Raw genomic sequence first — 72,089 nt, forward strand, 5'->3', positions numbered from 1 at the left:
TGAGTTCAGAAGCATCAATTTCACAGTTTTGAAAAGATGTCGAAATCAATTATGACATCATCAGTGATGTCACAATTGACATTATCGGTTTTAAAATTACTGTCGTAGATGATGTCCGTGCCATCCGTGAGTTCAGAATCGTCAAATTTACAATTTTGAAAAGATGGTCAAAATCAATTATGACATCATCAGTGATGTCACAATTGACAATATCGGTTTTAAAATTACTGTCATAGATGATGTCCGTGCCATTCGTGAGTTCAGAAGCATCAATTTTACAGTTTTGAAAAGATGTCGAAATCAATTATGACATCATCAGTGATGTCACAATTGACATTATCGGTTTTAAAATTACTGTCGTAGATGAAGTCCGTGCCATCCGTGAGTTCAGAAGCGTCAATTTTACAGTTTTGAATAGATGTCGAAATCAATTATGACATCATCAGTGATGTCACAATTGACATTATCGGTTTTAAAATTACTGTCGAAGATGAAGTCTGTGCCATCCGTGAGTTCAGAAGCGTCAATTTTACAGTTTTGAAAAGATGGTTAAAATCAATTATGACATCATCAGTGATGTCACAATTGACATTATCGGTTTTAAAATTACTGTCGTAGATGATGTCCGTGCCATTCGTGAGTTCAGAAGCATCAATTTCACAGTTTTGAAAAGATGGCGAAATCAATTATGACATCATCAGTGATGTCAAAATTGACATTATCGGTTTTAAAATTACTGTCGTAGATGATGTCCGTGCCATCCGTGAGTTCAGAATCCTCAAGTTTACAGTTTTGAAAAGATGGTCAAAATCAATTATGACATCATCAGTGATGTCACAATTGACATAATCGATTTTAAAATTACTGTCGTAGATGATGTCCGTGCCATCCGTGAGTTCAGAAGCGTCAATTTTACAGTTTTGAAAAGATGGTTAAAATCAATTATGACATCATCAGTGATGTCACAATTGACATTATCGGATTTAAAAATACTGTCGTAGATGATGTTCGTGCCATTCGTGAGTTCAGAAGCATCAATTTCACAGTTTTGAAAAGATGTCGAAATCAATTATGACATCATCAGTGATGTCACAATTGACATTATCGGTTTTAAAATTACTGTCGTAGATGATGTCCGTGCCATCCGTGAGTTCAGAATCGTCAAATTTACAATTTTGAAAAGATGGTCAAAATCAATTATGACATCATCAGTGATGTCACAATTGACAATATCGGTTTTAAAATTACTGTCATAGATGATGTCCGTGCCATTCGTGAGTTCAGAAGCATCAATTTTACAGTTTTGAAAAGATGTCGAAATCAATTATGACATCATCAGTGATGTCACAATTGACATTATCGGTTTTAAAATTACTGTCGTAGATGAAGTCCGTGCCATCCGTGAGTTCAGAAGCGTCAATTTTACAGTTTTGAATAGATGTCGAAATCAATTATGACATCATCAGTGATGTCACAATTGACATTATCGGTTTTAAAATTACTGTCGTAGATGAAGTCTGTGCCATCCGTGAGTTCAGAAGCGTCAATTTTACAGTTTTGAAAAGATGGTTAAAATCAATTATGACATCATCAGTGATGTCACAATTGACATTATCGGTTTTAAAATTACTGTCGTAGATGATGTCCGTGCCATTCGTGAGTTCAGACGCATCAATTTCACAGTTTTGAAAAGATGGCGAAATCAATTATGACATCATCAGTGATGTCAAAATTGACATTATCGGTTTTAAAATTACTGTCATAGATGATGTCCGTGCCATCCGTGAGTTCAGAATCGTCAAGTTTACAGTTTTGAAAAGATGGTCAAAATCAATTATGACATCATCAGTGATGTCACAATTGACATAATCGGTTTTAAAATTACTGTCGTAGATGATGTCCGTGCCATCCGTGAGTTCAGAATCGTCAAATTTACAGTTTTGAAAAGATGGTTAAAATCAATTATGACATCATCAGTGATGTCACAATTGACATTATCGGTTTTAAAATTACTGTCATATATGATGTCCGTGCCATTCGTGAGTTCAGAAGCATCAATTTTACAGTTTTGAAAAGATGTCGAAATCAATTATGACATCATCAGTGATGTCACAATTGACATTATCGGTTTTATAATTACTGTCGTAGATGAAGTCTGTGCCATCCGTGAGTTCAGAAGCGTCAATTTTACAGTTTTGAAAAGATGGTTAAAATCAATTATGACATCATCAGTGATGTCACAATTGACATTATCGGTTTTAAAATTACTGTCGTAGATGATGTTCGTGCCATTCGTGAGTTCAGAAGCATCAATTTCACAGTTTTGAAAAGATGTCGAAATCAATTATGACATCATCAGTGATGTCACAATTGACATAATCAGTTTTAAAATTACTGTCGTAGATGATATCCGTGCCATCCGTGAGTTCAGAATCGTCAAATTTACAATTTTGAAAAGATGGTCAAAATCAATTATGACATCATCAGTGATGTCACAATTGACATTATCGGTTTTAAAATTACTGTCATAGATGATGTCCGTGCCATTCGTGAGTTCAGAAGCATCAATTTTACAGTTTTGAAAAGATGTCGAAATCAATTATGACATCATCAGTGATGTCACAATTGACATTATCGGTTTTAAAATTACTGTCGTAGATGAAGTCCGTGCCATCCGTGAGTTCAGAAGCGTCAATTTTACAGTTTTGAATAGATGTCGAAATCAATTATGACATCATCAGTGATGTCACAATTGACATAATCGTTTTTAAAATTACTGTCGTAGATGATGTCCGTGCCATCCGTGAGTTCAGAATCGTCAAATTTACAGTTTTGAAAAGATGGTTAAAATCAATTATGACATCATCAGTGATGTCACAATTGACATTATCGGTTTTAAAATTACTGTCATATATGATGTCCGTGCCATTCGTGAGTTCAGAAGCATCAATTTTACAGTTTTGAAAAGATGTCGAAATCAATTATGACATCATCAGTGATGTCACAATTGACATTATCGGTTTTATAATTACTGTCGTAGATGAAGTCTGTGCCATCCGTGAGTTCAGAAGCGTCAATTTTACAGTTTTGAAAAGATGGTTAAAATCAATTATGACATCATCAGTGATGTCACAATTGACATTATCGGATTTAAAATTACTGTCGTAGATGATGTTCGTGCCATTCGTGAGTTCAGAAGCATCAATTTCACAGTTTTGAAAAGATGTCGAAATCAATTATGACATCATCAGTGATGTCACAATTGACATAATCGGTTTTAAAATTACTGTCGTAGATGATATCCGTGCCATCCGTGAGTTCAGAATCGTCGAATTTACAGTTTTAAAAAGATGGTTAAAATCGATTATGACATCATCAGTGATGTCACAATTGACATTATCGGTTTTAAAATTACTGTCGTAGATGATGTCCGTGCCATCCGTGAGTTCAGAATCGTCAAATTTACAATTTTGAAAAGATGGTCAAAATCAATTATGACATCATCAGTGATGTCACAATTGACAATATCGGTTTTAAAATTACTGTCATAGATGATGTCCGTGCCATTCGTGAGTTCAGAAGCATCAATTTTACAGTTTTGAAAAGATGTCGAAATCAATTATGACATCATCAGTGATGTCACAATTGACATTATCGGTTTTAAAATTACTGTCGTAGATGAAGTCCGTGCCATCCGTGAGTTCAGAAGCGTCAATTTTACAGTTTTGAATAGATGTCGAAATCAATTATGACATCATCAGTGATGTCACAATTGACATTATCGGTTTTAAAATTACTGTCGTAGATGAAGTCTGTGCCATCCGTGAGTTCAGAAGCGTCAATTTTACAGTTTTGAAAAGATGGTTAAAATCAATTATGACATCATCAGTGATGTCACAATTGACATTATCGGTTTTAAAATTACTGTCGTAGATGATGTCCGTGCCATTCCTGAGTTCAGAAGCATCAATTTCACAGTTTTGAAAAGATGTCGAAATCAATTATGACATCATCAGTGATGTCAAAATTGACATTATCGGTTTTAAAATTACTGTCGTAGATGATGTCCGTGCCATCCGTGAGTTCAGAATCGTCAAGTTTACAGTTTTGAAAAGATGGTCAAAATCAATTATGACCTCATCAGTGATGTCACAATTGACATAATCGGTTTTAAAATTACTGTCGTAGATGATGTCCGTGCCATCCGTGAGTTCAGAATCGTCAAATTTACAGTTTTGAAAAGATGGTTAAAATCAATTATGACATCATCAGTGATGTCACAATTGACATTATCAGTTTTAAAATTACTGTCATATATGATGTCCGTGCCATTCGTGAGTTCAGAAGCATCAATTTTACAGTTTTGAAAAGATGTCGAAATCAATTATGACATCATCAGTGATGTCACAATTGACATTATCGGTTTTATAATTACTGTCGTAGATGAAGTCTGTGCCGTCCGTGAGTTCAGAAGCGTCAATTTTACAGTTTTGAAAAGATGGTTAAAATCAATTATGACATCATCAGTGATGTCACAATTGACATAATCGGTTTTAAAATTACTGTCGTAGATGATATCCGTGCCATCCCTGAGTTCAGAATCGTCAAATTTACAGTTTTAAAAAGACGGTTAAAATAAATTATGACATCATCAGTGATGTCACAATTGACATTATCGGTTTTAAAATTACTGTCGTAGATGAAGTCCGTGCCATCCGTGAGTTCAGAAGCGTCAATTTTACAGTTTTGAATAGATGTCGAAATCAATTATGACATCATCAGTGATGTCACAATTGACATTATCGGTTTTAAAATTACTGTCGTAGATGAAGTCTGTGCCATCCGTGAGTTCAGAAGCGTCAATTTTACAGTTTTGAAAAGATGGTTAAAATCAATTATGACATCATCAGTGATGTCACAATTGACATTATCGGATTTAAAATTACTGTCGTAGATGATGTTCGTGCCATTCGTGAGTTCAGAAGCATCAATTTCACAGTTTTGAAAAGATGTCGAAATCAATTATGACATCATCAGTGATGTCACAATTGACATTATCGGTTTTAAAATTACTGTCGTAGATGATGTCCGTGCCATCCGTGAGTTCAGAATCGTCAAATTTACAATTTTGAAAAGATGGTCAAAATCAATTATGACATCATCAGTGATGTCACAATTGACAATATCGGTTTTAAAATTACTGTCATAGATGATGTCCGTGCCATTCGTGAGTTCAGAAGCATCAATTTTACAGTTTTGAAAAGATGTCGAAATCAATTATGACATCATCAGTGATGTCACAATTGACATTATCGGTTTTAAAATTACTGTCGTAGATGAAGTCCGTGCCATCCGTGAGTTCAGAAGCGTCAATTTTACAGTTTTGAATAGATGTCGAAATCAATTATGACATCATCAGTGATGTCACAATTGACATTATCGGTTTTAAAATTACTGTCGAAGATGAAGTCTGTGCCATCCGTGAGTTCAGAAGCGTCAATTTTACAGTTTTGAAAAGATGGTTAAAATCAATTATGACATCATCAGTGATGTCACAATTGACATTATCGGTTTTAAAATTACTGTCGTAGATGATGTCCGTGCCATTCGTGAGTTCAGAAGCATCAATTTCACAGTTTTGAAAAGATGGCGAAATCAATTATGACATCATCAGTGATGTCAAAATTGACATTATCGGTTTTAAAATTACTGTCGTAGATGATGTCCGTGCCATCCGTGAGTTCAGAATCCTCAAGTTTACAGTTTTGAAAAGATGGTCAAAATCAATTATGACATCATCAGTGATGTCACAATTGACATAATCGATTTTAAAATTACTGTCGTAGATGATGTCCGTGCCATCCGTGAGTTCAGAAGCGTCAATTTTACAGTTTTGAAAAGATGGTTAAAATCAATTATGACATCATCAGTGATGTCACAATTGACATTATCGGATTTAAAAATACTGTCGTAGATGATGTTCGTGCCATTCGTGAGTTCAGAAGCATCAATTTCACAGTTTTGAAAAGATGTCGAAATCAATTATGACATCATCAGTGATGTCACAATTGACATTATCGGTTTTAAAATTACTGTCGTAGATGATGTCCGTGCCATCCGTGAGTTCAGAATCGTCAAATTTACAATTTTGAAAAGATGGTCAAAATCAATTATGACATCATCAGTGATGTCACAATTGACAATATCGGTTTTAAAATTACTGTCATAGATGATGTCCGTGCCATTCGTGAGTTCAGAAGCATCAATTTTACAGTTTTGAAAAGATGTCGAAATCAATTATGACATCATCAGTGATGTCACAATTGACATTATCGGTTTTAAAATTACTGTCGTAGATGAAGTCCGTGCCATCCGTGAGTTCAGAAGCGTCAATTTTACAGTTTTGAATAGATGTCGAAATCAATTATGACATCATCAGTGATGTCACAATTGACATTATCGGTTTTAAAATTACTGTCGTAGATGAAGTCTGTGCCATCCGTGAGTTAAGAAGCGTCAATTTTACAGTTTTGAAAAGATGGTTAAAATCAATTATGACATCATCAGTGATGTCACAATTGACATTATCGGTTTTAAAATTACTGTCGTAGATGATGTCCGTGCCATTCGTGAGTTCAGAAGCATCAATTTCACAGTTTTGAAAAGATGGCGAAATCAATTATGACATCATCAGTGATGTCAAAATTGACATTATCGGTTTTAAAATTACTGTCATAGATGATGTCCGTGCCATCCGTGAGTTCAGAATCGTCAAGTTTACAGTTTTGAAAAGATGGTCAAAATCAATTATGACATCATCAGTGATGTCACAATTGACATAATCGGTTTTAAAATTACTGTCGTAGATGATGTCCGTGCCATCCGTGAGTTCAGAATCGTCAAATTTACAGTTTTGAAAAGATGTTTAAAATCAATTATGACATCATCAGTGATGTCACAATTGACATTATCGGTTTTAAAATTACTGTCATATATGATGTCCGTGCCATTCGTGAGTTCAGAAGCATCAATTTTACAGTTTTGAAAAGATGTCGAAATCAATTATGACATCATCAGTGATGTCACAATTGACATTATCGGTTTTAAAATTACTGTCGTAGATGAAGTCTGTGCCATCCGTGAGTTCAGAAGCGTCAATTTTACAGTTTTGAAAAGATGGTTAAAATCAATTATGACATCATCAGTGATGTCACAATTGACATAATCGGTTTTAAAATTACTGTCGTAGATGATATCCGTGCCATCCCTGAGTTCAGAATCGTCAAATTTACAGTTTTAAAAAGACGGTTAAAATAAATTATGACATCATCAGTGATGTCACAATTGACATTATCGGTTTTAAAATTACTGTCGTAGATGATGTCCGTGCCATCCGTGAGTTCAGAATCGTCGATTTTATAGTTTTGAATAGATGGTTAAAATCAATTATGACATCATCAGTGATGTCACAATTGACATTATCGGTTTTAAAATTACTGTCGTAGATGATGTTCGTGCCATTCGTGTGTTCAGAAGCATCAATTTCACAGTTTTGAAAAGATGTCGAAATCAATTATGACATCATCAGTGATATCACAATTGACATAATCGGTTTTAAAATTACTGTCGTGGATGATATCCGTGCCATCCGTGAGTTCAGAATCGTCAAATTTACAGTTTTAAAAAGATGGTTAAAATCAATTATGACATCATCAGTGATGTCACAATTGACATTATCGGTTTTAAAATTACTGTCATATATGATGTCCGTGCCATTCGTGAGTTCAGAAGCATCAATTTTACAGTTTTGAAAAGATGTCGAAATCAATTATGACATCATCAGTGATGTCACAATTGACATTATCGGTTTTAAAATTACTGTCGTAGATGAAGTCTGTGCCATTCGTGAGTTCAGAAGCGTCAATTTTACAGTTTTGAAAAGATGGTTAAAATCAATTATGACATCATCAGTGATGTCACAATTGACATAATCGGTTTTAAAATTACTGTCGTAGATGATATCCGTGCCATCCGTGAGTTCAGAATCGTCAAATTTACAGTTTTAAAAAGACGGTTAAAATCAATTATGACATCATCAGTGATGTCACAATTGACATCATCGGTTTTAAAATTACTGTCGTAGATGAAGTCTGTGCCATCCGTGACTTCAGAAGCGTCAATTTTACAGTTTTGAATAGATGGTTAAAATCAATTATGACATCATCAGTGATGTCACAATTGACATTATCGGTTTTAAAATTACTGCCGTAGATGATGTCCGTGCCATCCGTGAGTTCAGAATCGTCAAATTTACAATTTTGAAAAGATGGTCAAAATCAATTATGACATCATCAGTGATGTCACAATTGACATTATCGGTTTTAAAATTACTGTCGTAGATGATGTTCGTGCCATTCGTGTGTTCAGAAGCATCAATTTCACAGTTTTGAATAGATGGTTAAATTCAATTATGACATCATCAGTGATGTCACAATTGACATTATCGGTTTTAAAATTACTGTCGTAGATGATGTCCGTGCCATCCGTGAGTTCAGAATCGTCAAATTTACAATTTTGAAAAGATGGTCGAAATCAATTATGACATCATCAGTGATGTCACAATTGACATTATCGGTTTTATAATTACTGTCGTAGATGAAGTCTGTGCCATCCGTGAGTTCAGAAGCATCAATTTTACAGTTTTGAAAAGATGGTTAAAATCAATTATGACATCATCAGTGATGTCACAATTGACATAATCGGTTTTAAAATTACTGTCGTAGATTATATCCGTGCCATCCCTAAGTTCAGAATCGTCAAATTTACAGTTTTAAAAAGACGGTTAAAATAAATTATGACATCATCAGTGATGTCACAATTGACATTATCGGTTTTAAAATTACTGTCGTAGATGATGTCCGTGCCATCCGTGAGTTCAGAATCGTCAAATTTACAATTTTGAAAAGATGGTCAAAATCAATTATGACATCATCAGTGATGTCACAATTGACAATATCGGTTTTAAAATTACTGTCATAGATGATGTCCGTGCCATTCGTGAGTTCAGAAGCATCGATTTTACAGTTTTGAAAAGATGTCGAAATCAATTATGACATCATCAGTGATGTCACAATTGACATTATCGGTTTTAAAATTACTGTCGTAGATGAAGTCCGTGCCATCCGTGAGTTCAGAAGCGTCAATTTTACAGTTTTGAATAGATGTCGAAATCAATTATGACATCATCAGTGATGTCACAATTGACATTATCGGTTTTAAAATTACTGTCGAAGATGAAGTCTGTGCCATCCGTGAGTTCAGAAGCGTCAATTTTACAGTTTTGAAAAGATGGTTAAAATCAATTATGACATCATCAGTGATGTCACAATTGACATTATCGGTTTTAAAATTACTGTCGTAGATGATGTCCGTGCCATTCGTGAGTTCAGAAGCATCAATTTCACAGTTTTGAAAAGATGGCGAAATCAATTATGACATCATCAGTGATGTCAAAATTGACATTATCGGTTTTAAAATTACTGTCGTAGATGATGTCCGTGCCATCCGTGAGTTCAGAATCCTCAAGTTTACAGTTTTGAAAAGATGGTCAAAATCAATTATGACATCATCAGTGATGTCACAATTGACATTATCGGTTTTAAAATTACTGTCGTAGATGAAGTCCGTGCCATCCGTGAGTTCAGAAGCGTCAATTTTACAGTTTTGAATAGATGTCGAAATCAATTATGACATCATCAGTGATGTCACAATTGACATTATCGGTTTTAAAATTACTGTCATATATGATGTCCGTGCCATTCGTGAGTTCAGAAGCATCAATTTTACAGTTTTGAAAAGATGTCGAAATCAATTATGATTGACATTATCGGTTTTAAAATTACTGTCGTAGATGAAGTCTGTGCCATTCGTGAGTTCAGAAGCGTCAATTTTACAGTTTTGAAAAGATGGTTAAAATCAATTATGACATCATCAGTGATGTCACAATTGACATAATCGGTTTTAAAATTACTGTCGTAGATGATATCCGTGCCATCCGTGAGTTCAGAATCGTCAAATTTACAGTTTTAAAAAGACGGTTAAAATCAATTATGACATCATCAGTGATGTCACAATTGACATCATCGGTTTTAAAATTACTGTCGTAGATGAAGTCTGTGCCATCCGTGACTTCAGAAGCGTCAATTTTACAGTTTTGAATAGATGGTTAAAATCAATTATGACATCATCAGTGATGTCACAATTGACATTATCGGTTTCAAAATTACTGCCGTAGATGATGTCCGTGCCATCCGTGAGTTCAGAATCGTCAAATTTACAATTTTGAAAAGATGGTCAAAATCAATTATGACATCATCAGTGATGTCACAATTGACATTATCGGTTTTAAAATTACTGTCGTAGATGATGTTCGTGCCATTCGTGTGTTCAGAAGCATCAATTTCACAGTTTTGAATAGATGGTTAAATTCAATTATGACATCATCAGTGATGTCACAATTGACATTATCGGTTTTAAAATTACTGTCGTAGATGATGTCCGTGCCATCCGTGAGTTCAGAATCGTCAAATTTACAATTTTGAAAAGATGGTCAAAATCAATTATGACATCATCAGTGATGTCACAATTGACATTATCGGTTTTAAAATTACTGTCGTAGATGATGTTCGTGCCATTCGTGTGTTCAGAAGCATCAATTTCACAGTTTTGAAAAGATGTCAAAATCAATTATGACATCATCAGTGATGTCACGATTGACATAATCGGTTTTAAAATTACTGTCGTAGATGAAGTTTGTGCCATCCGTGAGTTCAGAATCGTCAAATTTACAGTTTTAAAAAGATGGTTAAAATCAATTATGACATCATCAGTGATGTCACAATTGACTTAATTGGTTTTAAAATTACTGTCATAGATGATGTCCGTGCCATTCGTGAGTTCAGAAGCATCAATTTTACAGTTTTGAAAAGATGTCGAAATCAATTATGACATCATCAGTGATGTCACAATTGACATCATCGGTTTTAAAATTACTGTCGTAGATGAAGTCTGTGCCATCCGTGACTTCAGAAGCGTCAATTTTACAGTTTTGAATAGATGGTTAAAATCAATTATGACATCATCATTGATGTCACAATTGACATTATTGGTTTTAAAATTACTGTCGTAGATGAAGTCTGTGCCATCCGTGAGTTCAGAAGCGTCAATTTTACAGTTTTGAAAAGATGGTTAAAATCAATTATGACATCTTCAGTGATGTCACAATTGACATTATCGGTTTTAAAATTACTGTCGTAGATGATGTTCGTGCCATTCGTGAGTTCAGAAGCATCAATTTCACAGTTTTGAAAAGATGGTTAAAATCAATTATGACATCATCAGTGATGTCACAATTGACATAATCGGTTTTAAAATTACTGTCGTAGATGATATCCGTGCCATCCGTGAGTTCAGAATCGTCAAATTTACAGTTTTAAAAAGACGGTTAAAATCAATTATGACATCATCAGTGATGTCACAATTGACATTATCGGTTTTAAAATTACTGTCGTAGATGATGTCCGTGTCATCCGTGAGTTCAGAATCGTCAAATTTACAATTTTGAAAAGATGGTCAAAATCAATTATGACATCATCAGTGATGTCAAAATTGACATTATCGGTTTTAAAATTACTGTCGTAGATAATGTTCGTGCCATTCGTGTGTTCAGAAGCATCAATTTCACAGTTTTGAAAAGATGTCAAAATCAATTATGACATCATCAGTGATGTCACAATTGACATAATCGGTTTTAAAATTACTGTCGTAGATGATATCCGTGCCATCCGTGAGTTCAGAATCGTCAAATTTACAGTTTTAAAAAGATGGTTAAAATCAATTATGACATCATCAGTGATGTCACAATTGACTTAATTGGTTTTAAAATTACTGGCGTAGATGATGTCCGTGCCATCCGTTAGTTCAGAATCGTCAAATTTACAGTTTTGAAAAGATGGTTAAAATCAATTATGACATCATCAGTGATGTCACAATTGACATTATCGGTTTTAAAATTACTGTCGTAGATGATGTCCGTGCCATTCGTGAGTTCAGAAGCATAAATTTTACAGTTTTGAAAAGATGTCGAAATCAATTATGACATCATCAGTGATGTCACAATTGACATAATCGGTTTTAAAATTACTTTCGTAGATGATATCCGTGCCATCCGTGAGTTCAAAATAGTCAAATTTACAGTTTTAAAAAGACGGTTAAAATCAATTATGACATCATCAGTGATGTCACAATTGACATTATCGGTTTTAAAATTACTGTCGTAGATGATGTCCGTGCCATCCGTGAGTTCAGAATCGTCAAATTTACAATTTTGAAAAGATGGTTAAAATCAATTATGACATTATCAGTGATGTCACAATTGACATTATCGGTTTTAAAATTACTGTCATAGATGATGTCCTTGCCATTCGTGAGTTCAGAAGCATCAATTTTACAGTTTTTAAAAGATGTCGAAATCAATTATGACATCATCAGTGATGTCACAATTGACATTATCGGTTTTAAAATTACTGTCGTAGATGAAGTCTGTGCCATCCGTGAGTTGAGAAGCGTCAATTTTACAGTTTTGAAAAGATGGTTAAAATCAATTATGACATCATCAGTGATGTCACAATTGACATTATCGGTTTTAAAATTACTGTCGTAGATGATGTTCGTGCCATTCGTGAGTTCAGAAGCATCAATTTCACAGTTTTGAAAAGATGGTTAAAATCAATTATGACATCATCAGTGATGTCACAATTGACATAATCGGTTTTAAAATTACTGTCGTAGATGATATCCGTGCCATCCGTGAGTTCAGAATCGTCAAATTTACAGTTTTAAAAAGACGGTTAAAATCAATTATGACATCATCAGTGATGTCACAATTGACATTATCGGTTTTAAAATTACTGTCGTAGATGATGTCCGTGTCATCCGTGAGTTCAGAATCGTCAAATTTACAATTTTGAAAAGATGGTCAAAATCAATTATGACATCATCAGTGATGTCAAAATTGACATTATCGGTTTTAAAATTACTGTCGTAGATGAAGTCTGTGCCATCCGTGAGTTGAGAAGCGTCAATTTTACAGTTTTGAAAAGATGGTTAAAATCAATTATGACATCATCAGTGATGTCACAATTGACATTATCGGTTTTAAAATTACTGTCATAGATGATGTCCTTGCCATTCGTGAGTTCAGAATCCTCAAGTTTACAGTTTTTAAAAGATGTCGAAATCAATTATGACATCATCAGTGATGTCACAATTGACATTATCGGTTTTAAAATTACTGTCGTAGATGAAGTCCGTGCCATCCGTGAGTTCAGAAGCGTCAATTTTACAGTTTTGAATAGATGTCGAAATCAATTATGACATCATCAGTGATGTCACAATTGACATTATCGGTTTTAAAATTACTGTCATATATGATGTCCGTGCCATTCGTGAGTTCAGAAGCATCAATTTTACAGTTTTGAAAAGATGTCGAAATCAATTATGACATCATCAGTGATGTCACAATTGACATTATCGGTTTTAAAATTACTGTCGTAGATGAAGTCTGTGCCATTCGTGAGTTCAGAAGCGTCAATTTTACAGTTTTGAAAAGATGGTTAAAATCAATTATGACATCATCAGTGATGTCACAATTGACATAATCGGTTTTAAAATTACTGTCGTAGATGATATCCGTGCCATCCGTGAGTTCAGAATCGTCAAATTTACAATTTTGAAAAGATGGTCAAAATCAATTATGACATCATCAGTGATGTCACAATTGACATTATCGGTTTTAAAATTACTGTCGTAGATGATGTTCGTGCCATTCGTGTGTTCAGAAGCATCAATTTCACAGTTTTGAAAAGATGGTTAAATTCAATTATGACATCATCAGTGATGTCACAATTGACATTATCGGTTTTAAAATTACTGTCGTAGATGATGTCCGTGCCATCCGTGAGTTCAGAATCGTCAAATTTACAATTTTGAAAAGATGGTCAAAATCAATTATGACATCATCAGTGATGTCACAATTGACATTATCGGTTTTAAAATTACTGTCGTAGATGATGTTCGTGCCATTCGTGTGTTCAGAAGCATCAATTTCACAGTTTTGAAAAGATGTCAAAATCAATTATGACATCATCAGTGATGTCACGATTGACATAATCGGTTTTAAAATTACTGTCGTAGATGAAGTTTGTGCCATCCGTGAGTTCAGAATCGTCAAATTTACAGTTTTAAAAAGATGGTTAAAATCAATTATGACATCATCAGTGATGTCACAATTGACTTAATTGGTTTTAAAATTACTGTCATAGATGATGTCCGTGCCATTCGTGAGTTCAGAAGCATCAATTTTACAGTTTTGAAAAGATGTCGAAATCAATTATGACATCATCAGTGATGTCACAATTGACATCATCGGTTTTAAAATTACTGTCGTAGATGAAGTCTGTGCCATCCGTGACTTCAGAAGCGTCAATTTTACAGTTTTGAATAGATGGTTAAAATCAATTATGACATCATCATTGATGTCACAATTGACATTATTGGTTTTAAAATTACTGTCGTAGATGAAGTCTGTGCCATCCGTGAGTTCAGAAGCGTCAATTTTACAGTTTTGAAAAGATGGTTAAAATCAATTATGACATCTTCAGTGATGTCACAATTGACATTATCGGTTTTAAAATTACTGTCGTAGATGATGTTCGTGCCATTCGTGAGTTCAGAAGCATCAATTTCACAGTTTTGAAAAGATGGTTAAAATCAATTATGACATCATCAGTGATGTCACAATTGACATAATCGGTTTTAAAATTACTGTCGTAGATGATATCCGTGCCATCCGTGAGTTCAGAATCGTCAAATTTACAGTTTTAAAAAGACGGTTAAAATCAATTATGACATCATCAGTGATGTCACAATTGACATTATCGGTTTTAAAATTACTGTCGTAGATGATGTCCGTGTCATCCGTGAGTTCAGAATCGTCAAATTTACAATTTTGAAAAGATGGTCAAAATCAATTATGACATCATCAGTGATGTCAAAATTGACATTATCGGTTTTAAAATTACTGTCGTAGATAATGTTCGTGCCATTCGTGTGTTCAGAAGCATCAATTTCACAGTTTTGAAAAGATGTCAAAATCAATTATGACATCATCAGTGATGTCACAATTGACATAATCAGTTTTAAAATTACTGTCGTAGATGATATCCGTGCCATCCGTGAGTTCAGAATCGTCAAATTTACAGTTTTAAAAAGATGGTTAAAATCAATTATGACATCATCAGTGATGTCAAAATTGACATTATCGGTTTTAAAATTACTGTCGTAGATGATGTCCGTGCCATTCGTGAGTTCAGAAGCATAAATTTTACAGTTTTGAAAAGATGTCGAAATCAATTATGACATCATCAGTGATGTCACAATTGACATAATCGGTTTTAAAATTACTGTCGTAGATGATATCCGTGCCATCCGTGAGTTCAAAATAGTCAAATTTACAGTTTTAAAAAGACGGTTAAAATCAATTATGACATCATCAGTGATGTCACAATTGACATTATCGGTTTTAAAATTACTGTCGTAGATGATGTCCGTGCCATCCGTGAGTTCAGAATCGTCAAATTTACAATTTTGAAAAGATGGTTAAAATCAATTATGACATTATCAGTGATGTCACAATTGACATTATCGGTTTTAAAATTACTGTCATAGATGATGTCCTTGCCATTCGTGAGTTCAGAAGCATCAATTTTACAGTTTTTAAAAGATGTCGAAATCAATTATGACATCATCAGTGATGTCACAATTGACATTATCGGTTTTAAAATTACTGTCGTAGATAAAGTCTGTGCCATCCGTGAGTTGAGAAGCGTCAATTTTACAGTTTTGAAAAGATGGTTAAAATCAATTATGACATCATCAGTGATGTCACAATTGACATTATCGGTTTTAAAATTACTGTCGTAGATGATGTTCGTGCCATTCGTGAGTTCAGAAGCATCAATTTCACAGTTTTGAAAAGATGGTTAAAATCAATTATGACATCATCAGTGATGTCACAATTGACATAATCGGTTTTAAAATTACTGTCGTAGATGATATCCGTGCCATCCGTGAGTTCAGAATCGTCAAATTTACAGTTTTAAAAAGACGGTTAAAATCAATTATGACATCATCAGTGATGTCACAATTGACATTATCGGTTTTAAAATTACTGTCGTAGATGATGTCCGTGTCATCCGTGAGTTCAGAATCGTCAAATTTACAATTTTGAAAAGATGGTCAAAATCAATTATGACATCATCAGTGATGTCAAAATTGACATTATCGGTTTTAAAATTACTGTCGTAGATGAAGTCTGTGCCATCCGTGAGTTGAGAAGCGTCAATTTTACAGTTTTGAAAAGATGGTTAAAATCAATTATGACATCATCAGTGATGTCACAATTGACATTATCGGTTTTAAAATTACTGTCATAGATGATGTCCTTGCCATTCGTGAGTTCAGAAGCATCAATTTTACAGTTTTTAAAAGATGTCGAAATCAATTATGACATCATCAGTGATGTCACAATTGACATTATCGGTTTTAAAATTACTGTCGTAGATGAAGTCTGTGCCATCCGTGAGTTGAGAAGCGTCAATTTTACAGTTTTGAAAAGATGGTTAAAATCAATTATGACATCATCAGTGATGTCACAATTGACATAATCGGTTTTAAAATTACTGTCGTAGATGATATCCGTGCCATCCGTGAGTTCAGAATCGTCAAATTTACAGTTTTAAAAAGACGGTTAAAATCAATTATGACATCATCAGTGATGTCACAATTGACATTATCGGTTTTAAAATTACTGTCGTAGATGATGTCCGTGTCATCCGTGAGTTCAGAATCGTCAAATTTACAATTTTGAAAAGATGGTCAAAATCAATTATGACATCATCAGTGATGTCAAAATTGACATTATCGGTTTTAAAATTACTGTCGTAGATGAAGTCTGTGCCATCCGTGAGTTGAGAAGCGTCAATTTTACAGTTTTGAAAAGATGGTTAAAATCAATTATGACATCATCAGTGATGTCACAATTGACATTATCGGTTTTAAAATTACTGTCATAGATGATGTCCTTGCCATTCGTGAGTTCAGAAGCATCAATTTTACAGTTTTTAAAAGATGTCGAAATCAATTATGACATCATCAGTGATGTCACAATTGACATTATCGGTTTTAAAATTACTGTCGTAGATGAAGTCTGTGCCATCCGTGAGTTGAGAAGCGTCAATTTTACAGTTTTGAAAAGATGGTTAAAATCAATTATGACATCATCAGTGATGTCACAATTGACATTATCGGTTTTAAAATTACTGTCGTAGATGATGTTCGTGCCATTCGTGAGTTCAGAAGCATCAATTTCACAGTTTTGAAAAGATGGTTAAAATCAATTATGACATCATCAGTGATGTCACAATTGACATAATTGGTTTTAAAATTACTGTCGTAGATGATATCCGTGCCATCCGTGAGTTCAGAATCGTCAAATTTACAGTTTTAAAAAGACGGTTAAAATCAATTATGACATCATCAGTGATGTCACAATTGACATTATCGGTTTTAAAATTACTGTCGTAGATGATGTCCGTGCCATCCGTGAGTTCAGAATCGTCAAATTTACAATTTTGAAAAGATGGTCAAAATCAATTATGACATCATCAGTGATGTCACAATTGACATTATCGGTTTTAAAATTACTGTCGTAGATGATGTTCGTGCCATTCGTGTGTTCAAAAGCATCAATTTCACAGTTTTGAAAAGATGTCGAAATCAATTATGACATCATCAGTGATGTCACAATTTACATAATCGGTTTTAAAATTACTGTCGTAGATGATATCCGTGCCATCCGTGAGTTCAGAATCGTCAAATTTACAGTTTTGAAAAGATGGTTAAAATCAATTATGACATCATCAGTGATGTCACAATTGACATAATCGGTTTTAAAATTACTGTCGTAGATGATGTCCGTGCCATCCGTGAGTTCAGAATCGTCAAATTTACAATTTTGAAAAGATGGTCAAAATCAATTATGACATCATCAGTGATGTCACAATTGACATTATCGGTTTTAAAATTACTGTCGTAGATGAAGTCTGTGCCATCCGTGAGTTCAGAAGCGTCAATTTTACAGTTTTGAAAAGATGGTTAAAATCAATTATGACCTCATCAGTGATGTCACAATTGACATTATCGGTTTTAAAATTACTGTCGTAGATGATGTCCGTGCCATCCGTGAGTTCAGAATCATCAAATTTACAATTTTGAAAAGATGGTCAAAATCAATTATGACATCATCAGTGATGTCACAATTGACTTAATTGGTTTTAAAATTACTGTCGTAGATGATGTCCGTGCCATCCGTGAGTTCAGAATCGTCAAATTTACCGTTTTGAAAAGATGGTTAAAATCAATTATGACATCATCAGTGATGTCACAATTGACATTATCGGTTTTCAAATTACTGTCGTAGATGATGTCCGTGCAATTCGTGAGTTCAGAAGCATCAATTTAACAGTTTTGAAAAGATGTCGAAATCAATTATGACATCATCAGTGATGTCACAATTGACATTATCGGTTTTAAAATTACTGTCGTAGATGAAGTCTGTGCCATCCGTGAGTTCAGAAGCGTCAATTTTACAGTTTTGAAAAGATGTCAAAATTAATTATGACATCATCAGTGATGTCACAATTGACAATCGGTTTTAAAATTACTGTCGTAGTTGATGTCTGTGCCATCTGTGAGTTCAGAAGCGTCAATTTTACAGTTTTGAAAAGATGGTCAAAATCAATTATGACATCATCAGTGATGTCACAATTGACATATCAGTTTTAAAATTACTGTCATAGATGATGTCCGTGCCATCCGTGAGTTCAGAATCGTCAAATTTACAGTTTTGGAAAGATGGTTAAAATCAATTATGACATCATCAGTGATGTCACAATTGACATTATCGGTTTTAAAATTACTGTCGTAGATGATGTCCGTGCCATTCGTGAGTTCAGAAGCATCAATTTCACAGTTTTGAAAAGATGTCGGAATCAATTATGACATCATCAGTGATGTCACAATTGACATTATCGCTTTTAAAATTACTGTCGTAGATGATGTCCGTGCCATCCGTGAGTAGAATCGTCAAATTTAAAGTTTTAAAAAGATGGTTAAAATCAATTATGACATCATCAGTGATGTCACAATTGACATTATCGGTTTTAAAATTACTGTCGTAGATGATGTCCGTGCCATCCGTGAGTTCAGAATCGTCAAATTTACAATTTTGAAAAGATGGTCAAAATCAATTATGACATCATCAGTGATGTCACAATTGACATTTTCGGTTTTAAAATTACTGTCATAGATGATGTCCGTGCCATTCGTGAGTTCAAAAGCATCAATTTTACAGTTTTGAAAAGATGTCGAAATCAATTATGACATCATCAGTGATGTCACAATTGACATTATCGGTTTTAAAATTACTGTCGTAAATGAAGTCTGTGCCATCCGTGAGTTCAGAAGCGTCAATTTTACAGTTTTGAATAGATTGTTAAAATCAATTATGACATCATCAGTGATGTCAAAATTGACATTATCGGTTTTAAAATTACTGTCGTAGCTGATGTTCGTGCCATTCGTGTGTTCAGAAGCATCAATTTCACAGTTTTGAAAAGATGTCGAAATCAATTATGACCTCATCAGTGATGTCACAATTGACATAATCGGTTTTAAAATTACTGTCGTAGATGATATCCGTCCCATCGGTGAGTTCAGAATCGTCAAATTTACAGTTTTAAAAAGATGGTTAAAATCAATTATGACATCATCAGTGATGTCACAATTGACATTATCGGTTTTAAAATTACTGTCGTAGATGATGTCCGTGCCATCCGTGAGTTCAGAATCGTCAAATTTACAATTTTGAAAAGATGGTCAAAATCAATTATGACATCATCAGTGATGTCACAATTGACTTAATTGGTTTTAAAATTACTGTCGTAGATGATGTCCGTGCCATCCGTGAGTTCAGAATCGTCAAATTTACCGTTTTGAAAAGATGGTTAAAATCAATTATGACATCATCAGTGATGTCACAATTGACATTTTCGGTTTTAAAATTACTGTCATAGATGATGTCCGTGCCATTCGTGAGTTCAAAAGCATCAATTTCACAGTTTTGAAAAGATGTCGAAATCAATTATGACATCATCAGTGATGTCACAATTGACATAATCGGTTTTAAAATTACTGTCGTAGTTGATGTCTGTGCCATCCGTGAGTTCAGAAGCGTCAATTTTACAGTTTTGAAAAGATGGTCAAAATCAATTATGACATCATCAGTGATGTCACAATTGACATTATCGGTTTTAAAATTACTGTCATAGATGATGTCCGTGCCATCCGTGAGTTCAGAATCGTCAAATTTACAGTTTTGAAAAGATGGTTAAAATCAATTATGACATCATCAGTGATGTCACAATTGACATAATCGGTTTTAAAATTACTGTCGTAGATTATGTCCGTGCCATCCGTGAGTTCAGAATCGTCAAATTTACAATTTTGAAAAGATGGTCAAAATCAATTATGACATCATCAGTGATGTCACAATTGACATTATCGGTTTTAAAATTACTGTCAAAGATGATGTCCTTGCCATTCGGGAGTTCAGAAGCATCAATTTTACAGTTTTTAAAAGATGTCGAAATCAATTATGACATCATCAGTGATGTCACAATTGACATTATCGGTTTTAAAATTACTGTCGTAGATGAAGTCTGTGCCATCCGTGAGTTGAGAAGCGTCAATTTTACAGTTTTGAAAAGATGGTTAAAATCAATTATGACATCATCAGTGATGTCACAATTGACATTATCGGTTTTAAAATTACTGTCGTAGATGATGTTCGTGCCATTCGTGAGTTCAGAAGCATCAATTTCACAGTTTTGAAAAGATGGCGAAATCAATTATGACATCATCAGTGATGTCAAAATTGACATTATCGGTTTTAAAATTACTGTCGTAGATGATGTCCGTGCCATCCGTGAGTTCAGAATCGTCAAGTTTACAGTTTTGAAAAGATGGTAAAAATCAATTATGACATCATCAGTGATGTCACAATTGACATAATCGGTTTTAAAATTACTGTCGTAGATGATGTCCGTGCCATCCGTGAGTTCAGAATCGTCAAATTTACAGTTTTGAAAAGATGGTTAAAATCAATTATGACATCATCAGTGATGTCACAATTGACATTATCGGTTTTAAAATTACTGTCATATATGATGTCCGTGCCATTCGTGAGTTCAGAAGCATCAATTTTACAGTTTTGAAAAGATGTCGAAATCAATTATGACATCATCAGTGATGTCACAATTGACATTATCGGTTTTATAATTACTGTCGTAGATGAAGTCTGTGCCATCCGTGAGTTCAGAAGCGTCAATTTTACAGTTTTGAAAAGATGGTTAAAATCAATTATGACATCATCAGTGATGTCACAATTGACATAATCGGTTTTAAAATTACTGTCGTAGATGATATCCGTGCCATCCCTGAGTTCAGAATCGTCAAATTTACAGTTTTAAAAAGACGGTTAAAATAAATTATGACATCATCAGTGATGTCACAATTGACATTATCGGTTTTAAAATTACTGTCGTAGATGATGTCCGTGCCATCCGTGAGTTCAGAATCGTCAATTTTATAGTTTTGAATAGATGGTTAAAATCAATTATGACATCATCAGTGATGTCACAATTGACATTATCGGTTTTAAAATTACTGTCGTAGATGATGTTCGTGCCATTCGTGTGTTCAGAAGCATCAATTTAACAGTTTTGAAAAGATGTCGAAATCAATTATGACATCATCAGTGATGTCACAATTGACATTATCGGTTTTAAAATTACTGTCGTAGATGAAGTCTGTGCCATCCGTGAGTTCAGAAGCGTCAATTTTACAGTTTTGAAAAGATGTCAAAATTAATTATGACATCATCAGTGATGTCACAATTGACAATCGGTTTTAAAATTACTGTCGTAGTTGATGTCTGTGCCATCTGTGAGTTCAGAAGCGTCAATTTTACAGTTTTGAAAAGATGGTCAAAATCAATTATGACATCATCAGTGATGTCACAATTGACATATCAGTTTTAAAATTACTGTCATAGATGATGTCCGTGCCATCCGTGAGTTCAGAATCGTCAAATTTACAGTTTTGGAAAGATGGTTAAAATCAATTATGACATCATCAGTGATGTCACAATTGACATTATCGGTTTTAAAATTACTGTCGTAGCTGATGTTCGTGCCATTCGTGTGTTCAGAAGCATCAATTTCACAGTTTTGAAAAGATGTCGAAATCAATTATGACCTCATCAGTGATGTCACAATTGACATAATCGGTTTTAAAATTACTGTCGTAGATGATATCCGTCCCATCGGTGAGTTCAGAATCGTCAAATTTACAGTTTTAAAAAGATGGTTAAAATCAATTATGACATCATCAGTGATGTCACAATTGACATTATCGGTTTTAAAATTACTGTCGTAGATGATGTCCGTGCCATCCGTGAGTTCAGAATCGTCAAATTTACAATTTTGAAAAGATGGTCAAAATCAATTATGACATCATCAGTGATGTCACAATTGACTTAATTGGTTTTAAAATTACTGTCGTAGATGATGTCCGTGCCATCCGTGAGTTCAGAATCGTCAAATTTACCGTTTTGAAAAGATGGTTAAAATCAATTATGACATCATCAGTGATGTCACAATTGACATTTTCGGTTTTAAAATTACTGTCATAGATGATGTCCGTGCCATTCGTGAGTTCAAAAGCATCAATTTCACAGTTTTGAAAAGATGTCGAAATCAATTATGACATCATCAGTGATGTCACAATTGACATAATCGGTTTTAAAATTACTGTCGTAGTTGATGTCTGTGCCATCCGTGAGTTCAGAAGCGTCAATTTTACAGTTTTGAAAAGATGGTCAAAATCAATTATGACATCATCAGTGATGTCACAATTGACATTATCGGTTTTAAAATTACTGTCATAGATGATGTCCGTGCCATCCGTGAGTTCAGAATCGTCAAATTTACAGTTTTGAAAAGATGGTTAAAATCAATTATGACATCATCAGTGATGTCACAATTGACATAATCGGTTTTAAAATTACTGTCGTAGATTATGTCCGTGCCATCCGTGAGTTCAGAATCGTCAAATTTACAATTTTGAAAAGATGGTCAAAATCAATTATGACATCATCAGTGATGTCACAATTGACATTATCGGTTTTAAAATTACTGTCAAAGATGATGTCCTTGCCATTCGGGAGTTCAGAAGCATCAATTTTACAGTTTTTAAAAGATGTCGAAATCAATTATGACATCATCAGTGATGTCACAATTGACATTATCGGTTTTAAAATTACTGTCGTAGATGAAGTCTGTGCCATCCGTGAGTTGAGAAGCGTCAATTTTACAGTTTTGAAAAGATGGTTAAAATCAATTATGACATCATCAGTGATGTCACAATTGACATTATCGGTTTTAAAATTACTGTCGTAGATGATGTTCGTGCCATTCGTGAGTTCAGAAGCATCAATTTCACAGTTTTGAAAAGATGGCGAAATCAATTATGACATCATCAGTGATGTCAAAATTGACATTATCGGTTTTAAAATTACTGTCGTAGATGATGTCCGTGCCATCCGTGAGTTCAGAATCGTCAAGTTTACAGTTTTGAAAAGATGGTAAAAATCAATTATGACATCATCAGTGATGTCACAATTGACATAATCGGTTTTAAAATTACTGTCGTAGATGATGTCCGTGCCATCCGTGAGTTCAGAATCGTCAAATTTACAGTTTTGAAAAGATGGTTAAAATCAATTATGACATCATCAGTGATGTCACAATTGACATTATCGGTTTTAAAATTACTGTCATATATGATGTCCGTGCCATTCGTGAGTTCAGAAGCATCAATTTTACAGTTTTGAAAAGATGTCGAAATCAATTATGACATCATCAGTGATGTCACAATTGACATTATCGGTTTTATAATTACTGTCGTAGATGAAGTCTGTGCCATCCGTGAGTTCAGAAGCGTCAATTTTACAGTTTTGAAAAGATGGTTAAAATCAATTATGACATCATCAGTGATGTCACAATTGACATAATCGGTTTTAAAATTACTGTCGTAGATGATATCCGTGCCATCCCTGAGTTCAGAATCGTCAAATTTACAGTTTTAAAAAGACGGTTAAAATAAATTATGACATCATCAGTGATGTCACAATTGACATTATCGGTTTTAAAATTACTGTCGTAGATGATGTCCGTGCCATCCGTGAGTTCAGAATCGTCAATTTTATAGTTTTGAATAGATGGTTAAAATCAATTATGACATCATCAGTGATGTCACAATTGACATTATCGGTTTTAAAATTACTGTCGTAGATGATGTTCGTGCCATTCGTGTGTTCAGAAGCATCAATTTAACAGTTTTGAAAAGATGTCGAAATCAATTATGACATCATCAGTGATGTCACAATTGACATTATCGGTTTTAAAATTACTGTCGTAGATGAAGTCTGTGCCATCCGTGAGTTCAGAAGCGTCAATTTTACAGTTTTGAAAAGATGTCAAAATTAATTATGACATCATCAGTGATGTCACAATTGACAATCGGTTTTAAAATTACTGTCGTAGTTGATGTCTGTGCCATCTGTGAGTTCAGAAGCGTCAATTTTACAGTTTTGAAAAGATGGTCAAAATCAATTATGACATCATCAGTGATGTCACAATTGACATATCAGTTTTAAAATTACTGTCATAGATGATGTCCGTGCCATCCGTGAGTTCAGAATCGTCAAATTTACAGTTTTGGAAAGATGGTTAAAATCAATTATGACATCATCAGTGATGTCACAATTGACATTATCGGTTTTAAAATTACTGTCGTAGATGATGTCCGTGCCATTCGTGAGTTCAGAAGCATCAATTTCACAGTTTTGAAAAGATGTCGGAATCAATTATGACATCATCAGTGATGTCACAATTGACATTATCGCTTTTAAAATTACTGTCGTAGATGATGTCCGTGCCATCCGTGAGTAGAATCGTCAAATTTAAAGTTTTAAAAAGATGGTTAAAATCAATTATGACATCATCAGTGATGTCACAATTGACATTATCGGTTTTAAAATTACTGTCATAGATGATGTCCGTGCCATTCGTGAGTTCAAAAGCATCAATTTTACAGTTTTGAAAAGATGTCGAAATCAATTATGACATCATCAGTGATGTCACAATTGACATTATCGGTTTTAAAATTACTGTCGTAAATGAAGTCTGTGCCATCCGTGAGTTCAGAAGCGTCAATTTTACAGTTTTGAATAGATTGTTAAAATCAATTATGACATCATCAGTGATGTCAAAATTGACATTATCGGTTTTAAAATTACTGTCGTAGCTGATGTTCGTGCCATTCGTGTGTTCAGAAGCATCAATTTCACAGTTTTGAAAAGATGTCGAAATCAATTATGACCTCATCAGTGATGTCACAATTGACATAATCGGTTTTAAAATTACTGTCGTAGATGATATCCGTGCCATCCGTGAGTTCAGAATCGTCAAATTTACAGTTTTAAAAAGATGGTTAAAATCAATTATGACATCATCAGTGATGTCACAATTGACATTATCGGTTTTAAAATTACTGTCGTAGATGATGTCCGTGCCATCCGTGAGTTCAGAATCGTCAAATTTACAATTTTGAAAAGATGGTCAAAATCAATTATGACATCATCAGTGATGTCACAATTGACTTAATTGGTTTTAAAATTACTGTCGTAGATGATGTCCGTGCCATCCGTGAGTTCAGAATCGTCAAATTTACCGTTTTGAAAAGATGGTTAAAATCAATTATGACATCATCAGTGATGTCACAATTGACATTTTCGGTTTTAAAATTACTGTCATAGATGATGTCCGTGCCATTCGTGAGTTCAAAAGCATCAATTTCACAGTTTTGAAAAGATGTCGAAATCAATTATGACATCATCAGTGATGTCACAATTGACATAATCGGTTTTAAAATTACTGTCGTAGTTGATGTCTGTGCCATCCGTGAGTTCAGAAGCGTCAATTTTACAGTTTTGAAAAGATGGTCAAAATCAATTATGACATCATCAGTGATGTCACAATTGACATTATCGGTTTTAAAATTACTGTCATAGATGATGTCCGTGCCATCCGTGAGTTCAGAATCGTCAAATTTACAGTTTTGAAAAGATGGTTAAAATCAATTATGACATCATCAGTGATGTCACAATTGACATAATCGGTTTTAAAATTACTGTCGTCGATTATGTCCGTGCCATCCGTGAGTTCAGAATCGTCAAATTTACAATTTTGAAAAGATGGTCAAAATCAATTATGACATCATCAGTGATGTCACAATTGACATTATCGGTTTTAAAATTACTGTCAAAGATGATGTCCTTGCCATTCGTGAGTTCAGAAGCATCAATTTTACAGTTTTTAAAAGATGTCGAAATCAATTATGACATCATCAGTGATGTCACAATTGACATTATCGGTTTTAAAATTACTGTCGTAGATGAAGTCTGTGCCATCCGTGAGTTGAGAAGCGTCAATTTTACAGTTTTGAAAAGATGGTTAAAATCAATTATGACATCATCAGTGATGTCACAATTGACATTATCGGTTTTAAAATTACTGTCGTAGATGATGTTCGTGCCATTCGTGAGTTCAGAAGCATCAATTTCACAGTTTTGAAAAGATGGCGAAATCAATTATGACATCATCAGTGATGTCAAAATTGACATTATCGGTTTTAAAATTACTGTCGTAGATGATGTCCGTGCCATCCGTGAGTTCAGAATCGTCAAGTTTACAGTTTTGAAAAGATGGTAAAAATCAATTATGACATCATCAGTGATGTCACAATTGACATAATCGGTTTTAAAATTACTGTCGTAGATGATGTCCGTGCCATCCGTGAGTTCAGAATCGTCAAATTTACAGTTTTGAAAAGATGGTTAAAATCAATTATGACATCATCAGTGATGTCACAATTGACATTATCGGTTTTAAAATTACTGTCATATATGATGTCCGTGCCATTCGTGAGTTCAGAAGCATCAATTTTACAGTTTTGAAAAGATGTCGAAATCAATTATGACATCATCAGTGATGTCACAATTGACATTATCGGTTTTATAATTACTGTCGTAGATGAAGTCTGTGCCATCCGTGAGTTCAGAAGCGTCAATTTTACAGTTTTGAAAAGATGGTTAAAATCAATTATGACATCATCAGTGATGTCACAATTGACATAATCGGTTTTAAAATTACTGTCGTAGATGATATCCGTGCCATCCCTGAGTTCAGAATCGTCAAATTTACAGTTTTAAAAAGACGGTTAAAATAAATTATGACATCATCAGTGATGTCACAATTGACATTATCGGTTTTAAAATTACTGTCGTAGATGATGTCCGTGCCATCCGTGAGTTCAGAATCGTCAATTTTATAGTTTTGAATAGATGGTTAAAATCAATTATGACATCATCAGTGATGTCACAATTGACATTATCGGTTTTAAAATTACTGTCGTAGATGATGTTCGTGCCATTCGTGTGTTCAGAAGCATCAATTTCACAGTTTTGAAAAGATGTCGAAATCAATTATGACATCATCAGTGATGTCACAATTGACATAATCGGTTTTAAAATTACTGTCGTGGATGATATCCGTGCCATCCGTGAGTTCAGAATTTTCAAATTTACAGTTTTAAAAAGATGGTTAAAATCAATTATGACATCATCAGTGATGTCACAATTGACATTATCGGTTTTAAAATTACTGTCATATATGATGTCCGTGCCATTCGTGAGTTCAGAAGCATCAATTTTACAGTTTTGAAAAGATGTCGAAATCAATTATGACATCATCAGTGATGTCACAATTGACATTATCGGTTTTAAAATTACTGTCGTAGATGAAGTCTGTGCCATCCGTGAGTTCAGAAGCGTCAATTTTACAGTTTTGAAAAGATGGTTAAAATCAATTATGACATTATCAGTGATGTCACAATTGACATAATCGGTTTTAAAATAACTGTCGTAGATGATATCCGTGCCATCCGTGACTTCAGAATCGTCAAATTTACAGTTTTAAAAAGACGGTCAACATCAATTATGACATCATCAGTGATGTCACAATTGACATCATCGGTTTTAAAATTACTGTCGTAGATGAAGTCTGTGCCATCCGTGACTTCAGAAGCGTCAATTTTACAGTTTTGAATAGATGGTTAAAATCAATTATGACATCATCAGTGATGTCACAATTGACATTATCGGTTTTAAAATTACTGTCGTAGATGATGTCCGTGCCATCCGTGAGTTCAGAATCGTCAAATTTACAATTTTGAAAAGATGGTCAAAATCAATTATGACATCATCAGTGATGTCACAATTGACATTATCGGTTTTAAAATTACTGTCATATATGATGTCCGTGCCATTCGTGAGTTCAGAAGCATCAATTTTACAGTTTTGAAAAGATGTCGAAATCAATTATGACATCATCAGTGATGTCACAATTGACATTATCGGTTTTAAAATTACTGTCGTAGATGAAGTCTGTGCCATCCGTGAGTTCAGAAGCGTCAATTTTACAGTTTTGAAAAGATGGTTAAAATCAATTATGACATCATCAGTGATGTCACAATTGACATAATCGGTTTTAAAATAACTGTCGTAGATGATATCCGTGCCATCCGTGAGTTCAGAATCGTCAAATTTACAGTTTTAAAAAGACGGTCAACATCAATTATGACATCATCAGTGATGTCACAATTGACATCATCGGTTTTAAAATTACTGTCGTAGATGAAGTCTGTGCCATCCGTGACTTCAGAAGCGTCAATTTTACAGTTTTGAATAGATGGTTAAAATCAATTATGACATCATCAGTGATGTCACAATTGACATTATCGGTTTTAAAATTACTGTCGTAGATGATGTCCGTGCCATCCGTGCGTTCAGAATCGTCAAATTTACAATTTTGAAAAGATGGTCAAAATCAATTATGACATCATCAGTGATGTCACAATTGACATTATCGGTTTTAAAATTACTGTCGTAGATGATGTTCGTGCCATTCGTGTGTTCAGAAGCATCAATTTCACAGTTTTGAAAAGATGTCAAAATCAATTATGACATCATCAGTGATGTCACAATTGACATAATCGGTTTTAAAATTACTGTCGTAGATGAAGTTTGTGCCATCCGTGAGTTCAGAATCGTCAAATTTACAGTTTTAAAAAGATGGTTAAAATCAATTATGACATCATCAGTGATGTCACAATTGACTTAATTGGTTTAAAAATTACTGTCATAGATGATGTCCGTGCCATTCGTGAGTTCAGAAGCATCAATTTTACAGTTTTGAAAAGATGTCGAAATCAATTATGACATCATCAGTGATGTCACAATTGACATCATCGGTTTTAAAATTACTGTCGTAGATGAAGTCTGTGCCATCCGTGACTTCAGAAGCGTCAATTTTACAGTTTTGAATAGATGGTTAAAATCAATTATGACATCATCATTGATGTCACAATTGACATTATCGGTTTTAAAATTACTGTCGTAGATGAAGTCTGTGCCATCCGTGAGTTCAGAAGCGTCAATTTTACAGTTTTGAAAAGATGGTTAAAATCAATTATGACATCTTCAGTGATGTCACAATTGACATTATCGGTTTTAAAATTACTGTCGTAGATGATGTTCGTGCCATTCGTGAGTTCAGAAGCATCAATTTCACAGTTTTGAAAAGATGGTTAAAATCAATTATGACATCATCAGTGATGTCACAATTGACATAATCGGTTTTAAAATTACTGTCGTAGATGATATCCGTGCCATCCGTGAGTTCAGAATCGTCAAATTTACAGTTTTAAAAAGACGGTTAAAATCAATTATGACATCATCAGTGATGTCACAATTGACATTATCGGTTTTAAAATTACTGTCGTAGATGATGTCCGTGTCATCCGTGAGTTCAGAATCGTCAAATTTACAATTTTGAAAAGATGGTCAAAATCAATTATGACATCATCAGTGATGTCAAAATTGACATTATCGGTTTTAAAATTACTGTCGTAGATGATGTTCGTGCCATTCGTGTGTTCAGAAGCATCAATTTCACAGTTTTGAAAAGATGTCAAAATCAATTATGACATCATCAGTGATGTCACAATTGACATAATCGGTTTTAAAATTACTGTCGTAGATGATATCCGTGCCATCCGTGAGTTCAGAATCGTCAAATTTACAGTTTTAAAAAGATGGTTAAAATCAATTATGACATTATCAGTGATGTCACAATTGACATTATCGGTTTTACAATTACTGTCGTAGATGATGTCCGTGCCATTCGTGAGTTCAGAAGCATAAATTTTACAGTTTTGAAAAGATGTCGAAATCAATTATGACATCATCAGTGATGTCACAATTGACATAATCGGTTTTAAAATTACTGTCGTAGATGATGTCCTTGCCATTCGTGAATTCAGAAGCATCAATTTTACAGTTTTTAAAAGATGTCGAAATCAATTATGACATCATCAGTGATGTCACAATTGACATTATCGGTTTTAAAATTACTGTCGTAGATGAAGTCTGTGCCATCCGTGAGTTGAGAAGCGTCAATTTTACAGTTTTGAAAAGATGGTTAAAATCAATTATGACATCATCAGTGATGTCACAATTGACATTATCGGTTTTAAAATTACTGTCGTAGATGATGTTCGTGCCATTCGTGAGTTCAGAAGCATCAATTTCACAGTTTTGAAAAGATGGTTAAAATCAATTATGACATCATCAGTGATGTCACAATTGACATAATCGGTTTTAAAATTACTGTCGTAGATGATATCCGTGCCATCCGTGAGTTCAGAATCGTCAAATTTACAGTTTTAAAAAGACGGTTAAAATCAATTATGACATCATCAGTGATGTCACAATTGACATTATCGGTTTTAAAATTACTGTCGTAGATGATGTCCGTGTCATCCGTGAGTTCAGAATCGTCAAATTTACAATTTTGAAAAGATGGTCAAAATCAATTATGACATCATCAGTGATGTCAAAATTGACATTATCGGTTTTAAAATTACTGTCGTAGATGAAGTCTGTGCCATCCGTGAGTTGAGAAGCGTCAATTTTACAGTTTTGAAAAGATGGTTAAAATCAATTATGACATCATCAGTGATGTCACAATTGACATTATCGGTTTTAAAATTACTGTCATAGATGATGTCCTTGCCATTCGTGAGTTCAGAAGCATCAATTTTACAGTTTTTAAAAGATGTCGAAATCAATTATGACATCATCAGTGATGTCACAATTGACATTATCGGTTTTAAAATTACTGTCGTAGATGAAGTCTGTGCCATCCGTGAGTTGAGAAGCGTCAATTTTACAGTTTTGAAAAGATGGTTAAAATCAATTATGACATCATCAGTGATGTCACAATTGACATTATCGGTTTTAAAATTACTGTCGTAGATGATGTTCGTGCCATTCGTGAGTTCAGAAGCATCAATTTCACAGTTTTGAAAAGATGGTTAAAATCAATTATGACATCATCAGTGATGTCACAATTGACATAATCGGTTTTAAAATTACTGTCGTAGATGATATCCGTGCCATCCGTGAGTTCAGAATCGTCAAATTTACAGTTTTAAAAAGACGGTTAAAATCAATTATGACATCATCAGTGATGTCACAATTGACATTATCGGTTTTAAAATTACTGTCGTAGATGATGTCCGTGCCATCCGTGAGTTCAGAATCGTCAAATTTACAATTTTGAAAAGATGGTCAAAATCAATTATGACATCATCAGTGATGTCACAATTGACATTATCGGTTTTAAAATTACTGTCGTAGATGATGTTCGTGCCATTCGTGTGTTCAAAAGCATCAATTTCACAGTTTTGAAAAGATGTCGAAATCAATTATGACATCATCAGTGATGTCACAATTTACATACTCGGTTTTAAAATTACTGTCGTAGATGATATCCGTGCCATCCGTGAGTTCAGAATTGTCAAATTTACAGTTTTGAAAAGATGGTTAAAATCAATTATGACATCATCAGTGATGTCACAATTGACATAATCGGTTTTAAAATTACTGTCGTAGATGATGTCCGTGCCATCCGTGAGTTCAGAATCGTCAAATTTACAATTTTGAAAAGATGGTCAAAATCAATTATGACATCATCAGTGATGTCACAATTGACATTATCGGTTTTAAAATTACTGTCGTAGATGAAGTCTGTGCCATCCGTGAGTTCAGAAGCGTCAATTTCACAGTTTTGAAAAGATGGTTAAAATCAATTATGACCTCATCAGTGATGTCACAATTGACATTATCGGTTTTAAAATTACTGTCGTAGATGATGTCCGTGCCATCCGTGAGTTCAGAATCGTCAAATTTACAATTTTGAAAAGATGGTCAAAATCAATTATGACATCATCAGTGATGTCACAATTGACATTATCGGTTTTCAAATTACTGTCGTAGATGATGTCCGTGCCATCCGTGAGTTCAGAATCGTCAATTTAACAGTTTTGAAAAGATGTCGAAATCAATTATGACATCATCAGTGATGTCACAATTGACATTATCGGTTTTAAAATTACTGTCGTAGATGAAGTCTGTGCCATCCGTGAGTTCAGAAGCGTCAATTTTACAGTTTTGAAAAGATGTCAAAATTAATTATGACATCATCAGTGATGTCACAATTGACATAATCGGTTTTAAAATTACTGTCGTAGTTGATGTCTGTGCCATCTGTGAGTTCAGAAGCGTCAATTTTACAGTTTTGAAAAAATGGTCAAAATCAATTATGACATCATCAGTGATGTCACAATTGACATATCAGTTTTAAAATTACTGTCATAGATGATGTCCGTGCCATCCGTGAGTTCAGAATCGTCAAATTTACAGTTTTGGAAAGATGGTTAAAATCAATTATGACATCATCAGTGATGTCACAATTGACATTATCGGTTTTAAAATTACTGTCGTAGATGATGTCTGTGCCATTCGTGAGTTCAGAAGCATCAATTTCACAGTTTTGAAAAGATGTCGGAATCAATTATGACATCATCAGTGATGTCACAATTGACATTATCGCTTTTAAAATTACTGTCGTAGATGATGTCCGTGCCATCCGTGAGTTTAGAATCGTCAAATTTAAAGTTTTAAAAAGATGGTTAAAATCAATTATGACATCATCAGTGATGTCACAATTGACATTATCGGTTTTAAAATTACTGTCGTAGATGATGTCCGTGCCATCCGTGAGTTCAGAATCGTCAAATTTACAATTTTGAAAAGATGGTCAAAATCAATTATGACATCATCAGTGATGTCACAATTGACATTTTCGGTTTTAAAATTACTGTCATAGATGATGTCCGTGCCATTCGTGAGTTCAAAAGCATCAATTTTACAGTTTTGAAAAGATGTCGAAATCAATTATGACATCATCAGTGATGTCACAATTGACATTATCGGTTTTAAAATTACTGTCATAAATGAAGTCTGTGCCATCCGTGAGTTCAGAAGCGTCAATTTTACAGTTTTGAATAGATTGTTAAAATCAATTATGACATCATCAGTGATGTCAAAATTGACATTATCGGTTTTCAAATTACTGTCGTAGATGATGTCCGTGCCATTCGTGAGTTCAGAAGCATCAATTTAACAGTTTTGAAAAGATGTCGAAATCAATTATGACATCATCAGTGATGTCACAATTGACATTATCGGTTTTAAAATTACTGTCGTAGATGAAGTCTGTGCCATCCGTGAGTTCAGAAGCGTCAATTTTTTCAGTTTTGAAAAGATGTCAAAATTAATTATGACATCATCAGTGATGTCACAATTGACATAATCGGTTTTAAAATTACTGTCGTAGTTGATGTCTGTGCCATCTGTGAGTTCAGAAGCGTCAATTTTACAGTTTTGAAAAGATGGTCAAAATCAATTATGACATCATCAGTGATGTCACAATTGACATATCAGTTTTAAAATTACTGTCATAGATGATGTCCGTGCCATCCGTGAGTTCAGAATCGTCAAATTTACAGTTTTGGAAAGATGGTTAAAATCAATTATGACATCATCAGTGATGTCACAATTGACATTATCGGTTTTAAAATTACTGTCGTAGATGATGTCCGTGCCATTCGTGAGTTCAGAAGCATCAATTTCACAGTTTTGAAAAGATGTCGGAATCAATTATGACATCATCAGGGATGTCACAATTGACATTATCGCTTTTAAAATTACTGTCGTAGATGATGTCCGTGCCATCCGTGAGTTTAGAATCGTCAAATTTAAAGTTTTAAAAAGATGGTTAAAATCAATTATGACATCATCAGTGATGTCACAATTGACATTATCGGTTTTAAAATTACTGTCGTAGATGATGTCCGTGCCATCCGTGAGTTCAGAATCGTCAAATTTACAATTTTGAAAAGATGGTCAAAATCAATTATGACATCATCAGTGATGTCACAATTGACATTTTCGGTTTTAAAATTACTGTCATAGATGATGTCCGTGCCATTCGTGAGTTCAAAAGCATCAATTTTACAGTTTTGAAAAGATGTCAAAATCAATTATGACATCATCAGTGATGTCACAATTGACATTATCGGTTTTAAAATTACTGTCATAAATGAAGTCTGTGCCATCCGTGAGTTCAGAAGCGTCAATTTTACAGTTTTGAATAGATTGTTAAAATCAATTATGACATCATCAGTGATGTCAAAATTGACATTATCGGTTTTAAAATTACTGTCGTAGCTGATGTTCGTGCCATTCGTGTGTTCAGAAGCATAAATTTCACAGTTTTGAAAAGATGTCGAAATCAATTATGACCTCATCAGTGATGTCACAATTGACATAATCGGTTTTAAAATTACTGTCGTAGATGATATCCGTGCCATCCGTGAGTTCAGAATCGTCAAATTTACAGTTTTAAAAAGATGGTTAAAATCAATTATGACATCATCAGTGATGTCACAATTGACATTATCGGTTTTAAAATTACTGTCGTAGATGATGTCCGTGCCATCCGTGAGTTCAGAATCGTCAAATTTACAATTTTGAAAAGATGGTCAAAATCAATTATGACATCATCAGTGATGTCACAATTGACTTAATTGGTTTTAAAATTACTGTCGTAGATGATGTCCGTGCCATCCGTGAGTTCAGAATCGTCAAATTTACCGTTTTGAAAAGATGGTTAAAATCAATTATGACATCATCAGTGATGTCACAATTGACATTATCGGTTTTCAAATTACTGTCGTAGATGATGTCCGTGCCATTCGTGAGTTCAGAAGCATCAATTTCACAGTTTTGAAAAGATGTCAAAATCAATTATGACATCATCAGTGATGTCACAATTGACATAATCGGTTTTAAAATTACTGTCGTAGTTGATGTCTGTGCCATCCGTGAGTTCAGAAGCGTCAATTTTACAGTTTTGAAAAGATGGTTAAAATCAATTATGACATCATCAGTGATGTCACAATTGAAATTATCGGTTTTAAAATTACTGTCGTAGATGATGTTCGTGCCATTCGTGAGTTCAGAAGCATCAATTTCACAGTTTTGAAAAGATGTCGAAATCAATTATGACATCATCAGTGATGTCACAATTGACATAATCGGTTTTAAAATTACTGTCGTAGATGATATCCGTGCCATCCGTGAGTTCAGAATCGTCAAATTTACAGTTTTAAAAAGACGGTTAAAATCAATTATGACATAATCAGTGATGTCACAATTGACATTATCGGTTTTAAAATTACTGTCATAGATGATGTCCGTGCCATCCGTGAGTTCAGAATCGTCAAATTTACAATTTTGAAAAGATGGTCAAAATCAATTATGACATCATCAGTGATGTCACAATTGACATTATCGGTTTTAAAATTACTGTCGTAGATGATGTTCGTGCCATTCGTGTGTTCAGAAGCATCAATTTTACAGTTTTGAAAAGATGTCGAAATCAATTATGACATCATCAGTGATGTCACAATTTACATAATCGGTTTTAAAATTACTGTCGTAGATGATATCCGTGCCATCCGTGAGTTCAGAATAGTCAAATTTACAGTTTTAAAAAGACGGTTAAAATCAATTATGACATAATCAGTGATGTCACAATTGACATTATCGGTTTTAAAATTACTGTCGTAGATGAAGTCTGTGCCATCCGTGAGTTGAGAAGCGTCAATTTTACAGTTTTGAAAAGATGGTTAAAATCAATTATGACATCATCAGTGATGTCACAATTGACATTATCGGTTTTAAAATTACTGTCGTAGATGATGTTCGTGCCATTCGTGAGTTTAGAAGCATCAATTTCACAGTTTTGAAAAGATGGTTAAAATCAATTATGACATCATCAGTGATGTCACAATTGACATAATCGGTTTTAAAATTACTGTCGTAGATGATATCCGTGCCATCCGTGAGTTCAGAATCGTCAAATTTACAGTTTTAAAAAGACGGTTAAAATCAATTATGACATCATCAGTGATGTCACAATTGACATTATCGGTTTTAAAATTACTGTCATAGATGATGTCCGTGCCATCCGTGAGTTCAGAATCGTCAAATTTACAATTTTGAAAAGATGGTCAAAATCAATTATGACATCATCAGTGATGTCACAATTGACATTATCGGTTTTAAAATTACTGTCGTAGATGATGTTCGTGCCATTCGTGTGTTCAGAAGCATCAATTTCACAGTTTTGAAAAGATGTCGAAATCAATTATGACATCATCAGTGATGTCACAATTTACATAATCGGTTTTAAAATTACTGTCGTAAATGATATCCGTGCCATCCGTGAGTTCAGAATCGTCAAATTTACAGTTTTGAAAAGATGGTTAAAATCAATTATGACATCATCAGTGATGTCACAATTGACATAATCGGTTTTAAAATTACTGTCGTAGATGATGTCCGTGCCATCCGTGAGTTCAGAATCGTCAAATTTACAATTTTGAAAAGATGGTCAAAATCAATTATGACATCATCAGTGATGTCACAATTGACATTATCAGTTTTAAAATTACTGTCGTAGATGAAGTCTGTGCCATCCGTGAGTTCAGAAGCGTCAATTTTACAGTTTTGAAAAGATGGTTAAAATCAATTATGACATCATCAGTGATGTCACAATTGACATTATCGGTTTTAAAATTACTGTCGTAGATGATGTCCGTGCCATCCGTGAGTTCAGAATCGTCAAATTTCTAATTTTGAAAAGATGGTCAAAATCAATTATGACATCATCAGTGATGTCACAATTGACATTGTCGGTTTTAAAATTACTGTCGTAAATGATGTCCGTGCCATCCGTGAGTTCAGAATCGTCAAGTTTACAGTTTTGAAAAGATGGTCAAAATCAATTATGACATCATCAGTGATGTCACAATTGACATAATCGGTTTTAAAATTACTGTCGTAGTTGATGTCTGTGCCATCCGTGAGTTCAGAAGCGTCAATTTTACAGTTTTGAAAAGATGGTTAAAATCAATTATGACATCATCAGTGATGTCACAATTGAAATTATCGGTTTTAAAATTACTGTCGTAGATGATGTTCGTGCCATTCGTGAGTTCAGAAGCATCAATTTCACAGTTTTGAAAAGATGTCGAAATCAATTTTGACATCATCAGTGATGTCACAATTGACATAATCGGTTTTAAAATTACTGTCGTAGATGATATCCGTGCCATCCGTGAGTTCAGAATCGTCAAATTTACAGTTTTAAAAAGACGGTTAAAATCAATTATGACATAATCAGTGATGTCACAATTGACATTATCGGTTTTAAAATTACTGTCATAGATGATGTCCGTGCCATCCGTGAGTTCAGAATCGTCAAATTTACAATTTTGAAAAGATGGTCAAAATCAATTATGACATCATCAGTGATGTCACAATTGACATTATCGGTTTTAAAATTACTGTCGTAGATGATGTTCGTGCCATTCGTGTGTTCAGAAGCATCAATTTTACAGTTTTGAAAAGATGTCGAAATCAATTATGACATCATCAGTGATGTCACAATTTACATAATCGGTTTTAAAATTACTGTCGTAGATGATATCCGTGCCATCCGTGAGTTCAGAATAGTCAAATTTACAGTTTTAAAAAGACGGTTAAAATCAATTATGACATAATCAGTGATGTCACAATTGACATTATCGGTTTTAAAATTACTGTCGTAGATGAAGTCTGTGCCATCCGTGAGTTGAGAAGCGTCAATTTTACAGTTTTGAAAAGATGGTTAAAATCAATTATGACATCATCAGTGATGTCACAATTGACATTATCGGTTTTAAAATTACTGTCGTAGATGATGTTCGTGCCATTCGTGAGTTTAGAAGCATCAATTTCACAGTTTTGAAAAGATGGTTAAAATCAATTATGACATCATCAGTGATGTCACAATTGACATAATCGGTTTTAAAATTACTGTCGTAGATGATATCCGTGCCATCCGTGAGTTCAGAATCGTCAAATTTACAGTTTTAAAAAGACGGTTAAAATCAATTATGACATCATCAGTGATGTCACAATTGACATTATCGGTTTTAAAATTACTGTCATAGATGATGTCCGTGCCATCCGTGAGTTCAGAATCGTCAAATTTACAATTTTGAAAAGATGGTCAAAATCAATTATGACATCATCAGTGATGTCACAATTGACATTATCGGTTTTAAAATTACTGTCGTAGATGATGTTCGTGCCATTCGTGTGTTCAGAAGCATCAATTTCACAGTTTTGAAAAGATGTCGAAATCAATTATGACATCATCAGTGATGTCACAATTTACATAATCGGTTTTAAAATTACTGTCGTAAATGATATCCGTGCCATCCGTGAGTTCAGAATCGTCAAATTTACAGTTTTGAAAAGATGGTTAAAATCAATTATGACATCATCAGTGATGTCACAATTGACATAATCGGTTTTAAAATTACTGTCGTAGATGATGTCCGTGCCATCCGTGAGTTCAGAATCGTCAAATTTACAATTTTGAAAAGATGGTCAAAATCAATTATGACATCATCAGTGATGTCACAATTGACATTATCGGTTTTAAAATTACTGTCGTAGATGAAGTCTGTGCCATCCGTGAGTTCAGAAGCGTCAATTTTACAGTTTTGAAAAGAGGGTTAAAATCAATTATGACATCATCAGTGATGTCACAATTGACATTATCGGTTTTAAAATTACTGTCGTAGATGATGTCCGTGCCATCCGTGAGTTCAGAATCGTCAAATTTCTAATTTTGAAAAGATGGTCAAAATCAATTATGACATCATCAGTGATGTCACAATTGACATTGTCGGTTTTAAAATTACTGTCGTAGATGATGTCCGTGCCATCCGTGAGTTCAGAATCGTCAAGTTTACAGTTTTGAAAAGATGGTCAAAATCAATTATGACATCATCAGTGATGTCACAATTGACATAATCAGTTTTAAAATTACTGTCGTAGATGATGTCCGTGCCATCCGTGAGTTCAGAATCGTCAAATTTACAATTTTGAAAAGATGGTCAAAATCAATTATGACATCATCAGTGATGTCACAATTGACATTATCGGTTTTAAAATTACTGTCGTAGATGATGTTCGTGCCATTCGTGAGTTCAGAAGCATCAATTTCACAGTTTTGAAAAGATGGTTAAAATCAATTATGACATCATCAGTGATGTCACAATTGACATAATCGGTTTTAAAATTACTGTCGTAGATGATATCCGTGCCATCCGTGAGTTCAGAATCGTCAAATTTACAGTTTTAAAAAGACGGTTAAAATCAATTATGACATCATCAGTGATGTCACAATTGACATTATCGGTTTTAAAATTACTGTCGTAGATGATGTCCGTGCCATCCGTGAGTTCAGAATCGTCAAATTTACAATTTTGAAAAGATGGTCAAAATCAATTATGACATCATCAGTGATGTCACAATTGACATTATCGGTTTTAAAATTACTGTCGTAGATGATGTTCGTGCCATTCGTGTGTTCAGAAGCATCAATTTCACAGTTTTGAAAAGATGTCGAAATCAATTATGACATCATCAGTGATGTCACAATTTACATAATCGGTTTTAAAATTACTGTCGTAGATGATATCCGTGCCATCCGTGAGTTCAGAATCGTCAAATTTATAGTTTTGAAAAGATGGTTAAAATCAATTATGACATCATCAGTGATGTCACAATTGACATTATCGGTTTTAAAATTACTGTCATAGATGATGTCCGTGCCATCCGTGAGTTCAGAATCGTCAAATTTACAATTTTGAAAAGATGGTCAAAATCAATTATGACATCATCAGTGATGTCACAATTGACATTATCGGTTTTAAAATTACTGTCATAGATGATGTCCGTGCCATCCGTGAGTTCAGAATCGTCAAATTTACAATTTTGAAAAGATGGTCAAAATCAATTATGACATCATCAGTGATGTCACAATTGACATTATCGGTTTTAAAATTACTGTCGTAGATGATGTTCGTGCCATTCGTGTGTTCAGAAGCATCAATTTCACAGTTTTGAAAAGATGTCGAAATCAATTATGACATCATCAGTGATGTCACAATTTACATAATCGGTTTTAAAATTACTGTCGTAAATGATATCCGTGCCATCCGTGAGTTCAGAATCGTCAAATTTACAGTTTTGAAAAGATGGTTAAAATCAATTATGACATCATCAGTGATGTCACAATTGACATAATCGGTTTTAAAATTACTGTCGTAGATGATGTCCGTGCCATCCGTGAGTTCAGAATCGTCAAATTTACAATTTTGAAAAGATGGTCAAAATCAATTATGACATCATCAGTGATGTCACAATTGACATTATCGGTTTTAAAATTACTGTCGTAGATGAAGTCTGTGCCATCCGTGAGTTCAGAAGCGTCAATTTTACAGTTTTGAAAAGATGGTTAAAATCAATTATGACATCATCAGTGATGTCACAATTGACATTATCGGTTTTAAAATTACTGTCGTAGATGATGTCCGTGCCATCCGTGAGTTCAGAATCGTCAAATTTCTAATTTTGAAAAGATGGTCAAAATCAATTATGACATCATCAGTGATGTCACAATTGACATTATCGGTTTTAAAATTACTGTCGTAGATGATGTCCGTGCCATCCGTGAGTTCAGAATCGTCAAGTTTACAGTTTTGAAAAGATGGTCAAAATCAATTATGACATCATCAGTGATGTCACAATTGACATAATCAGTTTTAAAATTACTGTCGTAGATGATGTCCGTGCCATCCGTGAGTTCAGAATCGTCAAATTTACAATTTTGAAAAGATGGTCAAAATCAATTATGACATCATCAGTGATGTCACAATTGACATTATCGGTTTTAAAATTACTGTCGTAGATGATGTTCGTGCCATTCGTGAGTTCAGAAGCATCAATTTCACAGTTTTGAAAAGATGGCTAAAATCAATTATGACATCATCAGTGATGTCACATTTGACATAATCGGTTTTAAAATTACTGTCGTAGATGATATCCGTGCCATCCGTGAGTTCAGAATCGTCAAATTTACAGTTTTAAAAAGACGGTTAAAATCAATTATGACATCATCAGTGATGTCACAATTGACATTATCGGTTTTAAAATTACTGTCGTAGATGATGTCCGTGCCATCCGTGAGTTCAGAATCGTCAAATTTACAATTTTGAAAAGATGGTCAAAATCAATTATGACATCATCAGTGATGTCACAATTGACATTATCGGTTTTAAAATTACTGTCGTAGATGATGTTCGTGCCATTCGTGTGTTCAGAAGCATCAATTTCACAGTTTTGAAAAGATGTCGAAATCAATTATGACATCATCAGTGATGTCACAATTTACATAATCGGTTTTAAAATTACTGTCGTAGATGATATCCGTGCCATCCGTGAGTTCAGAATCGTCAAATTTATAGTTTTGAAAAGATGGTTAAAATCAATTATGACATCATCAGTGATGTCACAATTGACATTATCGGTTTTAAAATTACTGTCATAGATGATGTCCGTGCCATCCGTGAGTTCAGAATCGTCAAATTTACAATTTTGAAAAGATGGTCAAAATCAATTATGACATCATCAGTGATGTCACAATTGACATTATCGGTTTTAAAATTACTGTCGTAGATGATGTCCGTGCCATTCGTGAGTTCAGAAGCATCAATTTCACAGTTTTGAAAAGATGTCGGAATCAATTATGACATCATCAGTGATGTCACAATTGACATTATCGCTTTTAAAATTACTGTCGTAGATGATGTCCGTGCCATCCGTGAGTTTAGAATCGTCAAATTTAAAGTTTTAAAAAGATGGTTAAAATCAATTATGACATCATCAGTGATGTCACAATTGACATTATCGGTTTTAAAATTACTGTCGTAGATGATGTCCGTGCCATCCGTGAGTTCAGAATCGTCAAATTTACAATTTTGAAAAGATGGTCAAAATCAATTATGACATCATCAGTGATGTCACAATTGACATTTTCGGTTTTAAAATTACTGTCATAGATGATGTCCGTGCCATTCGTGAGTTCAAAAGCATCAATTTTACAGTTTTGAAAAGATGTCAAAATCAATTATGACATCATCAGTGATGTCACAATTGACATTATCGGTTTTAAAATTACTGTCATAAATGAAGTCTGTGCCATCCGTGAGTTCAGAAGCGTCTATTTTACAGTTTTGAATAGATTGTTAAAATCAATTATGACATCATCAGTGATGTCAAAATTGACATTATCGGTTTTAAAATTACTGTCGTAGCTGATGTTCGTGCCATTCGTGTGTTCAGAAGCATCAATTTCACAGTTTTGAAAAGATGTCGAAATCAATTATGACCTCATCAGTGATGTCACAATTGACATAATCGGTTTTAAAATTACTGTCGTAGATGATATCCGTGCCATCCGTGAGTTCAGAATCGTCAAATTTACAGTTTTAAAAAGATGGTTAAAATCAATTATGACATCATCAGTGATGTCACAATTGACATTATCGGTTTTAAAATTACTGTCGTAGATGATGTCCGTGCCATCCGTGAGTTCAGAATCGTCAAATTTACAATTTTGAAAAGATGGTCAAAATCAATTATGACATCATCAGTGATGTCACAATTGACTTAATTGGTTTTAAAATTACTGTCGTAGATGATGTCCGTGCCATCCGTGAGTTCAGAATCGTCAAATTTACCGTTTTGAAAAGATGGTTAAAATCAATTATGACATCATCAGTGATGTCACAATTGACATTATCGGTTTTCAAATTACTGTCGTAGATGATGTCCGTGCCATTCGTGAGTTCAGAAGCATCAATTTCACAGTTTTGAAAAGATGTCAAAATCAATTATGACATCATCAGTGATGTCACAATTGACATAATCGGTTTTAAAATTACTGTCGTAGTTGATGTCTGTGCCATCCGTGAGTTCAGAAGCGTCAATTTTACAGTTTTGAAAAGATGGTCAAAATCAATTATGACATCATCAGTGATGTCACAATTGACATTATCGGTTTTAAAATTACTGTCATAGATGATGTCCGTGCCATCCGTGAGTTCAGAATCGTCAAATTTACAGTTTTGAAAAGATGGTTAAAATCAATTATGACATCATCAGTGATGTCACAATTGACATAATCGGTTTTAAAATTACTGTCGTAGATGATGTCCGTGCCATCCGTGAGTTCAGAACCGTCAAATTTACAATTTTGAAAAGATGGTCAAAATCAATTATGACATCATCAGTGATGTCACAATTGACATTATCGGTTTTAAAATTACTGTCAAAGATGATGTCCTTGCCATTCGTGAGTTCAGAAGCATCAATTTTACAGTTTTTAAAAGATGTCGAAATCAATTATGACATCATCAGTGATGTCACAATTGACATTATCGGTTTTAAAATTACTGTCGTAGATGAAGTCTGTGCCATCCGTGAGTTGAGAAGCGTCAATTTTACAGTTTTGAAAAGATGGTTAAAATCAATTATGACATCATCAGTGATGTCACAATTGAAATTATCGGTTTTAAAATTACTGTCGTAGATGATGTTCGTGCCATTCGTGAGTTCAGAAGCATCAATTTCACAGTTTTGAAAAGATGTCGAAATCAATTATGACATCATCAGTGATGTCACAATTGACATAATCGGTTTTAAAATTACTGTCGTAGATGATATCCGTGCCATCCGTGAGTTCAGAATCGTCAAATTTACAGTTTTAAAAAGACGGTTAAAATCAATTATGACATAATCAGTGATGTCACAATTGACATTATCGGTTTTAAAATTACTGTCATAGATGATGTCCGTGCCATCCGTGAGTTCAGAATCGTCAAATTTACAATTTTGAAAAGATGGTCAAAATCAATTATGACATCACCAGTGATGTCACAATTGACATTATCGGTTTTAAAATTACTGTCGTAGATGATGTTCGTGCCATTCGTGTGTTCAGAAGCATCAATTTTACAGTTTTGAAAAGATGTCGAAATCAATTATGACATCATCAGTGATGTCACAATTTACATAATCGGTTTTAAAATTACTGTCGTAGATGATATCCGTGCCATCCGTGAGTTCAGAATAGTCAAATTTACAGTTTTAAAAAGACGGTTAAAATCAATTATGACATAATCAGTGATGTCACAATTGACATTATCGGTTTTAAAATTACTGTCGTAGATGAAGTCTGTGCCATCCGTGAGTTGAGAAGCGTCAATTTTACAGTTTTGAAAAGATGGTTAAAATCAATTATGACATCATCAGTGATGTCACAATTGACATTATCGGTTTTAAAATTACTGTCGTAGATGATGTTCAAGCCATTCGTGAGTTTAGAAGCATCAATTTCACAGTTTTGAAAAGATGGTTAAAATCAATTATGACATCATCAGTGATGTCACAATTGACATAATCGGTTTTAAAATTACTGTCGTAGATGATATCCGTGCCATCCGTGAGTTCAGAATCGTCAAATTTACAGTTTTAAAAAGACGGTTAAAATCAATTATGACATAATCAGTGATGTCACAATTGACATTATCGGTTTTAAAATTACTGTCATAGATGATGTCCGTGCCATCCGTGAGTTCAGAATCGTCAAATTTACAATTTTGAAAAGATGGTCAAAATCAATTATGACATCACCAGTGATGTCACAATTGACATTATCGGTTTTAAAATTACTGTCGTAGATGATGTTCGTGCCATTCGTGTGTTCAGAAGCATCAATTTTACAGTTTTGAAAAGATGTCGAAATCAATTATGACATCATCAGTGATGTCACAATTTACATAATCGGTTTTAAAATTACTGTCGTAGATGATATCCGTGCCATCCGTGAGTTCAGAATAGTCAAATTTACAGTTTTAAAAAGACGGTTAAAATCAATTATGACATAATCAGTGATGTCACAATTGACATTATCGGTTTTAAAATTACTGTCGTAGATGAAGTCTGTGCCATCCGTGAGTTGAGAAGCGTCAATTTTACAGTTTTGAAAAGATGGTTAAAATCAATTATGACATCATCAGTGATGTCACAATTGACATTATCGGTTTTAAAATTACTGTCGTAGATGATGTTCGTGCCATTCGTGAGTTTAGAAGCATCAATTTCACAGTTTTGAAAAGATGGTTAAAATCAATTATGACATCATCAGTGATGTCACAATTGACATAATCGGTTTTAAAATTACTGTCGTAGATGATATCCGTGCCATCCGTGAGTTCAGAATCGTCAAATTTACAGTTTTAAAAAGACGGTTAAAATCAATTATGACATCATCAGTGATGTCACAATTGACATTATCGGTTTTAAAATTACTGTCATAGATGATGTCCGTGCCATCCGTGAGTTCAGAATCGTCAAATTTACAATTTTGAAAAGATGGTCAAAATCAATTATGACATCATCAGTGATGTCACAATTGACATTATCGGTTTTAAAATTACTGTCGTAGATGATGTTCGTGCCATTCGTGTGTTCAGAAGCATCAATTTCACAGTTTTGAAAAGATGTCGAAATCAATTATGACATCATCAGTGATGTCACAATTTACATAATCGGTTTTAAAATTACTGTCGTAAATGATATCCGTGCCATCCGTGAGTTCAGAATCGTCAAATTTACAGTTTTGAAAAGATGGTTAAAATCAATTATGACATCATCAGTGATGTCACAATTGACATAATCGGTTTTAAAATTACTGTCGTAGATGATGTCCGTGCCATCCGTGAGTTCAGAATCGTCAAATTTACAATTTTGAAAAGATGGTCAAAATCAATTATGACATCATCAGTGATGTCACAATTGACATTATCGGTTTTAAAATTACTGTCGTAGATGAAGTCTGTGCCATCCGTGAGTTCAGAAGCGTCAATTTTACAGTTTTGAAAAGATGGTTAAAATCAATTATGACATCATCAGTGATGTCACAATTGACATTATCGGTTTTAAAATTACTGTCGTAGATGATGTCCGTGCCATCCGTGAGTTCAGAATCGTCAAATTTCTAATTTTGAAAAGATGGTCAAAATCAATTATGACATCATCAGTGATGTCACAATTGACATTATCGGTTTTAAAATTACTGTCGTAGATGATGTCCGTGCCATCCGTGAGTTCAGAATCGTCAAGTTTACAGTTTTGAAAAGATGGTCAAAATCAATTATGACATCATCAGTGATGTCACAATTGACATAATCAGTTTTAAAATTACTGTCGTAGATGATGTCCGTGCCATCCGTGAGTTCAGAATCGTCAAATTTACAATTTTGAAAAGATGGTCAAAATCAATTATGACATCATCAGTGATGTCACAATTGACATTATCGGTTTTAAAATTACTGTCGTAGATGATGTTCGTGCCATTCGTGAGTTCAGAAGCATCAATTTCACAGTTTTGAAAAGATGGTTAAAATCAATTATGACATCATCAGTGATGTCACAATTGACATAATCGGTTTTAAAATTACTGTCGTAGATGATATCCGTGCCATCCGTGAGTTCAGAATCGTCAAATTTACAGTTTTAAAAAGACGGTTAAAATCAATTATGACATCATCAGTGATGTCACAATTGACATTATCGGTTTTAAAATTACTGTCGTAGATGATGTCCGTGCCATCCGTGAGTTCAGAATCGTCAAATTTACAATTTTGAAAAGATGGTCAAAATCAATTATGACATCATCAGTGATGTCACAATTGACATTATCGGTTTTAAAATTACTGTCGTAGATGATGTTCGTGCCATTCGTGTGTTCAGAAGCATCAATTTCACAGTTTTGAAAAGATGTCGAAATCAATTATGACATCATCAGTGATGTCACAATTTACATAATCGGTTTTAAAATTACTGTCGTAGATGATATCCGTGCCATCCGTGAGTTCAGAATCGTCAAATTTATAGTTTTGAAAAGATGGTTAAAATCAATTATGACATCATCAGTGATGTCACAATTGACATTATCGGTTTTAAAATTACTGTCATAGATGATGTCCGTGCCATCCGTGAGTTCAGAATCGTCAAATTTACAATTTTGAAAAGATGGTCAAAATCAATTATGACATCATCAGTGATGTCACAATTGACATTATCGGTTTTAAAATTACTGTCGTAGATGATGTTCGTGCCATTCGTGTGTTCAGAAGCATCAATTTTACAGTTTTGAAAAAATGTCGAAATCAATTATGACATCATCAGTGATGTCACAATTTACATAATCGGTTTTAAAATTACTGTCGTAGATGATATCCGTGCCATCCGTGAGTTCAGAATAGTCAAATTTACAGTTTTAAAAAGACGGTTAAAATCAATTATGACATAATCAGTGATGTCACAATTGACATTATCGGTTTTAAAATTACTGTCGTAGATGAAGTCTGTGCCATCCGTGAGTTGAGAAGCGTCAATTTTACAGTTTTGAAAAGATGGTTAAAATCAATTATGACATCATCAGTGATGTCACAATTGACATTATCGGTTTTAAAATTACTGTCGTAGATGATGTTCGTGCCATTCGTGAGTTCAGAAGCATCAATTTCACAGTTTTGAAAAGATGGTTAAAATCAATTATGACATCATCAGTGATGTCACAATTGACATAATCTGTTTTAAAATTACTGTCGTAGATGATATCCGTGCCATCCGTGAGTTCAGAATCGTCAAATTTACAGTTTTAAAAAGATGGTTAAAATCAATTATGACATCATCAGTGATGTCACAATTGACATTATCGGTTTTAAAATTACTGTCATAGATTATGTCCGTGCCATCCGTGAGTTCAGAATCGTCAAATTTACAATTTTGAAAAGATGGTCAAAATCAATTATGACATCATCAGTGATGTCACAATTGACATTATCGGTTTTAAAATTACTGTCGTAGATGATGTTCGTGCCATTCGTGTGTTCAGAAGCATCAATTTCACAGTTTTGAAAAGATGTCGAAATCAATTATGACATCATCAGTGATGTCACAATTTACATAATCGGTTTTAAAATTACTGTCGTAAATGATATCCGTGCCATCCGTGAGTTCAGAATCGTCAAATTTACAGTTTTGAAAAGATGGTCAAAATCAATTATGACATCATCAGTGATGTCACAATTGACATTATCGGTTTTAAAATTACTGTCGTAGATGAAGTCTGTGCCATCCGTGAGTTCAGAAGCGTCAATTTTACAGTTTTGAAAAGATGGTTAAAATCAATTATGACATCATCAGTGATGTCACAATTGACATTATCGGTTTTAAAATTACTGTCGTAGATGATGTCCGTGCCATCCGTGAGTTCAGAATCGTCAAATTTCTAATTTTGAAAAGATGGTCAAAATCAATTATGACATCATCAGTGATGTCACAATTGACATTATCGGTTTTAAAATTACTGTCGTAGATGATGTCCGTGCCATCCGTGAGTTCAGAATCGTCAAGTTTACAGTTTTGAAAAGATGGTCAAAATCAATTATGACATCATCAGTGATGTCACAATTGACATAATCAGTTTTAAAATTACTGTCGTAGATGATGTCCGTGCCATCCGTGAGTTCAGAATCGTCAAATTTACAATTTTGAAAAGATGGTCAAAATCAATTATGACATAATCAGTGATGTCACAATTGACATTATCGGTTTTAAAATTACTGTCGTAGATGATGTTCGTGCCATTCGTGAGTTCAGAAGCATCAATTTCACAGTTTTGAAAAGATGGTTAAAATCAATTATGACATCATCAGTGATGTCACAATTGACATAATCGGTTTTAAAATTACTGTCGTAGATGATATCCGTGCCATCCGTGAGTTCAGAATCGTCAAATTTACAGTTTTAAAAAGACGGTTAAAATCAATTATGACATCATCAGTGATGTCACAATTGACATTATCGGTTTTAAAATTACTGTCGTAGATGATGTCCGTGCCATCCGTGAGTTCAGAATCGTCAAATTTACAATTTTGAAAAGATGGTCAAAATCAATTATGACATCATCAGTGATGTCACAATTGACATTATCGGTTTTAAAATTACTGTCGTAGATGATGTTCGTGCCATTCGTGTGTTCAGAAGCATCAATTTCACAGTTTTGAAAAGATGTCGAAATCAATTATGACATCATCAGTGATGTCACAATTTACATAATCGGTTTTAAAATTACTGTCGTAGATGATATCCGTGCCATCCGTGAGTTCAGAATCGTCAAATTTATAGTTTTGAAAAGATGGTTAAAATCAATTATGACATCATCAGTGATGTCACAATTGACATAATCGGTTTTAAAATTACTGTCGTAGATGATGTCCGTGCCATCCGTGAGTTCAGAATCGTCAAATTTACAATTTTAAAAAGATGGTCAAAATCAATTATGACATCATCAGTGATGTCACAATTGACATTATCGGTTTTAAAATTACTGTCGTAGATGAAGTCTGTGCCATCCGTGAGTTCAGAAGCGTCAATTTTACAGTTTTGAAAAGATGGTTAAAATCAATTATGACATCATCAGTGATGTCAAAATTGACATTATCGGTTTTAAAATTACTGTCGTAGCTGATGTTCGTGCCATTCGTGTGTTCAGAAGCATCAATTTCACAGTTTTGAAAAGATGTCGAAATCAATTATGACCTCATCAGTGATGTCACAATTGACATAATCGGTTTTAAAATTACTGTCGTAGATGATATCCGTGCCATCCGTGAGTTCAGAATCGTCAAATTTACAGTTTTAAAAAGATGGTTAAAATCAATTATGACATCATCAGTGATGTCACAATTGACATTATCGGTTTTAAAATTACTGTCGTAGATGATGTCCGTGCCATCCGTGAGTTCAGAATCGTCAAATTTACAATTTTGAAAAGATGGTCAAAATCAATTATGACATCATCAGTGATGTCACAATTGACTTAATTGGTTTTAAAATTACTGTCGTAGATGATGTCCGTGCCATCCGTGAGTTCAGAATCGTCAAATTTACCGTTTTGAAAAGATGGTTAAAATCAATTATGACATCATCAGTGATGTCACAATTGACATTATCGGTTTTCAAATTACTGTCGTAGATGATGTCCGTGCCATTCGTGAGTTCAGAAGCATCAATTTCACAGTTTTGAAAAGATGTCAAAATCAATTATGACATCATCAGTGATGTCACAATTGACATAATCGGTTTTAAAATTACTGTCGTAGTTGATGTCTGTGCCATCCGTGAGTTCAGAAGCGTCAATTTTACAGTTTTGAAAAGATGGTCAAAATCAATTATGACATCATCAGTGATGTCACAATTGACATTATCGGTTTTAAAATTACTGTCATAGATGATGTCCGTGCCATCCGTGAGTTCAGAATCGTCAAATTTACAGTTTTGAAAAGATGGTTAAAATCAATTATGACATCATCAGTGATGTCACAATTGACATAATCGGTTTTAAAATTACTGTCGTAGATGATGTCCGTGCCATCCGTGAGTTCAGAACCGTCAAATTTACAATTTTGAAAAGATGGTCAAAATCAATTATGACATCATCAGTGATGTCACAATTGACATTATCGGTTTTAAAATTACTGTCAAAGATGATGTCCTTGCCATTCGTGAGTTCAGAAGCATCAATTTTACAGTTTTTAAAAGATGTCGAAATCAATTATGACATCATCAGTGATGTCACAATTGACATTATCGGTTTTAAAATTACTGTCGTAGATGAAGTCTGTGCCATCCGTGAGTTGAGAAGCGTCAATTTTACAGTTTTGAAAAGATGGTTAAAATCAATTATGACATCATCAGTGATGTCACAATTGAAATTATCGGTTTTAAAATTACTGTCGTAGATGATGTTCGTGCCATTCGTGAGTTTAGAAGCATCAATTTCACAGTTTTGAAAAGATGGTTAAAATCAATTATGACATCATCAGTGATGTCACAATTGACATAATCGGTTTTAAAATTACTGTCGTAGATGATATCCGTGCCATCCGTGAGTTCAGAATCGTCAAATTTACAGTTTTAAAAAGACGGTTAAAATCAATTATGACATCATCAGTGATGTCACAATTGACATTATCGGTTTTAAAATTACTGTCATAGATGATGTCCGTGCCATCCGTGAGTTCAGAATCGTCAAATTTACAATTTTGAAAAGATGGTCAAAATCAATTATGACATCATCAGTGATGTCACAATTGACATTATCGGTTTTAAAATTACTGTCGTAGATGATGTTCGTGCCATTCGTGTGTTCAGAAGCATCAATTTCACAGTTTTGAAAAGATGTCGAAATCAATTATGACATCATCAGTGATGTCACAATTTACATAATCGGTTTTAAAATTACTGTCGTAAATGATATCCGTGCCATCCGTGAGTTCAGAATCGTCAAATTTACAGTTTTGAAAAGATGGTTAAAATCAATTATGACATCATCAGTGATGTCACAATTGACATAATCGGTTTTAAAATTACTGTCGTAGATGATGTCCGTGCCATCCGTGAGTTCAGAATCGTCAAATTTACAATTTTGAAAAGATGGTCAAAATCAATTATGACATCATCAGTGATGTCACAATTGACATTATCGGTTTTAAAATTACTGTCGTAGATGAAGTCTGTGCCATCCGTGAGTTCAGAAGCGTCAATTTTACAGTTTTGAAAAGATGGTTAAAATCAATTATGACATCATCAGTGATGTCACAATTGACATTATCGGTTTTAAAATTACTGTCGTAGATGATGTCCGTGCCATCCGTGAGTTCAGAATCGTCAAATTTCTAATTTTGAAAAGATGGTCAAAATCAATTATGACATCATCAGTGATGTCACAATTGACATTATCGGTTTTAAAATTACTGTCGTAGATGATGTCCGTGCCATCCGTGAGTTCAGAATCGTCAAGTTTACAGTTTTGAAAAGATGGTCAAAATCAATTATGACATCATCAGTGATGTCACAATTGACATAATCAGTTTTAAAATTACTGTCGTAGATGATGTCCGTGCCATCCGTGAGTTCAGAATCGTCAAATTTACAATTTTGAAAAGATGGTCAAAATCAATTATGACATCATCAGTGATGTCACAATTGACATTATCGGTTTTAAAATTACTGTCGTAGATGATGTTCGTGCCATTCGTGAGTTCAGAAGCATCAATTTCACAGTTTTGAAAAGATGGTTAAAATCAATTATGACATCATCAGTGATGTCACAATTGACATAATCGGTTTTAAAATTACTGTCGTAGATGATATCCGTGCCATCCGTGAGTTCAGAATCGTCAAATTTACAGTTTTAAAAAGACGGTTAAAATCAATTATGACATCATCAGTGATGTCACAATTGACATTATCGGTTTTAAAATTACTGTCGTAGATGATGTCCGTGCCATCCGTGAGTTCAGAATCGTCAAATTTACAATTTTGAAAAGATGGTCAAAATCAATTATGACATCATCAGTGATGTCACAATTGACATTATCGGTTTTAAAATTACTGTCGTAGATGATGTTCGTGCCATTCGTGTGTTCAGAAGCATCAATTTCACAGTTTTGAAAAGATGTCGAAATCAATTATGACATCATCAGTGATGTCACAATTTACATAATCGGTTTTAAAATTACTGTCGTAGATGATATCCGTGCCATCCGTGAGTTCAGAATCGTCAAATTTATAGTTTTGAAAAGATGGTTAAAATCAATTATGACATCATCAGTGATGTCACAATTGACATTATCGGTTTTAAAATTACTGTCATAGATGATGTCCGTGCCATCCGTGAGTTCAGAATCGTCAAATTTACAATTTTGAAAAGATGGTCAAAATCAATTATGACATCATCAGTGATGTCACAATTGACATTATCGGTTTTAAAATTACTGTCGTAGATGATGTTCGTGCCATTCGTGTGTTCAGAAGCATCAATTTTACAGTTTTGAAAAGATGTCGAAATCAATTATGACATCATCAGTGATGTCACAATTTACATAATCGGTTTTAAAATTACTGTCGTAGATGATATCCGTGCCATCCGTGAGTTCAGAATAGTCAAATTTACAGTTTTAAAAAGACGGTTAAAATCAATTATGACATAATCAGTGATGTCACAATTGACATTATCGGTTTTAAAATTACTGTCGTAGATGATGTCCGTGCCATCCGTGAGTTCAGAATCGTCAAATTTACAATTTTGAAAAGATGGTCAAAATCAATTATGACATCACCAGTGATGTCACAATTGACATTATCGGTTTTAAAATTACTGTCGTAGATGATGTTCGTGCCATTCGTGTGTTCAGAAGCATCAATTTTACAGTTTTGAAAAGATGTCGAAATCAATTATGACATCATCAGTGATGTCACAATTTACATAATCGGTTTTAAAATTACTGTCGTAGATGATATCCGTGCCATCCGTGAGTTCAGAATAGTCAAATTTACAGTTTTAAAAAGACGGTTAAAATCAATTATGACATAATCAGTGATGTCACAATTGACATTATCGTTTTTAAAATTACTGTCGTAGATGAAGTCTGTGCCATCCGTGAGTTGAGAAGCGTCAATTTTACAGTTTTGAAAAGATGGTTAAAATCAATTATGACATCATCAGTGATGTCACAATTGACATTATCGGTTTTAAAATTACTGTCGTAGATGATGTTCGTGCCATTCGTGAGTTTAGAAGCATCAATTTCACAGTTTTGAAAAGATGGTTAAAATCAATTATGACATCATCAGTGATGTCACAATTGACATAATCGGTTTTAAAATTACTGTCGTAGATGATATCCGTGCCATCCGTGAGTTCAGAATCGTCAAATTTACAGTTTTAAAAAGACGGTTAAAATCAATTATGACATCATCAGTGATGTCACAATTGACATTATCGGTTTTAAAATTACTGTCATAGATGATGTCCGTGCCATCCGTGAGTTCAGAATCGTCAAATTTACAATTTTGAAAAGATGGTCAAAATCAATTATGACATCATCAGTGATGTCACAATTGACATTATCGGTTTTAAAATTACTGTCGTAGATGATGTTCGTGCCATTCGTGTGTTCAGAAGCATCAATTTCACAGTTTTGAAAAGATGTCGAAATCAATTATGACATCATCAGTGATGTCACAATTTACATAATCGGTTTTAAAATTACTGTCGTAAATGATATCCGTGCCATCCGTGAGTTCAGAATCGTCAAATTTACAGTTTTGAAAAGATGGTTAAAATCAATTATGACATCATCAGTGATGTCACAATTGACATAATCGGTTTTAAAATTACTGTCGTAGATGATGTCCGTGCCATCCGTGAGTTCAGAATCGTCAAATTTACAATTTTGAAAAGATGGTCAAAATCAATTATGACATCATCAGTGATGTCACAATTGACATTATCGGTTTTAAAATTACTGTCGTAGATGAAGTCTGTGCCATCCGTGAGTTCAGAAGCGTCAATTTTACAGTTTTGAAAAGATGGTTAAAATCAATTATGACATCATCAGTGATGTCACAATTGACATTATCGGTTTTAAAATTACTGTCGTAGATGATGTCCGTGCCATCCGTGAGTTCAGAATCGTCAAATTTCTAATTTTGAAAAGATGGTCAAAATCAATTATGACATCATCAGTGATGTCACAATTGACATTATCGGTTTTAAAATTACTGTCGTAGATGATGTCCGTGCCATCCGTGAGTTCAGAATCGTCAAGTTTACAGTTTTGAAAAGATGGTCAAAATCAATTATGACATCATCAGTGATGTCACAATTGACATAATCAGTTTTAAAATTACTGTCGTAGATGATGTCCGTGCCATCCGTGAGTTCAGAATCGTCAAATTTACAATTTTGAAAAGATGGTCAAAATCAATTATGACATCATCAGTGATGTCACAATTGACATTATCGGTTTTAAAATTACTGTCGTAGATGATGTTCGTGCCATTCGTGAGTTCAGAAGCATCAATTTCACAGTTTTGAAAAGATGGTTAAAATCAATTATGACATCATCAGTGATGTCACAATTGACATAATCGGTTTTAAAATTACTGTCGTAGATGATATCCGTGCCATCCGTGAGTTCAGAATCGTCAAATTTACAGTTTTAAAAAGACGGTTAAAATCAATTATGACATCATCAGTGATGTCACAATTGACATTATCGGTTTTAAAATTACTGTCGTAGATGATGTCCGTGCCATCCGTGAGTTCAGAATCGTCAAATTTACAATTTTGAAAAGATGGTCAAAATCAATTATGACATCATCAGTGATGTCACAATTGACATTATCGGTTTTAAAATTACTGTCGTAGATGATGTTCGTGCCATTCGTGTGTTCAGAAGCATCAATTTCACAGTTTTGAAAAGATGTCGAAATCAATTATGACATCATCAGTGATGTCACAATTTACATAATCGGTTTTAAAATTACTGTCGTAGATGATATCCGTGCCATCCGTGAGTTCAGAATCGTCAAATTTATAGTTTTGAAAAGATGGTTAAAATCAATTATGACATCATCAGTGATGTCACAATTGACATTATCGGTTTTAAAATTACTGTCATAGATGATGTCCGTGCCATCCGTGAGTTCAGAATCGTCAAATTTACAATTTTGAAAAGATGGTCAAAATCAATTATGACATCATCAGTGATGTCACAATTGACATTATCGGTTTTAAAATTACTGTCGTAGATGATGTTCGTGCCATTCGTGTGTTCAGAAGCATCAATTTTACAGTTTTGAAAAGATGTCGAAATCAATTATGACATCATCAGTGATGTCACAATTTACATAATCGGTTTTAAAATTACTGTCGTAGATGATATCCGTGCCATCCGTGAGTTCAGAATAGTCAAATTTACAGTTTTAAAAAGACGGTTAAAATCAATTATGACATAATCAGTGATGTCACAATTGACATTATCGGTTTTAAAATTACTGTCGTAGATGAAGTCTGTGCCATCCGTGAGTTGAGAAGCGTCAATTTTACAGTTTTGAAAAGATGGTTAAAATCAATTATGACATCATCAGTGATGTCACAATTGACATTATCGGTTTTAAAATTACTGTCGTAGATGATGTTCGTGCCATTCGTGAGTTCAGAAGCATCAATTTCACAGTTTTGAAAAGATGGTTAAAATCAATTATGACATCATCAGTGATGTCACAATTGACATAATCTGTTTTAAAATTACTGTCGTAGATGATATCCGTGCCATCCGTGAGTTCAGAATCGTCAAATTTACAGTTTTAAAAAGACGGTTAAAATCAATTATGACATCATCAGTGATGTCACAATTGACATTATCGGTTTTAAAATTACTGTCATAGATTATGTCCGTGCCATCCGTGAGTTCAGAATCGTCAAATTTACAATTTTGAAAAGATGGTCAAAATCAATTATGACATCATCAGTGATGTCACAATTGACATTATCGGTTTTAAAATTACTGTCGTAGATGATGTTCGTGCCATTCGTGTGTTCAGAAGCATCAATTTCACAGTTTTGAAAAGATGTCGAAATCAATTATGACATCATCAGTGATGTCACAATTTACATAATCGGTTTTAAAATTACTGTCGTAAATGATATCCGTGCCATCCGTGAGTTCAGAATCGTCAAATTTACAGTTTTGAAAAGATGGTCAAAATCAATTATGACATCATCAGTGATGTCACAATTGACATTATCGGTTTTAAAATTACTGTCGTAGATGAAGTCTGTGCCATCCGTGAGTTCAGAAGCGTCAATTTTACAGTTTTGAAAAGATGGTTAAAATCAATTATGACATCATCAGTGATGTCACAATTGACATTATCGGTTTTAAAATTACTGTCGTAGATGATGTCCGTGCCATCCGTGAGTTCAGAATCGTCAAATTTCTAATTTTGAAAAGATGGTCAAAATCAATTATGACATCATCAGTGATGTCACAATTGACATTATCGGTTTTAAAATTACTGTCGTAGATGATGTCCGTGCCATCCGTGAGTTCAGAATCGTCAAGTTTACAGTTTTGAAAAGATGGTCAAAATCAATTATGACATCATCAGTGATGTCACAATTGACATAATCAGTTTTAAAATTACTGTCGTAGATGATGTCCGTGCCATCCGTGAGTTCAGAATCGTCAAATTTACAATTTTGAAAAGATGGTCAAAATCAATTATGACATCATCAGTGATGTCACAATTGACATTATCGGTTTTAAAATTACTGTCGTAGATGATGTTCGTGCCATTCGTGAGTTCAGAAGCATCAATTTCACAGTTTTGAAAAGATGGTTAAAATCAATTATGACATCATCAGTGATGTCACAATTGACATAATCGGTTTTAAAATTACTGTCGTAGATGATATCCGTGCCATCCGTGAGTTCAGAATCGTCAAATTTACAGTTTTAAAAAGACGGTTAAAATCAATTATGACATCATCAGTGATGTCACAATTGACATTATCGGTTTTAAAATTACTGTCGTAGATGATGTCCGTGCCATCCGTGAGTTCAGAATCGTCAAATTTACAATTTTGAAAAGATGGTCAAAATCAATTATGACATCATCAGTGATGTCACAATTGACATTATCGGTTTTAAAATTACTGTCGTAGATGATGTTCGTGCCATTCGTGTGTTCAGAAGCATCAATTTCACAGTTTTGAAAAGATGTCGAAATCAATTATGACATCATCAGTGATGTCACAATTTACATAATCGGTTTTAAAATTACTGTCGTAGATGATATCCGTGCCATCCGTGAGTTCAGAATCGTCAAATTTATAGTTTTGAAAAGATGGTTAAAATCAATTATGACATCATCAGTGATGTCACAATTGACATAATCGGTTTTAAAATTACTGTCGTAGATGATGTCCGTGCCATCCGTGAGTTCAGAATCGTCAAATTTACAATTTTAAAAAGATGGTCAAAATCAATTATGACATCATCAGTGATGTCACAATTGACATTATCGGTTTTAAAATTACTGTCGTAGATGAAGTCTGTGCCATCCGTGAGTTCAGAAGCGTCAATTTTACAGTTTTGAAAAGATGGTTAAAATCAATTATGACATCATCAGTGATGTCACAATTGACATTATCGGTTTTAAAATTACTGTCGTAGATGATGTCCGTGCCATCCGTGAGTTCAGAATCGTCAAATTTACCGTTTTGAAAAGATGGTTAAAATCAATTATGACATCATCAGTGATGTCACAATTGACATTATCGGTTTTCAAATTACTGTCGTAGATGAAGTCTGTGCCATCCGTGAGTTGAGAAGCGTCAATTTTACAGTTTTGAAAAGATGGTTAAAATCAATTATGACATCATCAGTGATGTCACAATTGACATTATCGGTTTTAAAATTACTGTCGTAGATGATGTTCGTGCCATTCGTGAGTTCAGAAGCATCAATTTCACAGTTTTGAAAAGATGGTTAAAATCAATTATGACATCATCAGTGATGTCACAATTGACATAATCTGTTTTAAAATTACTGTCGTAGATGATATCCGTGCCATCCGTGAGTTCAGAATCGTCAAATTTACAGTTTTAAAAAGACGGTTAAAATCAATTATGACATCATCAGTGATGTCACAATTGACATTATCGGTTTTAAAATTACTGTCATAGATGATGTCCGTGCCATCCGTGAGTTCAGAATCGTCAAATTTACAATTTTGAAAAGATGGTCAAAATCAATTATGACATCATCAGTGATGTCACAATTGACATTATCGGTTTTAAAATTACTGTCGTAGATGATGTTCGTGCCATTCGTGTGTTCAGAAGCATCAATTTCACAGTTTTGAAAAGATGTCGAAATCAATTATGACATCATCAGTGATGTCACAATTTACATAATCGGTTTTAAAATTACTGTCGTAAATGATATCCGTGCCATCCGTGAGTTCAGAATCGTCAAATTTACAGTTTTGAAAAGATGGTCAAAATCAATTATGACATCATCAGTGATGTCACAATTGACATAATCGGTTTTAAAATTACTGTCGTAGATGATGTCCGTGCCATCCGTGAGTTCAGAATCGTCAAATTTCTAATTTTGAAAAGATGGTCAAAATCAATTATGACATCATCAGTGATGTCACAATTGACATTATCGGTTTTAAAATTACTGTCGTAGATGATGTCCGTGCCATCCGTGAGTTCAGAATCGTCAAGTTTACAGTTTTGAAAAGATGGTCAAAATCAATTATGACATCATCAGTGATGTCACAATTGACATAATCAGTTTTAAAATTACTGTCGTAGATGATGTCCGTGCCATCCGTGAGTTCAGAATCGTCAAATTTACAATTTTGAAAAGATGGTCAAAATCAATTATGACATCATCAGTGATGTCACAATTGACATTATCGGTTTTAAAATTACTGTCGTAGATGATGTTCGTGCCATTCGTGAGTTCAGAAGCATCAATTTCACAGTTTTGAAAAGATGGTTAAAATCAATTATGACATCATCAGTGATGTCACAATTGACATAATCGGTTTTAAAATTACTGTCGTAGATGATATCCGTGCCATCCGTGAGTTCAGAATCGTCAAATTTACAGTTTTAAAAAGACGGTTAAAATCAATTATGACATCATCAGTGATGTCACAATTGACATTATCGGTTTTAAAATTACTGTCGTAGATGATGTCCGTGCCATCCGTGAGTTCAGAATCGTCAAATTTACAATTTTGAAAAGATGGTCAAAATCAATTATGACATCATCAGTGATGTCACAATTGACATTATCGGTTTTAAAATTACTGTCGTAGATGATGTTCGTGCCATTCGTGTGTTCAGAAGCATCAATTTCACAGTTTTGAAAAGATGTCGAAATCAATTATGACATCATCAGTGATGTCACAATTTACATAATCGGTTTTAAAATTACTGTCGTAGATGATATCCGTGCCATCCGTGAGTTCAGAATCGTCAAATTTATAGTTTTGAAAAGATGGTTAAAATCAATTATGACATCATCAGTGATGTCACAATTGACGTAATCGGTTTTAAAATTACTGTCGTAGATGATGTCCGTGCCATCCGTGAGTTCAGAATCGTCAAATTTACAATTTTAAAAAGATGGTCAAAATCAATTATGACATCATCAGTGATGTCACAATTGACATTATCGGTTTTAAAATTACTGTCGTAGATGAAGTCTGTGCCATCCGTGAGTTCAGAAGCGTCAATTTTACAGTTTTGAAAAGATGGTTAAAATCAATTATGACATCATCAGTGATGTCACAATTGACATTATCGGTTTTAAAATTACTGTCGTAGATGATGTCCGTGCCATCCGTGAGTTCAGAATCGTCAAATTTACAATTTTGAAAAGATGGTCAAAATCAATTATGACATCATCAGTGATGTCACAATTGACTTAATTGGTTTTAAAATTACTGTCGTAGATGATGTCCGTGCCATCCGTGAGTTCAGAATCGTCAAATTTACCGTTTTGAAAAGATGGTTAAAATCAATTATGACATCATCAGTGATGTCACAATTGACATTATCGGTTTTCAAATTACTGTCGTAGATGATGTCCGTGCCATTCGTGAGTTCAGAAGCATCAATTTAACAGTTTTGAAAAGATGTCGAAATCAATTATGACATCATCAGTGATGTCACAATTGACATTATCGGTTTTAAAATTACTGTCGTAGATGAAGTCTGTGCCATCCGTGAGTTCAGAAGCGTCAATTTTACAGTTTTGAAAAGATGGTTAAAATCAATTATGACATCATCAGTGATGTCACAATTGACATTAACGGTTTTAAAATTACTGTCGTAGATGATGTCCGTGCCATTCGTGAGTTCAGAAGCATCAATTTCACAGTTTTGAAAAGATGTCGAAATCAATTATGACATCATCAGTGATGTCACAATTTACATAATCGGTTTTAAAATTACTGTCGTAGATGAAGTCTGTGCCATCCGTGAGTTCAGAAGCGTCAATTTTACAGTTTTGAAAAGATGGTTAAAATCAATTATGACATCATCAGTGATGTCACAATTGACATTATCGGTTTTAAAATTACTGTCGTAGATGATGTTCGTGCCATTCGTGAGTTCAGAAGCATCAATTTCACAGTTTTGAAAAGATGGTTAAAATCAATTATGACATCATCAGTGATGTCACAATTGACATTATCGGTTTTAAAATTACTGTCGTAGATGATGTTCGTGCCATTCGTGTGTTCAGAAGCATCAATTTCACAGTTTTGAAAAGATGTCGAAATCAATTATGACATCATCAGTGATGTCACAATTTACATAATCGGTTTTAAAATTACTGTCGTAAATGATATCCGTGCCATCCGTGAGTTCAGAATCGTCAAATTTACAGTTTTGAAAAGATGGTCAAAATCAATTATGACATCATCAGTGATGTCACAATTGACATAATCGGTTTTAAAATTACTGTCGTAGATGATGTTCGTGCCATTCGTGAGTTCAGAAGCATCAATTTCACAGTTTTGAAAAGATGGTTAAAATCAATTATGACATCATCAGTGATGTCACAATTGACATAATCGGTTTTAAAATTACTGTCGTAGATGATATCCGTGCCATCCGTGAGTTCAGAATCGTCAAATTTACAGTTTTAAAAAGACGGTTAAAATCAATTATGACATCATCAGTGATGTCACAATTGACATTATCGGTTTTAAAATTACTGTCGTAGATGATGTCCGTGCCATCCGTGAGTTCAGAATCGTCAAATTTACAATTTTGAAAAGATGGTCAAAATCAATTATGACATCATCAGTGATGTCACAATTGACATTATCGGTTTTAAAATTACTGTCGTAGATGATGTTCGTGCCATTCGTGTGTTCAGAAGCATCAATTTCACAGTTTTGAAAAGATGTCGAAATCAATTATGACATCATCAGTGATGTCACAATTTACATAATCGGTTTTAAAATTACTGTCGTAGATGATATCCGTGCCATCCGTGAGTTCAGAATCGTCAAATTTATAGTTTTGAAAAGATGGTTAAAATCAATTATGACATCATCAGTGATGTCACAATTGACATAATCGGTTTTAAAATTACTGTCGTAGATGATGTCCGTGCCATCCGTGAGTTCAGAATCGTCAAATTTACAGTTTTGAAAAGATGGTCAAAATCAATTATGACATCATCAGTGATGTCACAATTGACATAATCGGTTTTAAAATTACTGTCGTAGATGATGTCCGTGCCATCCGTGAGTTCAGAATCGTCAAATTTCTAATTTTGAAAAGATGGTCAAAATCAATTATGACATCATCAGTGATGTCACAATTGACATTATCGGTTTTAAAATTACTGTCGTAGATGATGTCCGTGCCATCCGTGAGTTCAGAATCGTCAAGTTTACAGTTTTGAAAAGATGGTCAAAATCAATTATGACATCATCAGTGATGTCACAATTGACATAATCAGTTTTAAAATTACTGTCGTAGATGATGTCCGTGCCATCCTTGAGTTCAGAATCGTCAAATTTACAATTTTGAAAAGATGGTCAAAATCAATTATGACATCATCAGTGATGTCACAATTGACATTATCGGTTTTAAAATTACTGTCGTAGATGATGTTCGTGCCATTCGTGAGTTCAGAAGCATCAATTTCACAGTTTTGAAAAGATGGTTAAAATCAATTATGACATCATCAGTGATGTCACAATTGACATAATCGGTTTTAAAATTACTGTTGTAGATGATATCCGTGCCATCCGTGAGTTCAGAATCGTCAAATTTACAGTTTTAAAAAGACGGTTAAAATCAATTATGACATCATCAGTGATGTCACAATTGACATTATCGGTTTTAAAATTACTGTCGTAGATGATGTCCGTGCCATCCGTGAGTTCAGAATCGTCAAATTTACAATTTTGAAAAGATGGTCAAAATCAATTATGACATCATCAGTGATGTCACAATTGACATTATCGGTTTTAAAATTACTGTCGTAGATGATGTTCGTGCCATTCGTGTGTTCAGAAGCATCAATTTCACAGTTTTGAAAAGATGTCGAAATCAATTATGACATCATCAGTGATGTCACAATTTACATAATCGGTTTTAAAATTACTGTCGTAGATGATATCCGTGCCATCCGTGAGTTCAGAATCGTCAAATTTATAGTTTTGAAAAGATGGTTAAAATCAATTATGACATCATCAGTGATGTCACAATTGACATAATCGGTTTTAAAATTACTGTCGTAGATGATGTCCGTGCCATCCGTGAGTTCAGAATCGTCAAATTTACAATTTTAAAAAGATGGTCAAAATCAATTATGACATCATCAGTGATGTCACAATTGACATTATCGGTTTTAAAATTACTGTCGTAGATGAAGTCTGTGCCATCCGTGAGTTCAGAAGCGTCAATTTTACAGTTTTGAAAAGATGGTTAAAATCAATTATGACATCATCAGTGATGTCACAATTGACATTATCGGTTTTAAAATTACTGTCGTAGATGATGTCCGTGCCATCCGTGAGTTCAGAATCGTCAAATTTACAATTTTGAAAAGATGGTCAAAATCAATTATGACATCATCAGTGATGTCACAATTGACTTAATTGGTTTTAAAATTACTGTCGTAGATGATGTCCGTGCCATCCGTGAGTTCAGAATCGTCAAATTTACCGTTTTGAAAAGATGGTTAAAATCAATTATGACATCATCAGTGATGTCACAATTGACATTATCGGTTTTCAAATTACTGTCGTAGATGATGTCCGTGCCATTCGTGAGTTCAGAAGCATCAATTTAACAGTTTTGAAAAGATGTCGAAATCAATTATGACATCATCAGTGATGTCACAATTGACATTATCGGTTTTAAAATTACTGTCGTAGATGAAGTCTGTGCCATCCGTGAGTTCAGAAGCGTCAATTTTACAGTTTTGAAAAGATGGTTAAAATCAATTATGACATCATCAGTGATGTCACAATTGACATTAACGGTTTTAAAATTACTGTCGTAGATGATGTCCGTGCCATTCGTGAGTTCAGAAGCATCAATTTCACAGTTTTGAAAAGATGTCGAAATCAATTATGACATCATCAGTGATGTCACAATTTACATAATCGGTTTTAAAATTACTGTCGTAGATGAAGTCTGTGCCATCCGTGAGTTCAGAAGCGTCAATTTTACAGTTTTGAAAAGATGGTTAAAATCAATTATGACATCATCAGTGATGTCACAATTGACATTATCGGTTTTAAAATTACTGTCGTAGATGATGTTCGTGCCATTCGTGAGTTCAGAAGCATCAATTTCACAGTTTTGAAAAGATGGTTAAAATCAATTATGACATCATCAGTGATGTCACAATTGACATTATCGGTTTTAAAATTACTGTCGTAGATGATGTTCGTGCCATTCGTGTGTTCAGAAGCATCAATTTCACAGTTTTGAAAAGATGTCGAAATCAATTATGACATCATCAGTGATGTCACAATTTACATAATCGGTTTTAAAATTACTGTCGTAAATGATATCCGTGCCATCCGTGAGTTCAGAATCGTCAAATTTACAGTTTTGAAAAGATGGTCAAAATCAATTATGACATCATCAGTGATGTCACAATTGACATAATCGGTTTTAAAATTACTGTCGTAGATGATGTCCGTGCCATCCGTGAGTTCAGAATCGTCAAATTTCTAATTTTGAAAAGATGGTCAAAATCAATTATGACATCATCAGTGATGTCACAATTGACATTATCGGTTTTAAAATTACTGTCGTAGATGATGTCCGTGCCATCCGTGAGTTCAGAATCGTCAAGTTTACAGTTTTGAAAAGATGGTCAAAATCAATTATGACATCATCAGTGATGTCACAATTGACATAATCAGTTTTAAAATTACTGTCGTAGATGATGTCCGTGCCATCCGTGAGTTCAGAATCGTCAAATTTACAATTTTGAAAAGATGGTCAAAATCAATTATGACATCATCAGTGATGTCACAATTGACATTATCGGTTTTAAAATTACTGTCGTAGATGATGTTCGTGCCATTCGTGAGTTCAGAAGCATCAATTTCACAGTTTTGAAAAGATGGTTAAAATCAATTATGACATCATCAGTGATGTCACAATTGACATAATCGGTTTTAAAATTACTGTCGTAGATGATATCCGTGCCATCCGTGAGTTCAGAATCGTCAAATTTACAGTTTTAAAAAGACGGTTAAAATCAATTATGACATCATCAGTGATGTCACAATTGACATTATCGGTTTTAAAATTACTGTCGTAGATGATGTCCGTGCCATCCGTGAGTTCAGAATCGTCAAATTTACAATTTTGAAAAGATGGTCAAAATCAATTATGACATCATCAGTGATGTCACAATTGACATTATCGGTTTTAAAATTACTGTCGTAGATGATGTTCGTGCCATTCGTGTGTTCAGAAGCATCAATTTCACAGTTTTGAAAAGATGTCGAAATCAATTATGACATCATCAGTGATGTCACAATTTACATAATCGGTTTTAAAATTACTGTCGTAGATGATATCCGTGCCATCCGTGAGTTCAGAATCGTCAAATTTATAGTTTTGAAAAGATGGTTAAAATCAATTATGACATCATCAGTGATGTCACAATTGACATAATCGGTTTTAAAATTACTGTCGTAGATGATGTCCGTGCCATCCGTGAGTTCAGAATCGTCAAATTTACAATTTTAAAAAGATGGTCAAAATCAATTATGACATCATCAGTGATGTCACAATTGACATTATCGGTTTTAAAATTACTGTCGTAGATGAAGTCTGTGCCATCCGTGAGTTCAGAAGCGTCAATTTTACAGTTTTGAAAAGATGGTTAAAATCAATTATGACATCATCAGTGATGTCACAATTGACATTATCGGTTTTAAAATTACTGTCGTAGATGATGTCCGTGCCATCCGTGAGTTCAGAATCGTCAAATTTACAATTTTGAAAAGATGGTCAAAATCAATTATGACATCATCAGTGATGTCACAATTGACTTAATTGGTTTTAAAATTACTGTCGTAGATGATGTCCGTGCCATCCGTGAGTTCAGAATCGTCAAATTTACCGTTTTGAAAAGATGGTTAAAATCAATTATGACATCATCAGTGATGTCACAATTGACATTATCGGTTTTCAAATTACTGTCGTAGATGATGTCCGTGCCATTCGTGAGTTCAGAAGCATCAATTTAACAGTTTTGAAAAGATGTCGAAATCAATTATGACATCATCAGTGATGTCACAATTGACATTATCGGTTTTAAAATTACTGTCGTAGATGAAGTCTGTGCCATCCGTGAGTTCAGAAGCGTCAATTTTACAGTTTTGAAAAGATGGTTAAAATCAATTATGACATCATCAGTGATGTCACAATTGACATTAACGGTTTTAAAATTACTGTCGTAGATGATGTCCGTGCCATTCGTGAGTTCAGAAGCATCAATTTCACAGTTTTGAAAAGATGTCGAAATCAATTATGACATCATCAGTGATGTCACAATTTACATAATCGGTTTTAAAATTACTGTCGTAGATGAAGTCTGTGCCATCCGTGAGTTCAGAAGCGTCAATTTTACAGTTTTGAAAAGATGGTTAAAATCAATTATGACATCATCAGTGATGTCACAATTGACATTATCGGTTTTAAAATTACTGTCGTAGATGATGTTCGTGCCATTCGTGAGTTCAGAAGCATCAATTTCACAGTTTTGAAAAGATGGTTAAAATCAATTATGACATCATCAGTGATGTCACAATTGACATAATCGGTTTTAAAATTACTGTTGTAGATGATATCCGTGCCATCCGTGAGTTCAGAATCGTCAAATTTACAGTTTTAAAAAGACGGTTAAAATCAATTATGACATCATCAGTGATGTCACAATTGACATTATCGGTTTTAAAATTACTGTCGTAGATGATGTCCGTGCCATCCGTGAGTTCAGAATCGTCAAATTTACAATTTTGAAAAGATGGTCAAAATCAATTATGACATCATCAGTGATGTCACAATTGACATTATCGGTTTTAAAATTACTGTCGTAGATGATGTTCGTGCCATTCGTGTGTTCAGAAGCATCAATTTCACAGTTTTGAAAAGATGTCGAAATCAATTATGACATCATCAGTGATGTCACAATTTACATAATCGGTTTTAAAATTACTGTCGTAGATGATATCCGTGCCATCCGTGAGTTCAGAATCGTCAAATTTATAGTTTTGAAAAGATGGTTAAAATCAATTATGACATCATCAGTGATGTCACAATTGACATAATCGGTTTTAAAATTACTGTCGTAGATGATGTCCGTGCCATCCGTGAGTTCAGAATCGTCAAATTTACAATTTTAAAAAGATGGTCAAAATCAATTATGACATCATCAGTGATGTCACAATTGACATTATCGGTTTTAAAATTACTGTCGTAGATGAAGTCTGTGCCATCCGTGAGTTCAGAAGCGTCAATTTTACAGTTTTGAAAAGATGGTTAAAATCAATTATGACATCATCAGTGATGTCACAATTGACATTATCGGTTTTAAAATTACTGTCGTAGATGATGTCCGTGCCATCCGTGAGTTCAGAATCGTCAAATTTACAATTTTGAAAAGATGGTCAAAATCAATTATGACATCATCAGTGATGTCACAATTGACTTAATTGGTTTTAAAATTACTGTCGTAGATGATGTCCGTGCCATCCGTGAGTTCAGAATCGTCAAATTTACCGTTTTGAAAAGATGGTTAAAATCAATTATGACATCATCAGTGATGTCACAATTGACATTATCGGTTTTCAAATTACTGTCGTAGATGATGTCCGTGCCATTCGTGAGTTCAGAAGCATCAATTTAACAGTTTTGAAAAGATGTCGAAATCAATTATGACATCATCAGTGATGTCACAATTGACATTATCGGTTTTAAAATTACTGTCGTAGATGAAGTCTGTGCCATCCGTGAGTTCAGAAGCGTCAATTTTACAGTTTTGAAAAGATGGTTAAAATCAATTATGACATCATCAGTGATGTCACAATTGACATTAACGGTTTTAAAATTACTGTCGTAGATGATGTCCGTGCCATTCGTGAGTTCAGAAGCATCAATTTCACAGTTTTGAAAAGATGTCGAAATCAATTATGACATCATCAGTGATGTCACAATTTACATAATCGGTTTTAAAATTACTGTCGTAGATGAAGTCTGTGCCATCCGTGAGTTCAGAAGCGTCAATTTTACAGTTTTGAAAAGATGGTTAAAATCAATTATGACATCATCAGTGATGTCACAATTGACATTATCGGTTTTAAAATTACTGTCGTAGATGATGTTCGTGCCATTCGTGAGTTCAGAAGCATCAATTTCACAGTTTTGAAAAGATGGTTAAAATCAATTATGACATCATCAGTGATGTCACAATTGACATTATCGGTTTTAAAATTACTGTCGTAGATGATGTTCGTGCCATTCGTGTGTTCAGAAGCATCAATTTCACAGTTTTGAAAAGATGTCGAAATCAATTATGACATCATCAGTGATGTCACAATTTACATAATCGGTTTTAAAATTACTGTCGTAAATGATATCCGTGCCATCCGTGAGTTCAGAATCGTCAAATTTACAGTTTTGAAAAGATGGTCAAAATCAATTATGACATCATCAGTGATGTCACAATTGACATAATCGGTTTTAAAATTACTGTCGTAGATGATGTCCGTGCCATCCGTGAGTTCAGAATCGTCAAATTTCTAATTTTGAAAAGATGGTCAAAATCAATTATGACATCATCAGTGATGTCACAATTGACATTATCGGTTTTAAAATTACTGTCGTAGATGATGTCCGTGCCATCCGTGAGTTCAGAATCGTCAAGTTTACAGTTTTGAAAAGATGGTCAAAATCAATTATGACATCATCAGTGATGTCACAATTGACATAATCAGTTTTAAAATTACTGTCGTAGATGATGTCCGTGCCATCCGTGAGTTCAGAATCGTCAAATTTACAATTTTGAAAAGATGGTCAAAATCAATTATGACATCATCAGTGATGTCACAATTGACATTATCGGTTTTAAAATTACTGTCGTAGATGATGTTCGTGCCATTCGTGAGTTCAGAAGCATCAATTTCACAGTTTTGAAAAGATGGTTAAAATCAATTATGACATCATCAGTGATGTCACAATTGACATAATCGGTTTTAAAATTACTGTCGTAGATGATATCCGTGCCATCCGTGAGTTCAGAATCGTCAAATTTACAGTTTTAAAAAGACGGTTAAAATCAATTATGACATCATCAGTGATGTCACAATTGACATTATCGGTTTTAAAATTACTGTCGTAGATGATGTCCGTGCCATCCGTGAGTTCAGAATCGTCAAATTTACAATTTTGAAAAGATGGTCAAAATCAATTATGACATCATCAGTGATGTCACAATTGACATTATCGGTTTTAAAATTACTGTCGTAGATGATGTTCGTGCCATTCGTGTGTTCAGAAGCATCAATTTCACAGTTTTGAAAAGATGTCGAAATTAATTATGACATCATCAGTGATGTCACAATTTACATAATCGGTTTTAAAATTACTGTCGTAGATGATATCCGTGCCATCCGTGAGTTCAGAATCGTCAAATTTATAGTTTTGAAAAGATGGTTAAAATCAATTATGACATCATCAGTGATGTCACAATTGACATAATCGGTTTTAAAATTACTGTCGTAGATGATGTCCGTGCCATCCGTGAGTTCAGAATCGTCAAATTTACAATTTTAAAAAGATGGTCAAAATCAATTATGACATCATCAGTGATGTCACAATTGACATTATCGGTTTTAAAATTACTGTCGTAGATGAAGTCTGTGCCATCCGTGAGTTCAGAAGCGTCAATTTTACAGTTTTGAAAAGATGGTTAAAATCAATTATGACATCATCAGTGATGTCACAATTGACATTATCGGTTTTAAAATTACTGTCGTAGATGATGTCCGTGCCATCCGTGAGTTCAGAATCGTCAAATTTACAATTTTGAAAAGATGGTCAAAATCAATTATGACATCATCAGTGATGTCACAATTGACTTAATTGGTTTTAAAATTACTGTCGTAGATGATGTCCGTGCCATCCGTGAGTTCAGAATCGTCAAATTTACCGTTTTGAAAAGATGGTTAAAATCAATTATGACATCATCAGTGATGTCACAATTGACATTATCGGTTTTCAAATTACTGTCGTAGATGATGTCCGTGCCATTCGTGAGTTCAGAAGCATCAATTTAACAGTTTTGAAAAGATGTCGAAATCAATTATGACATCATCAGTGATGTCACAATTGACATTATCGGTTTTAAAATTACTGTCGTAGATGAAGTCTGTGCCATCCGTGAGTTCAGAAGCGTCAATTTTACAGTTTTGAAAAGATGGTTAAAATCAATTATGACATCATCAGTGATGTCACAATTGACATTAACGGTTTTAAAATTACTGTCGTAGATGATGTCCGTGCCATTCGTGAGTTCAGAAGCATCAATTTCACAGTTTTGAAAAGATGTCGAAATCAATTATGACATCATCAGTGATGTCACAATTTACATAATCGGTTTTAAAATTACTGTCGTAGATGAAGTCTGTGCCATCCGTGAGTTCAGAAGCGTCAATTTTACAGTTTTGAAAAGATGGTTAAAATCAATTATGACATCATCAGTGATGTCACAATTGACATTATCGGTTTTAAAATTACTGTCGTAGATGATGTTCGTGCCATTCGTGAGTTCAGAAGCATCAATTTCACAGTTTTGAAAAGATGGTTAAAATCAATTATGACATCATCAGTGATGTCACAATTGACATAATCGGTTTTAAAATTACTGTCGTAGATGATATCCGTGCCATCCGTGAGTTCAGAATCGTCAAATTTACAGTTTTAAAAAGACGGTTAAAATCAATTATGACATCATCAGTGATGTCACAATTGACATTATCGGTTTTAAAATTACTGTCGTAGATGATGTCCGTGCCATCCGTGAGTTCAGAATCGTCAAATTTACAATTTTGAAAAGATGGTCAAAATCAATTATGACATCATCAGTGATGTCACAATTGACATTATCGGTTTTAAAATTACTGTCGTAGATGATGTTCGTGCCATTCGTGTGTTCAGAAGCATCAATTTCACAGTTTTGAAAAGATGTCGAAATCAATTATGACATCATCAGTGATGTCACAATTTACA

The sequence above is a fragment of the Crinia signifera genome, chromosome 5 (assembly GCF_055691185.1).
Source record: "Crinia signifera chromosome 5, ASM5569118v1, whole genome shotgun sequence".
In the NCBI taxonomy this organism is placed as follows: domain Eukaryota; kingdom Metazoa; phylum Chordata; class Amphibia; order Anura; family Myobatrachidae; genus Crinia; species Crinia signifera.